The 72,089-nt window shown below is 37.4% G+C and overlaps 1 protein-coding gene across 1 annotated transcript; it reads right to left on the reverse strand.

Moving 5' to 3' along the window:
• Positions 1 to 17,017: 17,017 nt before the first annotated feature.
• Positions 17,018 to 59,274, reverse strand: FGF9 (fibroblast growth factor 9). The gene is made up of 3 exons (XM_072404969.1): positions 58,260 to 59,274; positions 27,254 to 27,357; positions 17,018 to 19,268 (listed from the first exon to the last, which is right to left on the reverse strand). The coding sequence occupies exons 1-3, from the start codon at positions 58,534 to 58,536 to the stop codon at positions 19,023 to 19,025; spliced, it is 627 nt and encodes a 208-aa protein (XP_072261070.1). The 5' UTR covers positions 58,537 to 59,274; the 3' UTR covers positions 17,018 to 19,022.
• Positions 59,275 to 72,089: the final 12,815 nt, after the last annotated feature.

A 72,089-nucleotide genomic window follows, 5' to 3' on the forward strand; every position in this document is an offset into this window, starting at 1 on the left:
GTAGAATAAGTTGAGCAATGCAGCTTTCATAAACTCTCAGTAAAGGCAATATTTAAAGTGCAGTTCTGGGTCACATTTGTAATAATCTACAATGTATCCTGGTCTTCTATCCCAATTCTTAAAGCCTGGAATGTCCCCCATAGTACCACTTTTTTACCACAACGTGTTTTCAGTCTTCCATGTTAAATGACACCCAACATTACACAACCCAGACGTTTAAAGACTCTACAAGGCATCATGACTCACACAATGTTTTGGGAAGGGCAGCATGGAACTCAGATTAAGGGTTTAAAGAGGATTTCAAGCAGAACTAAACCCAGTCCGACTCACCTGCCCATGTTCCAGAGGCACCGCAATCTTGCTTCCCTTCTTTCTATTGCAGACAATCTTCAGCCATCTTGATTGGCCATGTTGGGATGACATAACTCCCGGCACAGGCAAGGGACGCTGGGAATGCCAGATTCCCTGCCAATCATAGCTGGCACTGTGCATGCACTGCTCAGCTTTTTGCCAGAAACCCAAAGCAATCAGGCAGGTAAGATGTTCCTTTCTGCAATAATGACTTGCCTGATCATACAGACTTAAAAAACTTTAGTTCAAGTTTTATTTTCAGTTGGGTATTGAAATCTGCCTAAAAGAAGACACCTCAGGATGCCTACCAAATACCAGAATAATGGTACACTTTTTTGACAGTTGGTAGTTCTTAACCTTTAGGTTAACCAGCAGTAACTAAGGCTATGTCGGACGTTCTCTAATTGTCATTGGGAAGGATCTTTCATCATCCTTTCCAACAACAACAGAATGAACAAACGCTGTACATACAGCACCATTCTGCTCTATGGAGAGGAGAGGGGGGAAATTGATGGAGCACTCTGCTGCGCTTTCTCCCCTTCACTTGTATTTGATCGTTCATCGTTCATCATTCGTTGATCCGCCAGTACATATCCATGAACAATGTCGGACGTGCACTGTATGCCAGATTCTCATCCGATACCAGCCGTGAGGCAATTATCAGACGAGAATCATCTGATGTGTGTGCGTAGCCTAAATGCAATGAAATCAGAGAGCAGCACAAAAAATTGTAAGAGTAAGAGTAGAAACCTTGCAGTGCCTACACTTGGGGAATCCTCTGGAAGGTCCAGTTACTAATTACATGAACCATAAGCTTCTAATGCTTGATGGGAGCTACTGTCCTTGTCTAACAAATATAAATATAATTCCCAACCCAAAAAGTAAATTACAAGATCCACTTCTCCACCCCCCCAAATCAAATCAAATTATATGACATGTTACATTATATTCAATTGTTCACTATGTAAAAGGTCTTCCAAATTATATGTTTTGTCCTGTCTCTAGCAGCACAAAATACTCCATTTAGAGTCTGCCATTGTCCACTGGTGTAGGTTATGGATGGTCAGGATGGGAGGTAATGAATAAAGGTCAGCTATATGTCTTTGGCAGATCAACAAGGTTAGAGAGGGTAACAAACACTAGATGACACAGCTTCTGTTATTTATGTCAGACTCGGGGTCAGGAGAAGGCAAGTTTCAGCAACTAAATCAGGATGATGGGAAGAAGACATCAGTACAGGAAAGTGGTATAGAGATAGCTAGATCATTATGGCAATCAGTATCCAAAAATATGGAATTATACTTCAGCACTGGTGATAATACTCTTTTAACTTTTAAGACTGTTGGATTAAATTTAGCAGACGGCAGTTTTAGATTGTGATGTCTTTTCTTCCAAAGGGATGTAACATGGAAGCAGACTAATACGTGTGTATAAAATTTGACTTGCTGGGGAAAATGCTGTGAACATTGCATGCCAAAATATACTGCTGCATGAAGAAAAAGCATGAGCAAAGCACCACTGTCAAAGCCCAAAAAGTTTATGAACAATAGGTTATCTTTAAAGTAAAATGCAGTTTTAAGACTTTGACCTATTTATGAACCTGATGTTGAAACTAACATGGGTAACAAAACAATGGCCTCATTTAAACACACAATAAATATTTTTTAAAGACAAATATAATTTTGGAGCATGCTTCTGCCTTACTGGCTGTGACCCCTCTAAAATTAGTCTCCAAGGTTTGCAAAGACAGAACCAGCTTCTCATTTACAAGTCAATCTTCTCTGCTTCATTGAAAGAGTCAGCCATGCTGCAGATGCCTACAATATACGTAGAGCCAAAACTTTTGTTCCTTACAGTTTGCATAAACTAGGGAATAACTCCTTTAAGGTGTTTTTTACCCCTTTTTGCCCTCTACCCGTCTCATCAATTTCTCTTCACTTTCTGTTTTAAAAAAGACATACAAGAATGTATCTCTCCAAAGTGAAAGAATATTCCCTCTTTATCATTACACGTTTCCCTATTAGACGATTTCCCTATATCTCTTATTCCTGTGACATCCCAGAAAGACTGGATTTCCCATTTGCCTTTGTACCATTGAATATGTTCACTAGGACCAATTGTAAAAGTGAATCTCACCAGTTGGGATGTGCACCTCAACAAAATCCTGACAGGCGTTCTATACCTTAAACATTCTAGAAATAACTAAAAAAAAGTTGGGGTTTCACATGAACTTTAAACACTATGATGAGCAAAAATGGTATTTAGCAATTCCGTTAAAGCAAAACTCCATTTAAACCCTTCTTTAGTTTTTGGCAGAATTGGGGAGAATAATAACTTTTCAGGCTTTTCTGTTGGGTAAATGGGTAGATTTGCTGTTGTAATACTGGGGAGCTCAGTGTACATTCTTAATATAGATTGATGTACAGACAAATAAAATCCCATGATACTGGAACTGCATGAGCAGCTCTGTGTACATTCTTTCCATGCTTCTGTGCCAGAATAAATTCATTTATGCGCACATGCATTGTTGTGTAAATAATATATAATATAAACCCAATGCTGGCCAGTCAAGATGGCTGAAGATGTTTAGTTCAGAAGATGCCAAAAACGATGAAGTCGCATGCATGTGTTGCATTACTGGGAGGGAGTAAGGTATAGCGGACTTTGATTAGCTTTACCTGCTGTCCCAGCTTTCTCTCCTTTCTGTTTACAGTTCTGTGTTCTTTTTTACAAAAATTAAATACAAGCCCATATTGAAAAAATCTTTAAATCAGAGAAGAATATTTTTCTGCAGAATGTAATGGGATCAACCAGGGTGAAGTGTTGGCAAAACAAAATTTAGGCAGCTGCTCATCTTTCCCATTAAATGTTCTATGTCCATAGATTCCTACTGTTCATTGTTTATAAAAATAGGAACTTTGCTGTCAACGGCTTTGTGTTTTGATTCGGAATCTTGCATCACACTGAAGTATAATGTTATCAGTGAGCAATACAATACCAGTAGGATAAAGGGTTCAGTGAGTTTATAAACTCATTCATCCTCCATAAAAATAAAGATCCAAGAATGATGAATGCAATTCATATAAAAAAAGTTAGAGTTCATTTCACATTGAAGTAGATTTTTTACATAAAAACAGGGCAAATAAAGTTAAAATACAGGGAGAGGTTCTTTAATTAAAAATTATTTTACCTGCCAAGTGTGTTTACTGGGCTGGTAGTGAATTGGTTAGACAGACAGATTCTCTATGTTGAAAAAAAAAACCTTGTTAGCTCAGAACTAAACTAAAAACCAAAAAAATACACCTACCTTTAATCCTGGAGATCCCTCAATGGTGCTGGTCCTTCCCGGCGTGGAGGACACACTGGGCACCACCATCTACAATCCTCTATTCTGTCTTCTTGCTCCATCACCCGATCTTGCACTGCGCAGGTATGAGTTCGGGTGACGTAGCCACTGTGAAGTGGAAAAAAAAGAGAACCGATCTCAATGCACATGCATAAGATCGACATCTCTTTCCCCTTGGTGGACAAATGAAGGAGCAGCCAGAGCCTCCTGGGATGCCTGACATAGGTAGATCAATAAGTCTTGATGGCAGCTTCACTCAAATTACCAACATTTTTACTTAATGTAGAAGGGATGTCTACCCTTCTATGTAAAGTAACAATGTTGAGTTTAGGTATGCTTTAAAACCAATCATGAATCCTCACCTTACTTTCAGCAAAAATCAACAGGCAGGTGCCCATCTTCCACCATTCAGAGGAAGAGGTCTTCATCCTCTCTCCTTATACAAGTAAACAAAAATGAAAATGCAGCTGATTGATACACCTTAGGTGAGTTTCCCCACCTTTTGAACATGGGGGAACTCTTCAAATAACTTTTGGGTCTTCAGGGAACCTCTACTATAGTTACTATAACCACAGCTCACAATTTATTAGTGTGGTGGTCAGTAGGAGAGTGCCTTTGATCCTATTTGTATTTATATAGTGCCAACAAATTACGCAGCCCTTTAAGGGGTCCTAAATAATCTCAAATGCTGGCGGATTGCACCTGAAAGCAAACCGCATTTGTCTATCACCACACGACCTAATTATCTCTGTAAATAAGGTTATTTTACAAAACTGCTGATTATTACTAAGTGAGAGATCCTAATTATTGGCTGTGACTGTTGGTTAACATATTAAACAGGTTGTGATGGTTTATTCACTAGAAAAAAAAAGACTTAGATGAACTGCAGACCAACCATCAATCTTTACTCTATAAATAGATTGCTGATTCCACAGATACCATCACATTGCAGAGCATACATAGATTGACATTTCCTATGAGGAACTTCCTCCTAAATTCTCTGGAAGAATGTTAAAAAGCAGCTAAAAATTCTATTTAGGAAATTCCTTTTTTTTTCCAAGATCCAGTGTGTTTACTACGATCTGCATCATGACCGTAATTATATATTTTTTTTAGAATAGGATAAAAAATTGAATGCAAAAAATAAGGTCCACTGCAAATGTGTCTCTATATAAACCTCTAGAAATTATTTTTGCCTGATTCGAATTATTCAAAATAGTATTTTTGCATTTTTTTAACCACTTACCAGTTAAGTGGAATAGAAGATGAACAATGTGTCTGGGGGAGTTGCATCACTGGCAATAGGCTTTAACTGCTGTCCTCCCAACTTCATATGCTCAGTGTCATGACATTTTCCCATCATTTTGGCCTCAGCAAAGAGTTAGGGGTTTTTTCCCATATCCTTGTGATAGTGCTGGGTGAGTAGCTAGTCATCAAGGACAAAAAAGTGTTATGTGAAAATAAACAGGAGTAAGTTAGAACCTTCACAGATCCAGAAGTACCCGGTATTTCTCAGTACCCAAGGAGTCCAATGGAATGTTGGGGACTAAAGGTGATTAGTTGGGGCAATTAAGTAAACCTATTTTGGCTTTCATGTGAAAACCATCATTCACTGTAAGATAAATTCCATAATCACTGCCAATCTTGACGTTAACTATTAAACTTGGCCCTAAGATTGAACCAATCTCTACCCACCTTGTCCTACAATGAGGGCAACTGTGCCAGTAAGTAATTAATTTATTTATCTACCACTTACTAGTTCAATGAGGTAAAACGTGGGCAACATATCTGCACATCATTCAACACCTGCACAAATGCCAGGTACAATTAATGTTAAGCTGGGTTGGTAACTCTTAGGGGCAGAGAACGACTTTCATTTTTTACAAGAAAATTGATGTTCAATATACGTCAGCACAACTGTGTAGCTATCTCATTATTATTGGAGCAGAAGTCATCATTCCAGCTTCAAGGTAATCCAGTAATTTGAAAATAAAACGGATGATTTGCTACTACACCACATGGCACTGTCCATGGATTATTAAAGGAAAATAACATATAGCATATACATACTAGTCAAAGGTATTGTTGTGAATGTAGTCAAATGTCAGAGTTATTAAAGATTTAAAATAAGAGCCATGGCAAAAACATGGTGAATATAACTAATGACATAATTGGTCAAATTTACATGTAAATTAGATTGTGAAACAATGCAATGCAGATAAGTAAAATGTATGGAAGTACCTCTGTACTGTGCACAAAGATTTCCACATAAACTATAATGAATATACTCCAAATGTAATAAATTGCTATACAATGTTTTCTCCAACTTCCAAATGTGAAGCTAAGCTGTGGTGTGCCTAAAATAAAAATGTGACTTTCTTTACTATTTTTGGACCAATTCAGGATATGTTTTTATGTTTAGATAATATATATAAATTAAAAAGCATAAAGTGTGCAGAGTTAAAATCAAAGAAAATTAGAAAAAAAATGAATAAAAAGCCTAGTGTACATGTAAATGTATCACACTGCCCATGTATTTATGTGTACACCAGTCAATGTAGGGGAGCCCATATGGTGCATGGAATGCAGATTCTAATGAAAAAGAAATTGTAACTATGTCCACTTTTTTTTTGAGGTTTTTGAGAATGATAAACCTAAGTAAACAGATAAATCAACACTGCTTTGTAATAGGGGAAGACAACATTATAAAACCTGGGGTTAACATGTCTACAGTGCGTAAAATACAGAAAGTTTAGTTTGTTAACAGGGAACAAAGATTACACATTGTAACACTTATAATAGCCAACACCATGTGCTGATTTTTTAATGTTGGAGAATAGCATGTGGGAGTTTGTAAATAGCAATCACCTTGGCCCATTTAATTACATAGGAAGCCAGTTACTTTTTTTCTTGCATGTTATTTATTTTCCTAATTATGGCATGTCCATTATTTGGTGTACTTTACAGAACAACATTATTTGGATAGTTTACATCAGTCTTTGACTACACATTATATGTATCAGGGTAGGAAATAGGCTAGATAATGATGTATTCCCACACATGAAGACATGTGATCCAATTGTATGTTCACAGTTTAGCCTTTCAGTTTTTTTACATCAGTAACAGATTCATTTTTAATAAAAAGAAAACAAAACACATTGTGATTAAACTTGAACTGTAGGCAGATATAATGAAACTTATGAATTAAGTTGTGTAATAAATGTTTTTTTAAATGCAATTATTACGAGTACATAAAACTGTCATGTCACCAACCTCCTACAGTCCTCTGTACAGTAGCACTCAGATTAGAAGGGAGGGAGTACTAGAACTAGTAGCCAATCAGACTCTGAGACAGTGAACATGTGGTGGAAGTTAATAAAATGTAAGAGATTAAGCAGAAAAGAAAATTGGACCAAGAGCAAGAGGGAGAGGAGTGAAAGCTAAAAGTGGTCCAAAAATGTGCAGCAGCTAAGCACCACATCTAAATTTCCTGGCGCAATAAGTCATTGTCCATGTGGCCTGTTGGCAATCCTGCCCTGCGTGTTAGCAATCTTAGCTTGGAGCATGAAGGTTAACAGGTTTGAACCTAGACCAGGACACTATCTGCATGGAGCTTGTATGATCTCCCTGTGTTTGTAGTGGTACCCAAAACCTAAAATGGGCTTTCCACCACAACTAGCCTTGGACTGTTAGGATGGGACAGTTAGTGACACGGCTATGGATTAAAGTGTTGTGCAAAGTTCATGCGATATAAATACATGGTAAAAAAATACACAGCTAAATTAAACTGCAATTCCGAAATGGTTTAAAATACCAAGTCCTCTGAGTCATCCAGTTTATCAGCGATGGACATAAAACTATTAATGTAGTATGGAAACAAAAAAAAGAGACCAATTTTACTGCCCCGGAATTTTGCTTTTCAGCACATTAGACCACACGGCTTTGTAAATGAGAGAGGTAAAGAGCTTTCTGGGAGCATTTAAGCCTGGGCCTAAAATTTTGTAGCTCAGAGATTCCATTCTGTTCTAATCAAAGACTCTCTGTAGACTCATTATTCACACCACTGATTGTTCGGAGAGAAAATAACCCTCAGCATGAACTCCGAACATACTGAAATCTGCAGGAGGCATTATATGCCTAGAGATATCAGCTCAATTTTACAATGCACGATGGGGGGCAAGAGACCCCCCTGCTCTGTAGAGGTGGGAGCCTAGCAAGGTCCGCCTCTGAGGGTTCGAGTTTAGAACCAGGAGGTAAACTGAAAGGATTTTCTGTTTGTAACAATAATATTTTTTGGATTGCAGGTGAAATTTGGTATCACGACTCAACCATTCACATACTATGTTATAACGCCTAGTAAACACATGAAATATACAACAGGATGAGTGCTATTTACCTACTGGAGAAGCGAGAAAATAGAATGTTATGTGCCATAGCAGAAGAAGTCAGATTAAAGAGGCAGTTTTAAAGTTCAACTCCCAAGTCCAACTCTAAAAAACATATAAAGCTATGTTCTACTACATGTGTTGTCTACCTGTAAGAGTCCAAATGAGAATGAATGGGGGCAGCAGTGAACAGTCCAGTCTTGCTCACTGCAGCCATCACGTTTATGATAGCTGTTTTATTAAGAACAAGATATAAAGGTAAGAGTCACAATTCTTCCTGATATAAATTTGTGTTTGCAGCCCCAATTATAACATGTAATACACACGTATAAACATTCATAATATCTGTATAGGCCTATGTTCATCTAGATTTGTTGAAAACCTCAATTTATGCTATGTACCATATATCTATTTTTTGACCTAATTTTACCTTATTCAACATTATGCTTTAATAAGAATTGCTGTACTCTCTACTTGATCCACTGAAGAAGCAACACAGCAAAACGCGTTGGGTCCAACCTACCCCCAACCCCCACACACATTCTGTATTGGATATGGAACTTTCCAATTAGCAAACAGCAGAACCAGCTCTAAATACAGAGTTCTAGCTTTGATTCAATGGGTGTTTTAGATCTCTGCAGAGAGACCTCCACTTATGCTGTCTTGGAGAGAACATTGTGTTGCCACTTGAATTAAACATAAAATAATTTTAAAAAATGCACAAAGTAGTTTTTTATTATATGCATAACTATGAATTAAAAAAAAACCTCCATTTTTTTTTGAGATTACGGAATGCAATCTGTATAGGTGTGCTTAGCGGAGCATTTCATAAAACCTTTTGACCACCTTTATCTCTTTTAATAATTCAAACTTCTTGTACAGAAAACATTTTGTCAATAATTCATTTGATTTAAAATAGATTTTTTTTTTATAAGGCTAAATATTACTGGAATAAGGTAATGGTCTTCCCCATAGTCAATGTGTTCCTGTGGCTGGCCTGACCTCTTGGCTGCTGTGCCTTCAGTTACTAATGAAAGGAACAAGAATACATTTTACACTTTTACTCCCGGAGGATTCCCCCATCCCCTGGAGAGTTAGGTTTATTCCTGGCTGATCCCTATTTCTCAACAACACAGCACTGCTCTCACTATGGAGAGGAAGAGACACTAAATTTAACAGCGCAGGGATGAGAGAATTTAACTATTACCTACCAGCTACTGCAGAAATCTTTATAATGTATGACCTGAGAACTATTGCGAACCTTTTCTAATAATACAATGTACATGTATAATTAAGTCAATAGTAAAATAAAGGATCTCTCTGATACTGGTTCTGGTCACAGATTCTCCTATCACAGACATTGGCTGTTGTTTGCATGTGGCAAACATATAGTAGAAGAAATACCAGGCCTTTTTCATGGACTAAAGGGAATGATTACTGATTAGTCACATGCTCAGAAGTACATCTTATTACTTAGAAGTTCTTTCCACATGCATTACTCTAAGTGAATGTTCAGCCAAAACTTTTAGCTATGAAGAGAGTAGGCGAGGAACAGAACCTTTCTTACAGCCATCTGGGACTCCGTTCAAAGAAATTTCCCCTCACAGTCCCTGTGTCTATGGTTATCAGACAAGAAGTGAGGAACAATCTACAACAGCAGCACAGACAGTAATACATTTTTTGTAGTAGAGTAGGAAAAAGCCAGAACACTTGTCAACTTTTTATTACTGCATCTGTTTCAGTTTATCTGTAATTTCTTGTTTTGTAAACCCATTGTCACCAGTACTGTAAAAGCCTTACCCTATGCGTTTATTCATTAGATTAGGCATTAGATTCATTAAAAACATTAAATTTAACATAACAGCTTTTTGATACGTTTGGTATGTTTTGTTTATTTTATCTGTACCCTCCAATAAAAAAATAACATAATTGTATGGAAAAGTATGGCATTCCCAAGAAGGAGAGGGAGCCAATCCCGCAGTGATAAGGATAGAAAATACCACTAGAGTGGTTGCTGAGCCAATAGTACATAAGAGACTCTTATGGCATTCCCAATGTTTAATACCCATACATGTTCTTTGACCATTCTCAGATTTGTTGTATTACCTTCTTGCAAATTATTTATCTCTTTGTAAATACTCATATATTGGTCAGATAAGAAGGAAACATTTCCTCTAGGTACACATAATACCCTTTCTTTCTTCACATAAGAAAGAAAGGGATAGACAGTGGGTTCTTCCTATGCAGTTTTTGAAAGGACCTTTATGGTTAACTGACAACCCCCTATGTGTAAGCATGGAAGGAAAAGAGGAAAGCTGTGTTTTTTAGGCAGACAAATTATTTTATATGTTAAAAAATCATTAATACAATAGTGCATAAAAACACATTGGATAGTTTACATTGCAATCATTTTCTTTCGCTAACAAGTACATGCATCTCTGTTAGAAGAAGACATCACTGCGGATGTGCCTTATTCGTACAGTACAGTACAGTATAGTACATTGGTTGTATAAATACTGATTGGTAGTCATAAACAATTGTTGTTTCAATACCCAACGCGTTTCGCTAAATGGCTTCCTCAGGGGACTCTTTAGAGTATATTCCGGTAGTTTCAAATACTGGTGTTATTATTGCATGTAAATTTTGTATCAAAGTATCTATGGTATTTGCTGTAGAGTATAATCCCACCAAGGGGGTAGAGAGAGAAGGGGGAATTATTTTCTTTTAGGTTTAAACTGAATAAAGAAATCCTTAGGGATTGTAATCACTTCTGGCAGTTCATAGAGGTATGTGTATGATAATCTTAAGGAAAAGTTTTACTGAAAGCAATTTAAATGCTGCCATGCACCCAGGGGCACCATGCATTGAGTATTAATGAGCAAAAATATGGTTGGGTACCCATATGTGATTATTCAGCTATATTTTTATAGGCTTTTAAACATTCACTATCTAATCAGTCTCCAACTCTGTAGGGGCAGCTATTATCTGGAGTTGCTTTTGTTGCTTAGGTCTAGGTTCTGCAACCTTCAACAACCTTAACAACCATACAACCTTACAACCAACACGGTATGTTGCCAAAAAAAAGTCAGTTGACAACCCAAATATACTGAATGATCAGGATTTTTTTTCCCAGATAGTATGAGCATATTCCAAGATGATAATGTCATGTTCTATTGAGATTAAATTGTTAAACAGTGGTTGGTAGAGCATGAAACATCATTTTCTATTATGGATTGGCCAGAACCTAATCCCATTGAGAATCTTTGGGATGTGATGGAGAAAATTTTACACAGTGGTCCAACTCTCAAATTATCTTTAATTGATCTTGGATATAGGAAGTTAATTGGAGTAAATGTGTGCATAGGTTTACTAAAACAATGTGTATTTTTTTTTTTTTTTTGGGACAGGATTCAATCATTTAGGATTTATCAATAAAAGATTCAATAATTCATGTGGAGATTGATTTAAAGGTTTATAAAGCTTATGGCAATATTATAGTGCTTTTTGTTCCACAGATCCATATATTTGGTCTATATCAGTGGTCGCCAAGCTTTACAGACCTACGGACCACTAAATAAACAGGCTCCGGACCGCGCATACGCAGGGAGCCGTGTGTCAATCAAAGGGGAAGAAAATTCACATGATGCCAGAACCCGCCCACTCTCCCATCAAAGGTCTGGGATTACGATTGGGGAGTGGACGGGTTGTGTCCAGAGACACAACCCCCCTTAGCCTACAATCCGTATGGGAGATGTGGTCTGCAGCTCTGGCCAGTGCGCCAGGAGATGGACCCCACTGGGGGGGGGAGGGGCACCGGCCAGAGCCGCTGACCACTAAAATATTTTTGCGGACCACCGGTAACCGGTTGGAAGGAAAACCTTGTGAAAGAGGGATTTGATTCCAATGAATGGAGGGTCCTAACAAATGAGGGACAGGTGGAAGTTATGTAGCCCCCCTGGAATAGGGTTTCTTGAATCTTTTATTATGGCGATACCCTTGAAATAACTTTCAGGGTATATTATATTTACTATATTCAAAACTCACAGTATATTAGCGTGGTTCTTTATGATAATGCCGATATAATGTATTTTATATTTCTGGCCAGTGGGAAGAAAGTCACCCTTGTAGCCAAAAGATCATTGGTATCAGTTAAACTGTCCTGGGAGATCCAATTTGTTTATTGTTTAAGAAACCTCTTTGAAGGAACCCTGGGGTTGAGAAACACTGTTCTAAACCCTGGCACCCTAGAGTCACCTGCTTTATCTATATTTTCAACCTGCCACTACCTGGAAGATTTCTAACTGAATACACAACTCTTGGGATTCACCCATATTTTCAGCCATGTAGCAGTAGGACTGGGCCATTATTATGATCATTTGTCAGATTACTAGTGCCAGTATGGCTATCAACCTGAATCCTAACCTAGGGAAACAGCGTGTGTCCCTGACATTAACTGCACTCCAGAAGCAATGTACTTATCAAGCCCGTACTTTGTATTCAGATATGCTACATGCACGCTGGACAAATGTAATAGCATTCTTTATATAAGATCCTGCATTCCTAAGAATGATATATCAATATGTAAGACAGACTCATAATCACACAAATATGTCAGCATTGCACAACACATTATTGACAATCTAGTAAGGTGCAAAGTTTCCTGACTGTACAGTGTTTTAACAGTTATGACTTTGAAAATAATAAATAAAAGAATGAATATTAAAACAGTGTAAAACTTGTTCGGTCAAAAGGTATTGGCGGAAATGTTTATTTTTCCCACGTTTACAGGAAGCACCGAAAGGAAGTAAATGGTTGGAATGGAAATGGAGTAGGGAAGGAGTAAATGCCATTTTTTAATGCCAAGAGAACAGAAATTGAGGGAAAATCTTCAAACATTTCTTATGACAATGAGCCTTTTCCTCATTTGGGGAGATTTTCTCACTTCCTCTTCTGTCTACTGGACAGAAAACAGAAATATCTATGGGACAAAGATGGCAGAAGATCTGACAAGGGTTTTAACCATTCCCAACTCTGTCAAAAATATATATCTAAAAAAATAGCTTTACATATATTTTAAGTGAAAAAGTCTATCGAAATATTCAGACATCTGAAATTACATAAATACTGTGAAATGTTTTTTAGGAGATGGTTTTAGTACATAGAATCAATTATGCAGAACAAGTGTGCAGATCAGGAGTTCTAACTTCTGTAGCTGTGTGCTGGTTCCGAGGTGGAGTCTCAAAGCATTGAAGTCTGGGACAGCCAGTCAGACGGGAAGTAAACTATGTATAGCGCTGCGTAATATGTTGGCGCTATATAAATCCTGTTTATTAATAATAATAATATTAACAATAGGCAAAATTGCTCCCAAATGACATGTATTTATAGACACTGGATAAAGATACACTGTCTGCCCAAAAAAAGTGTCCCCAAGCCCATGGTGGCAGTGGTATGATCTGGGGTTGCTTTAGTTGATCAGGTCTAGGTTTAACATTGGTATGTGTCCGAAATATATGGTCAATGCTATATGACCAGGTTTTTCCATCTGTGGATTTTGATTCCTTCCCTGATGCCACAAGCATATTCCAAGATGACAATGCGAAGATTCATTATGCCTAAATTGTGAGGTTCAGCATGAGAGATCATTTCCACACATGGATTGGCCAGCACAGAGCCCAGACCTAAACCCCATCAGGAATCTTTGAGAATTGCTGGAGAAGACGCAGCAGTCCGACTTTCTCATAATCAATACAAGATCTTGAAAAAAATAATGTACCACTAGATGGAAATAAATGCTGTGATATTACATAACTTAATAAAACAATAGCATGTATTAGAGTGTGTGAATTTTCCGATCAGGCAATGGCCCTGATTTATTAAAGCTCTCTAAGGCTGGAGAGAATACACTTTCATAAGTGAAGCTGGGTGATCAAGCAAACCTGGAATGAATCCGGTCCAGAATTTAAAACATTTGCTACCAAATAGCTAATGACTTTTAGGAATTTCATTCCAGGTTTGCTGAATCACCCAGCTTCCCTGATAAAAGTGTATTCTCTCCAGCCTTGGAGAGCTTTAATAAATCAGGCCCAATGTATGTATCCTTTGTCCAAATACTATGATGGCCATCTCAAAGCAAGTCCACTAGGGAGAGCAAAGTAGCTAAATGTTCATGAAAAAAGTCCATGTTTATTTGTTGTTTTATTCCTTGTGCTGGTCTGTTCCGAGACATTGAGTTAAATTGAGCAACCTTCAACACCCCTTATGGTACTTGTATACCTTGCCATAGGCATCCAATGTGAAGATTGCCTTGGAATCTCAATCAGCCATGACAACCTCATACATAAAGTACATATGTAAGCCATAGACTCCCTGTACCCCTTTTCTTTACAGAAAAGTCTGCATGTGAAGCATGCTTTTTTCCTGGGGAGAGGCGAGACATAAATTTTCTGAATTTAATCATAACATGTTATGATATTTACCTGTTGGTGCTACAGATCACACAATTTATACATGCACAGTTTCACTTATTGACCAAAGTAGACTTACACACATGTATAAAAACAAAACTGCTATGTTTCATCTATATATTATTGTGTGACTATCATCTGCCAGCATTTTCTCCAAATGGGCTGCCCAACACAACAAAGTAGTGTATGTCTGGCAGTGAACCACAATGCGAGGTGTGTTGTGTTACACTGTGCTGCAACATTTGTATCTTGGCAAAAAACTGCATCATTCTAAAATATGAAACAGGCCGTAAATGTTCTTACACAGAGATGATTGTTTCAATACAATAGTATGCTGTGATTTTAACTGTTTGCTATAGTAAAATCTTTTGCAAATCAAAAATGTATTTTTTCAAATAAAAAAAATCAAATAATGTCAGACACAGAGATTATCACCTTCTTTTGAGACTTAATACTAGCATCTGATATTTGTTCAGTTACAAAATTGCATTGTGTACTGAATACTGGCTGCATTTTATTGTTTGGACATGTGTTAACTATCCTTCACATTATTACTGATTTTGTTCAGTAACTTAAGAGTATTTTTCAGGTAGCATGAAAATATGGGTTTGAACTTGAATTTTATATATATATATATATATATATATATATATATTTATATACATAAATTATATAAAAGTGTGCAAAATATAAATTCTATTGCTTATTCTTATCAATTTACAAAATGCAAAGTGAGTCAAAAGAAGAAAAATCTAAATCAAATCAATATTTGGTGTGATTGCCCTTTGCCTTGAAATCCGCAGTCAGTTTTTATAGTTGTAAATGCACAAAGTCAGGGATTTTGTAGGAATATTGTCAGGTGTGAGATTAACCAATTATACATAAACAGATGATAATAATAAACATTTTCAATGTAGAATGTGACACAGTAATTAACTGAAACTTATATAGTTGTGCAGGAGGCTTAAACTGGCCGAGGAACACTCATACTCTGCTACCAAGGTGAGTTTGTGGAAGACAATTTCATGTTACAGGTCATACACCATGGCAAGCAACTGCAACACAACCCAAGGAAGTTATACTACATCAGTCTCTCCCAGGCATAAATTTCAAAACAGTCTGGGGTTTCAGGATTTGCTGTTCAAGCTCTTTTAAAGAAGAAGAGCAATTCTGAGGAACAAAGCGAAGAATTGGGCAATACTGACACTGGGAAATTATGCTTATTTCCCTTTCAAAAGTAAAAGATATCCAGCAGAGCCATTGACTCAGAACTTATCGAAGCCTGTGGGACCCAGGTACACTCATCTACTGGCCGGAAGAGGTCTTCATGTAAGAATTGTGGCCAAAAAGCCATGATGTGGGTCTAGTAAATCAAATATGCACAAAAACATAAGAACTGTGGGTTGCAATAAAAAGACAGCAGGTGCTCGGGAATTATGCATCAACGATTGAAATACTTGGCTGTAGCAGAAGGCTGTTTGTTTACTAAAGGGCTGAAGAGTAATGTAATGATCTGTCTGTAATGATATGTCTGGAGGCAACAGTGAAGCATGGTGGAGGTTCCTTGGAAGTTTGAGGCTGCATTTCGGTACATGGAGTTGGGGGTCTGGTCAGAATTTATGCCCTAAATGCTGAGAAATGCAAGTAGATACTGATATATCTGGGAGGTGTCTGTTGATCTCAAACAAACAGCCAATGCCATCAAGACCTATCTTCAGCCTAGTCAGAGGAAAAAGGCGTCCTGGAAGCGATAGTAAGGCCCACACATAGTCCTGATCCCAACATCTTTCAGTGTGTCTGGGATTACATGGAGGCAGAAGGATGTGAGACAGCCTACATCCAAGATCTGTGAAATGTTTGAAACAACCTACCTGAAGAGTTTCTTCACAAACTTTGTGCAAGTTTACCCAGAAGAACTGAAGCTGTTTTTAAGGCAAATGGTGATCACACCAAATACTGATTTAATTTAGATTTCTCTTCTGTTCATTCACTTTACATTGTTAAATGATAAAAATAAATTACTAACTTGTGAAAGCATTCTTAATTCGCAGCATGTTTCATTGTTTTGCCTTTGTTTTTGCCAAAAACTTTTGCATGGTAATATATAATTTATATATATATATATATATATATATTTTTTTTTTTTTTTTTTTAATAAACTCCAATTATATCCCACATTTTATTTTACATTGTACATTGCACCTTGTATAATATTCCAAAATATATTTTTGTGTGATGTTTTTATGTAAAGTAATAATTCACCATAATAACCATAAGACACCCAAACACACACTATGTCTGTATTAGCTTTACCATGCCTGACTTTTTTTGTGTTTTTCTTCCCTTTTTTCGGATGACACAGTCACAATGGGTTGAGAAGTTTGTATGTACTATTGACCACTAATTTTTTTACCTCTGTTTTGCAAAAAGAATGAAAATATAAGTTTCTGTCCAACTACACATTTCAGAACAATTTTAAATAAATATTTATTTCTATGCTTATTGCTTAAAAAATATTACAATATTTTTATTCCTTTCAAAACGTACCACACATTTCAAACTTGCCTCTGAAGGGTCCAAAATTTGTGATGTGCAGACAATTTTTTAAACACAAACAAAAGTTAAAAAAAGTAGAGATGGAAAAAAAAGATAAATAAGAAGTATAATACTTTTCCCCTTTGTCGTTATTCGTAAGATTTATTAGGTTCATTTTGCAAGTTATTTGAAAAAATTAGGGTGCTAGTGTAGTATGACAGTTTACGCTGAAAGCAATTTCCATAAACAGATGTTACATTGACCCCTAAGAAGGCTGCATTTTCTGGAAGATGAAGGAACATGTTTACGTACAAGAGTTATACTGTGAACCTGGTTCTCACCTTTTAGTTCTCACCATATAAAAATTGAAGCTTAAGCCGGGATACAGGACTATCTGCAGCTGCTCTATGACACCCATTAGTCTTCATATCCCTCTTATACAGCTGTGAAAAAGGCACCTACATTTTTTATGTTAACCACACAGAGCATATAGCTATGACAAAAATATGTTTATATCGTGCTCTTTTGAAAATTTCTTAACAAAAAACACTATTTTGCAATCTGTTCTGTAATATGAAATAAACAGGTAGGTAATATATATATGCATATATTAAATCTTAGGTGCCTTTCAACATCAGAGAAAATCTGACCACTGTGTTGCAATATTAGGTACTTACTCAACAATAAATTTTTTGTAATCTTTTTTGAAAGGTCACAGCAAATTGGAAGCCTGGGTTTTTGAAAATTGGTAGGTTAAGGTAATGAATTTACCATCTGAGGAAGTGAGAAATGAACAATAACATTTTCCAGTCTTACAGGTGAGTTTTATATATGGAAAAAAATGCAAATGTGGAATTGCACAGTCTAACACAAGTCATGACTGCTTTGGGGCTTAAATCACAAAATAACAGCAAGAAGAGCTTACTGTGCAGATCTAAAGCAGCGGATTGGGCCCATTGCAGTGCCTCATATTTTTGCATTGGTTTTCATGACTTTCCACTGATTTAGAGCTGGATAGTGGATTTGACTGTACGATGCCTTAAAAAAACGATCATCTTTACTGTATTCAAAAAGTATTGGGCACAGAAGAGATTGTCACCTTGGGGGCCATACATTTTTTTTTTCAATTTTTTTCCATACTTTTAATCCATGCACCTTTATAATAAACTTGCATGAATTTACCACAGGTTCATAATGGCCTTTAATAGGTAATGCATACAGAGCCTAAAGCTTCGAAAATGCCTATGTGGCCTGTACATATTTCATTAAAAATAAACTCTATATAATAAATAAATATATAAAATAAATATAATGTTGCCTTTGGAATTTCTATAAATAAATTTAAGTTTTTTGTAGTGTATTTTTTTTTCGACTTTTGTTTCTTTTTTTCTTCCTTTTTTTTCTTTACTGAGAGGTCTTTGATTTATGCTCAGTGAGATGGCGCACCAATGAGCAATTAACTGAAAGTCATTTTTAAGTAAGACTGCACCCATCCATGCCTTAATAAATGAAGAGTACAACTTGAGCAGGCCTTCAGCCAAAAATCCTGATGAACCGAAGTATGGCAGCTACGCTGATATATGATGAATTAAAGGGTTATCAAAAATTTAAAAGCATGTCTATTTCCCAGCATGCATCAGGCCTCATTCCTCTTTGCCTTTGCTTCTATATATATATAATAATATTTTGCTCTTTGCCTTGTAATAAATCAAGCACGAGTGGGCACAGCCTTTCCTCCAGGAGGACAATCCGTTAAGTGCAGAACAGAATCATCATGTTCCATCCAAGCCTCCATCATATATAATGCATGCGACAAAGTTTGGCAACAGTGCAGCTGATGTGATGACCCAGCTAACCAATAAGAACCCACCAGAGAAACCATTTGATTTAATATAGTGGTTACTTTTTTTAAGGGCTCAAGTGAAAGAACTGTCTTTGTCAACTTTGGCTTAGAATATCTTTATAAAGTTCAGGTACTTTTTCTGGGTCCACTGGTCTAGGTAAAAAATGTGTAAATTTCTGGTGCCGTTTAGTCCTAGTGCCTTCCCTTGGAGTCCCATCTTTATTCAATGCTACATAGTATCGTCGTCCAGTGTCTGCATGTTTATAGAGGTTCGATGAATATGTGTTGTACCAGTTTTCTTCAAATTGCTCTCGAAAAACACACTCCTGTGTCAGTTTCTCCTGCAAAAAAAAAAATAGTAACTTAATATGGAATTTTGATGTTTATGCCATTAGAAGAATGTATATCCTAATAGTGGTAGCACAAACTGAACAGACTGGTATTTCGATGGAGTAAGACTGCCAAAATAGAAAACCCAGTGGGCCTGATTAAATAAAGTTCTCCAACACTGGAGAGGATAGACTATTGTGAAAGATAATGGGTGATCCAACAAACCTGTAATAGATTTGGTCCAGAGTTGAAACATTTGCATACTAACAGCAATTGATTTTTAGGAAATCCATTTTAGGGTTGCACCCAGGTTCTCCCATGATCTATCTTCTTCAGTTCTCGAAAGCTTTATTTAATCAAGCCCAGTATGTCCAAAAACAATGCAGTTTCTAAAAATTTATTAGAACTGCTCTAGGTGCAATTAGTAGTGATGGATTTTGGTTTCTGTGGACCACTGGACAGCTAGTAGTAGATACATTCAACTGAATTTGTTCTTATGTTTAGGACATTTTGTAGTTTTTAAATCTACTTTGTCAATTCTACTGATAAATTGGCTTGAAAAGCTATAAAACATTTTTATCTTTACAAGAATAAGTCCTATTGAATATGAATGACACTACCGGCTATACAATGACCTAAATAAACTGAAACTTTCATTGTCATACCACTGGGAAGTTTTACCACCACTGCCTGTTCTACAGACCCTACAGGAGGTCTTTCCAAACAGAGAGGATCAATCCTCTTTGAAAGCTGTCAACAGAACAGAAAATGTCCCTGACCTGCTGTTTATGGGAAAATTCATACAGTTTGGATTTCCCATTACAGATGACAAAGTCCCCAGCACTCCAAAGTACAAGATTCTTGGATTTACCCTTACCTTTCATACTGGAGACAGTGGTCACCTAGACCTATAGTGGGAGATAATCTCCCCTGCCTAGAAGCAATGAAACATGGATCTAAAACAGAACTCCAATCGAAAACTAAACGTTTTGCTATCTATATATATATATATATATATATATATATATATATATATCGATATATAGATATATAAATATAGATATACATAATTCTCAGCAGTATTAGTCCAGTAGTAGTTGCACCTTCCTTGTTCAATGAAATACTGCCCCAGGTCCACAGAAAAAAAAAAACATTCTCAGCTCAGGAAGCAACATAATTATTTGTTTCTTTATTTTCTTTTGGGAAAAAATTCTCACCACACTAAAAATGGGGGAAAAAAATCAAATAGATGATGCTATCCTTGGAGAATCATTTCACCTCTAAGCAACTTGTATGTTTGTATTGAGGTTTTTCATTCTGGCAAATTGTTTCAACTGTTCTCATTTTGCATATGTGTGCAGATATTTTATTTATGTGTGAAGAAAACATCTTGTAACATTCTATTTCTGTACCTTTGCAGGCATGAGAACGAAACAGCCTCAATGGAGTGAAACTGGACTGAAAAAGCTACAAAAGAAAATCTAAAATAAACTCACATAAATAACAGTGAAGCCTTATTCCTATCTTGTAGAAAAATGCACCTTTTCAGCCTGAACTTTATCTTTTTATAACTGCGTTTCTGTTGAAAAATCAATTTGATATTTCTCCATAAAAGCAGACCTAAATCTTGTCATTTGATGGCCCATTTTCCTTTATTATGGGTCACATTAATATTCTATATTAGCATAAAAACATGCCACTCTATAAAGTGCAATTTACAATAAACCATGGTACCCAAAATTAGTAATTGCTTTTAGTGAAAAGAACAAGGGGCCCATGGGAATTATTACAATTTATTGCAATGGATAATTGTCCATGAGAATTATTGCAATTCAATGGAAACTTTACTGTTTTTGAGGGCTGCATTATCATTTTACATTACAAAGGACTTATTTTTTCACCTGTTCATCAAATGATAAAGAAGGAAGGGAAACTATAGTTGTGTATCTGTAGACAAAAAAACTAAAGTTGTCTATGTAAAGTAAATGACAACCAGTATTTACTGTCCAGGGTTGCCAGTGTTGTAACCAGGAAATCATGTTTAGATTACACTGTAGTACACATCAAAAGCATTAATTAACTTTGTGTGATTCCACAATCTAATGGCAGCATATTCTAGTTCTGCCTACAATAGCCACATATAGGCTATATAACTTACTTTTAAGTGGTGCCTATAGTGATCACATATTGACATTGAAAAAAACTTCAAATAAAAGGTGCAATTGTGATAATTTCAGGAACACATTTCCTGCCCTACAATGGCAGTGTTCACACATCGTACTCTATGAAGAACAATGGTATTTCTCTAGGACAGAAACAATGATAGGTATACAGCACACCTCCCCCTCTTCTGCATAACATAGGGAGACAAGTTCAGTAGTCCTATTACACTGCCTAGTAACACATTTGAGATAAGAATAGGTAGGGCACAGGACAACACTAGACTGGTAGGATCACAATTTCTTTTTGCACAGAACAGATTATTATTATTTTTATAGCTAGTATTTATTTAGCGCCAACATATTACGCAGCGCTTTACAAAGTCCATGGTTATGTCACTAGCTCAAAGGGGCTCACAATCTAATGTCCTTACCATAGTCATATGTCATTACCACAGTCTAAAGTCACTTTGAGGGGATGCCAATTACCCAACTTGATGATTTTTTTTGGAATGATGGAGGAAATTGGAGAACCCGGAGGAAACACGGGCAGAACGATACCAAATAACAAAATACCTAAATGTTATATTTATCAGACAACTGAGCCATTAAAAAAGCTCATTGTTAGAATAAACATACACTTTGATGGTTACCATTTACACATATCATAATGATTATCAAAACTGTTTAAAAACAATTTATATAAAATTATGAATCTGGGTTTTCATTAAGCCATCAGAAACAACAAAATCTGTTCAGAGATTGTACATGGTGTGTGGGCCCCTCAATGATCACCGCATGTACAGTGGTTATAAAACTTACTGATCAGTGGGCTATTTAGGACTTTTAATTATTTATATGCTTGGATGGTAAAATGCATTATTTAATATCACCAGAGGAATCTTCTAACTGGTAGTGACATGTACAGTGCTTAAAAGGCAAACAAAGCATTGTCAGCCCTCCCCAGACCCTTTTACAAGCTACAAAATAAACAACATAAACATTCTAAGACCTGATTTACAAAAGGACTCTCCAATATGATCCAGCAACTCTTTCTCTCCTGCCGAATGACTTTCTGTGATCGCTAATGCTTTGTTCAACAATCAGAGTCCCGGTATTCACAAAAATGCTGAAAATCATGTAAGAGACCAGAGGTTGCCTTTGCATTTAATGTGCAGCAGTCCAGAATTCTTATGTAGAGCTACACTGCCATATAGTATATATAATACATTTCACTACATATTGTCATGACTATACATCTCTTTGGGACTGCAGAAAATAGTAGAGGAATAACTGTGCAATGTGTTGAAGTGTGGTTTTCTAAACAGCTTACACTGCCATAAATTAAACTTTGCTTCTCTGCATTTACCTGCAATGGGAATCCTTATATAGCAAGCACATACAGAAATGTGAACAGTTTATTATATACTAACTGCAATATGGCAACAATAATCAAACACTACTTTTTTACTTCTGTTGACTCTTTACATTTTTCCTAAACTAATATTAATTTTATTATGATTACTAATAATCTGTTGCTCATTAGCATGAAGAGTCTAATTAAGGCTGATATGCTGATATGACCACCAGCTCCATTGCCAACACAGACATCTTCTTGGCTGTCTTGATCAACCAATGTGGGATGGCAATTTAAAGTTTATTTTAGTGCTCTGCATTGTCCACTGATCTATACATCACAGCTCAATGGACAGCTTTAAGAAGATTGCCAAAAGAAAAGGGCAAAGCCTTCATTTCAGACTATACATACTAGCCCTGATTTATTAAACCTCTCCAAGATTTGAGAAGATAGTTTATGGAAGAACCAGGGTGATCAAGCAACTATACTAGACTAATTACTGGACCATGCTAAAATGAAATTATGCACAATCTTGTATATGTGATTTGCAAACCACCATAATAAAAATGAGCAAAAAAGTGCCAGGTAAGCAATCCAAGGGTGTAAATATTTAGAAATATCCATCACTTAATATTACCACTGGGCAATATAAAATTTAAAAAAAAAATAATAAGGGTTAAAGTCGATTTAAAGATTCTGGTACATACAAGGGTGGGAAATGAAAAAATGCATTTATATTATTTTTTTATTGTGACACATAGCACTTTGCTGCCTGACACAATGGAACATTTAATTTAATGTCCTGGGACACAATATGGCCATTGTTTGATTTTGGAACAGTGAAGACATGCTTGAAATTTCTAGGCTCTTTAGAAGAGTAGAAATATTGACAATTCCCTAATGTCAAATGATTTTCCAACATAGCACTCTTCTGTTGCTTTTGTTTATCACCCTCATATTTTCATGCTACTGCTTATTTTACTGCCCCTATATTCTTGGGAAAAAGTACTGCACAGCACTGAACGCATGCATACCTGGGTATACTATGCATATACTTCTAATTGTATGAGTCTTTAACCAAATCATTTGCAAGGAGGAGATTTATAAAATATATGGTATAAAGACAATACAAAGCTAATATTTTTTTCCAAGATCCCCCCCCCCCAGTGGTCCTGGCCTCACCAACTACAACTTTAGCCTCACTGGGGCAGCTGGCAGATGAGATTTCAGTAATAAAAGTCATCTGTTATTTAAAAAATACATTTATTGAAGTATTAACAATTACAAAGCAGAATTATTTTGTGGCAGTTGTAATGAATAGTTTGTAATAATTTATGTAATTGTGGGCATCAGTGTTGGGTTCTTATTGATCAAATGATCACACGCATTGGCCCTGATTTATTAAAGCTCTCCAAGCCTGGAGAAGATACAGCAACCTTGAATGGAATTCTAAAAATGTATTTGCTATTAGCTGGGAAACGTTTCCAGTTCTGGACCAGATCCATCCCAGGTTTGCTGGATCACCCATGATAGTGTATCTTCTCCAGTTCTGTAGATCCTTAATAAATCAGGCCCACTGCATCTTTCAATGGTGTAAAATGTTCACAATGCCTCCTGAATGGTTAACGACAGTCCACATTAAAGAATGTCTTTAGTCAGATTTAGGAAGAGGCACTTTGATGTGTGAATTATCAATTCTGCTATGTGTTTAAATGGTAGGTCGTGTTTACCCAGTACCACTAAAACATATACAATGAGTTTTATTAGTGAATACAAACCCTTATTAGGACTAGGGGAATGTACCATTGTATTATTGTAATAGCCCTAATTTTCACAAGTTGTTTATACCTATAGTAAGTATGATGTGGGCAGTTCTATTTAGGTGTACACAGGAGTAAAAAGAAAAAGAGTTTCAGTGGAAGTTATTGTCCCGTTCATGTCATCATTTCCTCTTGATTACTTTCCACACCCAAGTGTCAAGTGGTTTAGTGGCAGGGTAACACCTACCTATTGTTTATTAAAACATTAAAGAGTTTGTTCATTGTAGTACCATTTAACCAATATATAAAAACAAATTTGCTAAGTGAAAATCAAAGTGTGAAAAACCACTGACCACTGTTCTTGGTTTGCATATCCATTGCTTAGGATGTGTCAGTTTTCTGACAAGGCAGTGGAGGAGTGTGAAAAATACAAGCCGGGTACAGGATGAAAGTTAGAAATAGGGCAATAAGCTTGTTCAGACTTTGCACTACACATGCTTTCAATTATAGGGCAAAGCTGGCCAAAGTGTTTAGAGAATAGTTTGTCATGTATTCATGACCTGGTCATCTCATTACGTCTCCTGGGTCTTTGTATTCCTACTAGCTCTCCAGTCAGGCAAGTGATCATATTCAAGACCTTGGTGGAGAGATGATAGCCATGATCAGCAGTCTCCTTCCAGTATAATTAATAGCAAGCAGACAAAGTTTAGGCTTTCTAGTGATTTTGTTTCTCAAAAATATATTTTCTGTACTGTTCTATTCTGTGTTGGACATCTGATTCCTTCAAAAACAGGTTAAAGCCTAAAAGGTGGCTACAGCCATTTAAGACCCTTAAAAATTGAGTAAATATCTACTCTCTCCTTGGCTGAGCCCTACAAAGATAAGAAGTGATCAGCCAGGATGGGCTTTCCTCAACAATTGCTTTCCTCCCTAAGACAATCTGGTACCCAAATCTTCCTCCCTTGCTCCAAAACCTGTACACACCCCAATGTAACAATTAAGGTTTATACAATGATGGCTCATGGGAACTATCATACAGTGACCACTTAGTGTCTGTGGGCACCTCAAGTCCAGTTACAACCATGATCTTAGTATGTCTTGGTGGGGCCAATAACTCACTCATCCGATTTTCTCCATGGAATTAATTGGTGCCCTATAGCCAAGCAAAAGGTTTGTCACTTACCCTGCTGCAATGTCTGCAGAGGAGTAAAAAGAATTCAGCAGTGGCTGTAAGATTTCCTAATGTTTGGAGTCTATAGAAAATCTCCAACAACCAAAGTGTGGAACAAGTTTGTATAACCTGCAATTGCCTGGACCAGGGTTTTATACGTTAAGTCATACCAATGCCCAATTAGTTGAGTATATGAAAAAATATTTGGGCTAAATTTTTGAAAACATTATTCATACCAAAATGCAGTCAGAATAAATATATTGGTTCTCTAAAGGTAAATATAGCCTTGGTGTAACCTCACCAAACCATTCAAACCAAAAAGAGAAAGTTTAGGGGTATCTAAGCTTTTTTGTGGAATGGGATGATCCAAGCAGATGCACTGTCCTTCATGCAGTGCATTGAAAGCCATGAGGGCAAAGCAGATAGTGCTATGTTTGCAAATATCTTTCTGCAAAGCCGTGTGATCTCTCACTGCTTCTTCTGACAGATAGCTTCTGTCTGATGTGGATTGCTTAAAAGCTCTGTGTTGTCCTGTATGACGCTGTCCATACTCACTTTGTTTTCAAAGCCCTTAGGTTACTTTATTATGCGATTTCTGCTTCCCCTTCTGACAAGGCCTTAAGCAGTCTCACCCTTAGGACATCTCCAAACACATGAATGAATATCAGTGTGATGGGGTGGGGTGGGGGACACCAGCAGGGGGCTGACAGCTTTGATTTATGGTGGTCTCCATACAATACAGTGTATTCCTGTGTGTTTCAATCCACTCCCAGAAAACATCTGACTTTTGTACATCTATCACACATTAACTAAGCCAGCCGCACTATCCTTACCAACTACCCCCTTCGATTTAACCTTCATCATTTTCTTTTCAATCTGCCCCACAGTCTGTCCAGTTATCTATTATTTTGTAGAAAGGTTCCTGGCTTGGAACATAGAATGAAATATTTTTGGATTTATTGGAGTAAATAAAAATGCAAATATCAATCTGTCTAGATAAATTTCTGTGCATCATTATATGAACCACACATAAAACAGAATCAACAAGAATATAGTATACCACAATGTAAAATAAACTATGTTAGAACTATTCCCATGTTAGAAATTACCTGCCTTGCTAAAAAATGAAAAACCTCCCATCGAACTGCAATGATTCTCTGGGTACATAACTGTGATCAAGTCTATATTCTGAGCCCATTGTGTAATTTTTGTATTGGGACCCATAAAATATACACCATTGTACTTTCGTACCTGATCGAAAAACTTTTCAAACTGAATCTGTAAAACAAATGTAAGTGAAATGATAATGTGTAATAACCCTGTGTAACCAACCAGATCTGTTTACTGTAGACAGATCAGTAAAAAGTTGGATTGGTTGGCTTCTTTAGGTTAGTGTGCTCTGCTCCTTATGACTGCACTATGCACCACGTTACAGAATATGCCTGTATTAAACATCAACAAAAATCTCAGTATGCCCTACTAAAATCTGGCACAGCGTGCTGGAATGGAAACACTGGCTGTACAAATTGGTGAAACTTTAAGAACTTACCGACCCATACAGTTCCCCTTTCTCGTTCATCCCTAGGTAGAGTCCACTGTCGACGCCTCGAATGCTGACCAGACCCACTGCTATACTAATAAATTCCAGAATTCCTACAATCATAAAAATAAAAGTAAAAATTAAAATTTACTGACAGTATTTAGTTACTGAATAATTACATTATTAAATATATTACTTTATTAACATAAATTGTACCAATATCTGGGAAACTGCACATTTCAGCTGGCAAGGCATGCTAGAACATGTAGTTCATCGAAACATGGGGGCCACAGAATACAGTTAGATTACAGCAAACCTCCCAACAAAACCAATTTTCAAGTTCTAGAAAGGTGTGAGGTCCAGCAAAATCGTCTTTTTTCCCACAGCAGGAAAAAAAGCAAAAGGTTTAAGAAAATAAAGGAAGAAAATAAATGATGCATATTTAACAACACATAAACATGAAACATAAAAAATGTTACCTAATACTTATATCTTTCTTCTAAATTTCCCTCAGACTTGGACAACAAAAACATCAGACATATATATTACCCAAAGGTTTTCAGTACTAGCATTTCTGGGCTACAGAATACATACAAAACACTTTTTTTAGTAATAATTTCTCTTCACTCATAATTTACAATACATTTATCTTGGAATGTTATTAAAACTTACTGAATATGAATTAATTTTATAATGGAAGTTTAGTGGTCCTCAAACACTTGTCTTTTGCTGGCCACTATGCTCATCATTCATGGTCACCCCCAGTCAAGCCTCTTCCTCCCTCTCCATCATTGGTGCCATAAAACTGTTTCCTTCATTCACTCTTCTACACAGTTTCCCTTCCACACACAAGGATAAAAATTCCAAACATCACAATGTTGTACAACAACCCACGCTTTGCTTGCATTTGGTGGAGAAAAGGTAAAGGCATACATAGGAACAGGTATAAAAACCTAACACTATTCTTTGCTGGTCCTTCATTAAACAAAGCATTCAAGAAGTAGCAAACAGACCACATTTTCTTATTATGGATCCCAATTCTGTGCCCAGAATAATTATACATATTGCTTTTACAAATTCAAGCAACCTCTATGTGTACAATTCAAAATACTATTGCCTCCTAGATTTAGGGCAATGGTACCGGTACCAGTAATGGGCTGTAGTTGGGTTTTCCAGGTCACATCCCCTTCCTCCAGTTCTGATCGGACAGTTAAACTAAAGAAGCACATACATAAGGTGGTCTCCCCACCTGTAAGCATGTTCTACCTGTGAAACTGATAGCAATGTAAAAAGCATTGGAGATGCTCAATGCTCTCAGTGCTTCTGTAGAGGTAAAAGGAAGCATAAATAAAACCTGATTATAGCAGATACCTGTGAAAGTCCTTAAATAAGTCTTCCAATGCATACAATCTTAGATTATAAGCTATATTAGGCAGGATCCTCGCCTCCTCCTATGCCATTGTTTGTATCTATCTGTCATTGGTGACCCCTATTTAATGTACAGAGCTGTGTAATATGTTGGTGCTTTATGTATACAGTATGCTAATATCAATATTTACTGAATTACATAAGTGGTTTCACTTTAACTCTAAAAAAACTATTTTCAGAACAAAGTTTAAAAAAAATCATAGGGTTTCCCCTAGGTTGTAGAAGACCCTAAGACTGACTTGTTGGGTAAGTCACAATGCACGGTGCTAAACTTTTAATGGTGAATGTCTCTCCTAAGCACTATGCTAACAAAGTTTAATGTACAGGTGTGAACCAGCTGTGAATGTATTGCAAAAAAGGCGCATAATATAATACCTATTTAATCACAACCAATAGCTGCCAGTGTATTAGAAGCCATCTGTCTGTGTGGGTGCAGGCAAATGCCCCTTTTGACTTCTTTGACCCCCTTTTTCAGAAAAGGCAAATCTGTTGACCCCTACACACAGAAAAAAAATCACATTTCTAAATATAGAAGTATTGTGTCCTGAGTTAGCAAAATATTTCATGTTATTTCACTAAATAGTATTCAGTTATCAGTTATAACAAATACATTTTACATTGTGAAAATGTCTTCAGATTTTGTGTGCTTTAGGTTTCTGAGCTTTACATACAAATGCACAGAGGAGTTAATCTTTCCCCAAGAGTCGATCAGAATGATGCATTGCAGATAGCAGGAGAGTGTCACAGCAATAAAACCAATGCCACACTGCACCCATCCCAGAAATCCCTCCTTACATCATGTTGTGACTGTGCAGTAAAAAGGCTTCTATTTTTAATCCCTGGGAATTAGCACATAATGCATTAATACCGCTGAGTGGTTTTCATGTCTAGAAACACAGCTTCCTGCAGATCTGAAGACGGCAACCTGTGTCTTATGGCAGTGGTACTACAAGTTACAGTGTGCCCTACTAGCCAATTTGTTTAAATAACCAGCAGTTCTCAAGGTGGTGTGCCTTTTCACTATATTGAAGGGGATTTTAGCTAGAACGGATGGGCGGTGTGCCTTGTTCAATGGGTTATGTACGGTACACACCTTAGGATTTTTATTATCATCTTTTTTTTATGTAGCGTCAACATCTTACACATCACCTTACAGTCTATGGCCATGTCACCAAACATCCCTCCTTATAGCACACAATGTTCCTACTACAGTCTAAGGCTATTTTTTTGGGGGAAACCCATGCAAATATGGGGAGCACATACAAACTGGGAGCCAAGTGATACAATATGAAGGTGCAAGCCTCCATGTTTTTCAGTTACTTATAGCAAGCATTGTATTTCGCTTTGAATGACCGTTTGGGAGTGATGGCTTTAAAGACATGTGGCTTGGATCTTTTCTACCTTGTTCTTTAAGATGATAAAGAGGAGGTGCACAGCAGCAGGGACCTCAATTAATCTAACAAGAGTGCCATGTTGGATCTCCAACGTCCTAACCAGTGACTTCTGGGGGCACCTGTACTATACACTAGATTTTTGCTCCAGGTGATTATGAAGGTTCATGTAGACATCCATATAATCTAATACATAATACTATGTCCTGGAATTTGCAGGACAAGTTTTCTGACTTGATTAGGTTATGGAAAGACATAAATATTAACAATAGACATTCTACAATGCATTATCTGCATCCAAACTGGACACAGGACATAACCCCAGAGTTCTTTTGAGTATTAGATTAGGATTAACAAATAACATCAAAAACAATTCATTCGCCATGCATGTCATTGTGTAACAGTTTGTGACTTGATCAAGTTAGAGAAAAAAAGAAAAAACAGGTTTTCAATATTTTATAATATCTGGATCTCACAACAGGCACTAAGAGAGATCTACCAGCTTTTCAGAAACTATGTAATATGTGGGAAATGACTGATCCACAGTCAAGAACATAATAACACATTCACTATGCACATTTATAAATTTGCTCAGTTAGATCATATTCCCTTTGTTCACCAAATATCTGAATTTCCCATTCTGCAGTAGGCAATTTGGTTCTCATTAACACCAAACACATTTATAATATTGTTATGTTTGTGAAACACCAAATAGCTGATTTCAACAATGCAATTGAGAATATATACATTTTTTTGGTTGTATGGCATAAAGGAATAAAGTTTACTGCAGGGAAATCCACTATAAAAGACATCAGGTCAATTCTTACAAGTATCTAATGAACAATTAAATATTGGTCAAAGCTGCTACTAATGCCCTCCATGTTTGCTTTACACATTAAAATGTTGGCGTGGCTGCACTGTGATTTCCTTGGCCATGATAAATATCACAGGGGGTCAAGGTCTGCAAGTATAGTGACAAAATCCTACATTGTACTGACTCCATGTACACAAATGTTCTTTCTATTCATCTAGCATGGAGAAATAGCCTGCAGCTAATATTGTTCTACAATGGCTGCTACGTGTGCAAGGGAACGTGGCTACAATTGGCAAATGGCACATGGCTACAATGGCTGCTACATGCACCATCAGGCCAGAATTAGTGTGTTTCCATGAGAGATTTGTGGCTATTCTACTGACACAACTTGACCCTATTTGCCAAAAGCAATTTTCAATCAGACAACAAAACACTTCAAAATCCCTTGTTGTCAACGCTTCACCTTTTGGTTCCTGTTGTCTCATAAATGATTCATGTGCTTTGCACATTTTATCTAAGCGCTCTAGACACATCTGAAGGGTTTATTCTGTGATTCCGGCTTCTTGCACACGGGCTTCACATTCATTTCATCAGCATTGACTGGATCTTGTGTCATGGCTTTATGCACTTCATGAGTCTTGCACCTTAAGGTAACCCTGGCTCATGTATGTGGCCAAATATTGAAATACATTCATTTGCAGGCTTCACATTAAAATGATTAGTTCATACTAATCCAACAGATTAGACCAATTTTGTGATCTAGGAGCCCTATACCTAAATCATTTGTAGACTATCTCATATACAGGCCTGTGTTATTAAAGTAAACCAGACTGTAGCAGTAAAATGTAGTCATCTAGAAATGTTTGCAGATGTCATTAAGTGACATTGGGTGACTTCTCCAATCCCAGATTGCCAAAGACCCCAGGGAGTCAAATCTGGCATGATTTGGACCCTGGTAATGTAGGGGTCATCATATATTGCACCCCTTCCTTATAATATGGAATTCACTGATTTGCACACAATTCAAATGTTATATACCAAGCTTGCAATGGAAGCATTTGCAGAATAAGAATAGGAGAAGAGGTGCAAAGAAGTAATGATTGCCACTTTTTCATTTGGTTTAGGCAAAGACAGAGTGCCAATGGCATGTGTTTCCCCATTTCTTAATCTACAAATGCTCCTGATATCAGGCATCACTCAATTTTAATCAGGCTGTTCACAGACACCATAGCATAAGCAACCAATCAGCTGTTACCTTTCAGCAATTTAACCTATATAGCCTAAAAAAGATGACATCTGATTGGCTGTGCACACCAGACATTTTGGTGTAACTGCAAAGGTGGGGTATCTGTATTAAAACTCAGTGTTCAGTAATGTGTTTTGTTCTGGTTTGCCTTTCTATGAAAAGAGGCCTTGCTCTGCCTACGAATGAATCACTACTTTTTATCTAAGGGGGAAGCAATATTTTGAGCCTTTATCAATATCTATCCTTTTGTTAAAAAAGCAGTCAGTTTGTTCGACAATAGCTGCAGCTTACATTCATGTATTACAATAAAATAACTCACTTTAGTATTACAGGGTCCACCATCTCTCGAGCCTCATAAAAAAGCACTTACATGGATTTTTACACAATTAATTTTGAATCTCTTACAAAATAGACTATGCACTAATCAATACCAGCCATGTGCCGTGTAAATCTAATAAAGCATGGGTTAAATCCCCGGAGAACAACACGTGCCGCCTGGAAAAATGCACAGATGAAACCGAGCGATGCATTCCTGAAATTGGTGCATGCATTATTCAGGATGTACGCTGCAATTGTTCAGCACAGCAATCCTAAAAAGCACAAGGAAGGTTTTTATTTATTTATTATATTTATATGTGACAATTTATTTCACCATATTCTTTTGGCCATATGTGTTCCACCTTATTTTATTATTACAGTGCAGATATGTCTGGGAAGTACCAGCAGCAACCAGATGTCAAAATTAGGTTCCTTTATTTAAAGATTATCTAAACCAAGAAGAACAATATAATAATATAATATGTTGAAGCTCATCAGTACTTAGAGGTCCTTATGCTTATCTGCAGATCTAGCTAATATCACATTTCCTATACCTGGGTGACAACACTGGCTCACAATGCTATACTTTGAATTTCTATCCTAGGCAGAGCTATAGAACATCCCCACTTTACTCATCTTTATACCTTAGCAGAGAGGTGGTCTGTAGTTTACAGAGGAGAATGGGGAAGAGAATATACAATTCACAAGGTTTTAGTGCAACACAGAGCATGCAGGGAGTTACAAATTTACCAGATTTCTGATATGAATAATAGTTCTTTTTAAGATATGTAACAAAACACTTTCTTTAGTATTTTTAAACAGGCCACAGCTAGCAATAAAACATTATAGAAAATCTAGATTTTCAAAACCTACCACCAAAAATATCTGGACATTCATATTAAATTTTTTTTGTATTACCCAATAATATATATATATATATATATATATATATTTCTTGATGAGGATCCCAATGGTACAATCAGGGGACACAATTTTTTAATAATTCATTGGTATTGGTATTCATTGGTCATATAAATAATTTAGTTAGTAAACACAAACTATGGATAATCTTTCATAATAATACAACCTATAGCACCAGGATAAAAGTAATAATTGTCTATATTTTAGCATATTGATCATGGTGCACAGCATATACAACCTTCTGTATATTTGACACAGTTTCACATGTAGTTGATTTTCTGGCCTTTCCATTGCCTCCTGTTGTCCTTTTGTTCCTCTGTGGACCACACACTGCTCTCCAAATGTCTCTCAAATAATGGAACTCATACGGAGAGAGGCATAGAGCAGAATGCATTGCTGCTTAGCATGACTCGCTCATGCAGATATCTTCAATATGTTATCCTTGGGTAACACTGCATGTCACTTTCAGTTTTCTTTTGAACCTCCACTGATCTATATCTGACCGGATAAAAGGCCACAGTATAAAAAACAAAACAGCATACACGGAATAATTCAATTAGCTTAGGAGAAATGGGAAAACTGCAATAACCTAAAGCTGCAAATCTGAAGGAATCTTCACCAATTGGACCAGATCCATTCCAGGTTTTTTTTATCTCCCAGGTTCACTGATAAAAGTGTATATTCTCCAGCTTTGGGGAGCTTTAATAAATCATGCCCATTGGGTCTGTTAATACCCTCAAGATGATCAAACTTTGCTCCACTGCAGATCCCACATTAATTCTTCAGGATTTTCCCCCAGTATTACATTCCTGTAATCATAATATTTAAATGCCCAATTTTATATTTATGACTTTTTTTTTTACCTGTAACATATTTAAGACATGTTGTAAACTGTCTATCCTAACTTTCCCAATTTTATAGAAAAGGGTCAATCATGCATAGTATAATGCCGAGTAGGTCACATAAACCATGCATACAGGTAAAGCATTATTCTTTTAGCTGACCTTCAGGTTCACAAACATCTGAACCGGCCCATGTAAAATAGATTTCCCTATTCAACAGTTCTCTGAGAAAAGTTATAAAAAATACTTGCAATTTGTGCTAAATATTCAGATGCAGCTATTGTATTCTTTCCTGTATCAAGGGCCAAAAGTGCTAATTAATGCATATTGGAAAGCCATTTCTATCTGAAGAGTCTGCATTAATGAGTCAGTCCCAATGTACACATCAGCATGCAGCAGGAGGGTGATCAATGATTTCTGAAGGCAAATTTGGCAACTGAACTGAATGTCATAAAGAAGAGCTGCAGTCAGCATTTGTACTGTACAACTATTCAAGATTCTTTACAATTGCATCCATTAAATAGTGTTCGAATGGGAAATGTATTTCTAAGAAGATGAGAAAACAGCCAGTAAACTAATAATGCTATATGGCAAATCCACTTTAACCAGTATGCACAGACCATTTCACAGGGTCATCTAAAACTAGCACATGGAAAAGTAATAAGAAAGTTAGAGAAAGATAAAGGGAAATGGATAGGCCCTGTACAGATCACAGACAGAGTTCAGATTATTGTCATATGAAACAAGAGACAGGAGAACAAAGGAGTGTTGTACACACAGTACTGTTTTATGAAGGAGGAGAGGGAAGGGTGAGCAAGTAGCACCCCACTGTGCTCGCCTCCATATAAAGATATGGTGGGGACCACTGTACACATGCTCCTCTTGGGTGACAATCATGTAGCGTGTGTATATTGATATACAGATAGCTCACAAGGGTCAGTCACAGTTTTTACATCATCTAGTATAAATCAGCCCTAAATTATATGAAAGGACAACAAGGGCTTGACTATAATACTAACCAGGACATTGGGCAGCAAAGGAAAGTGCTGGATGTCAGGGTAACTCTAATAAGGTAAATCTATGTCCCTTTTCTTACCCCCCAGGCCAAATGACCATTTCACCCATGTAGTGCAAGTGGGACTCTTCCGCATTAGTACACTTCATAGCTGTCCAGAGTAGGATTAAATAAGAAAAATTAAGAAGTACAACTTGTGAAGAATGGTTGTTTCAGTGGCTAGCTAAGCCTGTTTTTAAAGCTCTAGAACACAGGTTCAAATCTTGGTTTGTAAAGCTAAATTAAGTTTTCCCACAAAAAAACATTTAAACAGTACTAATCAACTGGACACATTTAAATTAAAAATAAATTTAATGAAAGGAACATAGAGGCTGCCATAGGCACCCTTGCACTGCTATAAATGATTTGCTGGCCCAGAACAAATATACATTTCAGGACCTGAATCTGACATTTTGTTCACAATAAAAAATAAACTTATCATCAAACCTTAGTAAAAGGACATCTAGACTTCTTTCACAAGCAACACATCCACATTTCCTTTTCTTTAGTTTTGGGAAAAGAAAAAACAACCCCATAACACATATTGATAGATCATCTATTTATAAATCCATTCCGGCTCTGCTTTCATTTTCTGTTTTTTCCTTACACCATTGTCAAAACTGCTGGCTTGTAGACTACAGGAGATTCTGATCATTTTGACACATTAGGCGCCAACCTTTAATACTGCCAATAAAAGTAATTAGATGTATAATGCATACACAAAAGCCCTGAAAGCCCCTGGTGATAGCATCACAAACACTGCATTAGTCCTACAAACCTCTGGACACAATATAGCAACAGCTGTGCCCAGTATTGTATGTCAGCCTGGTATACTAGGGGGTTGTATGCAATACTTAGGCGGGAGCTACACCAGCGATTTTTAATCTCAGAGATTCTAAAAATCTTCAAGTGAAAAGAAATATCTGCTTCATGATACTGTGGGACATAGTTAGGCAGTTGGCAAGAGATCAGTGTATAGAGATTATGTTCAGAGGGGTAGAGGGAAAAAAATGAGAGATTGATGAGTGAATAACCTCCATCTATTCAAGTCTAGGCAGGACATCAACCAGTAATACCTTTTATGCTATGAGACTTTCAGCACTGCAGAATTGGTTGGGTGTTAAATCTATAACGCATTTTTTGTGAAAGTTCTAAATTATTGTTAATATGGAACATACCATTTATTCATGCAATTGCAAGACCAAAAACTGTTTGAGAAGCCCAAAAAGTTAAGTTCGACTATTATAAAATACTGTATGGCAGCATGTAGTCTGCTTTTCTACCACCAGACAAGAAAAAGGAGAGACAGCTTAACATTTATAGTTTTTTAAATATTGTTCATTTAAGTTTTTTTTGTCTCCACTCAACATTTCATGCACCCCCTTCCCCTTACAGATTTCCTAGGGTTTGTGTTGATAGGCGGTGTCCTTCCAGATGCAATCTGCTTGCATTTGAGATCACTTTAAGATTCTGTTTTTGGGTTCCTGTTGATTTATATGAGGTAATGAAGCCCCTGATGCCATTAATGTCAAGAGATGGTCAAAAGAAATGGCAAATAAATAAAAATGGCATCACGGTTTGGAAATATTGAGGCTTGGGGTGCCTAACCTTTCCTGTTACTCTAAGGACCTTTGCCTTGGGTTAAATTATTATAAATGCAGCTCTGATTATTTCAACCAGGTTGCTTTTTACAACTATTGCTTTAAGAAATAATGCTCCTGGAATATTTAATGCATAGCTTACAATATTGGTACTACAAGTATGCAAATAAAAGCCTATGTCTGCTTGGTTTGGATGATACCAGGACTGTCCTACTCCACATACAGGCAATAAAGAAATCGAAAGTTACAAAATGTTTTCAGAATGCAAGGTAATGTCATGATATTGCTTAGTCATCATATACAGAATTTCTGTCACTTGCTGCCAGGTTGTGGCAGTAAAATATCTCTTCAAGGACGGCATAATAATGATGCAAGGGCGCTGTGATTTTAATCTCAATGTCACTTCTTATAAAATACTTTGTCACACCATAATGAGGATGATGTAAGATTCTATACATGTTTAAAGGTCAGTGCACCCAAAAGTGATATTTTCATTTTTTGCAGATGTTGGAGAGTTAAACAACCTGAAAGTTTCTTATACTCGCATTATATATATTCTCGCTCTTAAGGTTGTTTGAGATCCAGCGATTGCATACCCATTGTGATCATTATGAAGGACTTCCATTCTTTATGCTGTAATTTGTTTTATTCATATTAAGCACAGTGCAGCAGAAAGTTCTGCAAAAGTCCAGGCAGTAGGGAGAAACAGTTGGAGTTTATGGAAGGAGAAGTCATGATCAGGGTATCTAAGGCAAAAAGAAGGGAGAAGCCCACCAGACCCCACTAATAATTAAAATATTTCTGGGAGGAAAACTGTTATTTATGTAAATAATAATAATGAATATATAAAGATATCACTTATGTTAAAATAGAGATTGCATACAAACCCCTTGCAGATAGTGTCCTAGGTGAGACTCAAACCTGGGACATAGCACTTGAAAGGCAAGAGTGCTAGTCACTGAGCCAAGCATGCTGCTGAACTCACTTGTCTTACCTAAGGATCTACTGATCATTTTAATATACAGTTGTCATTCAAATAACCTTGTCCTCATTGTATATTTTATTTGATTATGTTATTTTATGTACTTTTATTTATGGTACTTTATTTGATTACTTTAAATGAAAATCTGAAAATCACTTTCCAACCTTTTATTTTCACCTACTAGCAGATTTTTCCTTCTAGGAACTACTCACAAAAGACACTGAACTCTGCAGAAAGCCACAAACACAGGTGAAACATGTATGTGCAAACAGACCAAAACAACCTAACACGGTGTGTACATCACAATCTGTTTACATATTATAGAAAAGATGTTTGTCCTCATTTTCTGAGTGTAGTAATCAGATCGGTAGTTCTTAGCTTTCTGTGTTGACAGACTTATTTAAATAAGACTTATAATGGCTAAAAAAACAAAGAAAGGTTTTAGGTAATGTCTTAAATGAAAGGCACTACACAGGCAACAAGGTAAAATAATATATATAAAGTGCCTGTACTGAAGAATAAAAAATGATGTCCCAGTAAATGTTCTTATTTACAGAAGTCATACAAGACCTGTCCAATATACCTGAACCACAGACCTGTAAAATAACTGTATAATGAGGAAACTTTTGTTCTGATTAGTTGTTAGGGGTATACTAAAACTTCTTAAAAAAAAAAAAGAACAATAAAATTACCGTTTTAGCATGGAAAACAGAGCCTCTAGTTTTTCCTGCTTTGTGTTCCCCTATTTAAATAAATATCCTGTTATCCCAATTGGGATGATCCCTGTGTTTCAGGGTGGACAGAAATGGGAAAAAAGGTGTAGTAAAATCAGACAATATGACAGAGGTGCAGGCAGACTGTCAGGCAAGTGGGGCCACAATGGCATCGATCCACCAAGTGGCACCTTACAAACAAAAATTTACCCCCAAGTCAAATATATACAATTGTCTCCAGCAAAATTCTAGAATCAGTATGGCATGCCAAATTACTAAATGCCTGACCACTAGCAAGGACTGTTGTAGACCCCCCACCCCACCCCTCTACATAGGGGCAAGCAGGCCTTTTGTACAATGCTTGTTTATTCCTACTACCCTTCTTATGGATCCTTACCTATTAGGGGGGTCCTACATGAGCAGATGTCTCACAAACAGGTAATTAGATTTTCTCAATTTACTTAATGTTGTTGGCATAGTTATAGTGTGTTATATGGAGCATGCAAACCTTTTTGGATTTAGTAGGAAAGTGTGAAACTCTGTCAGGTCATTATTTATTGCTGTTGTTGTCTCCACTGGGGAATTTCATCTAATCAGTGGTTAGAGACACCAGATAACCTATTTCTAATAATATTTGTTCTGATTAGAAAAACATTTGTTGCTATACCTCTATAAAACCCGCCTGTCCCAACAAATCCTTTAGGTGTTAAACTCACAAACTTTTACTGGGTCCAGCATGGCTACCTTTGGCCTCCCTACACAGGAGCAGCAAACCAAAAATTCCTCCCCAAGTGTCACATGATAAACCCGTACTAATCACTGAATTACAGAACTGTCCCCATCACTCCACCTTCTGTTACCTTTCACACAACTTGGTGTCTTATCTACTACTGTTATGTCGTTATCGGACAATGATCTAACCACTGAACAGTAGAATCTCCTGACCAAGGTCAATTAGACATCTGTCTGATAATGGAAAGGTTATGATCTTATTACTCTCCTTGACACGATTTGATATTTCAGTTACTATCTGTGTTCTCTCTATTTCAAGGATGTCAGGTACTAAAATCATTATTCAGAAGTTCTTTTCACACATTTTAAAGGAAAGCTATGGTTTATCCATGGTAAAAATCTGATCATCCGTTGTTACTATTTGACTGAAAGTATTCTGGATGCAATGTGCGCATTTTATGCAAGCTTTCTGTGCCATATTTGTATGATTGCATTTCATACATACATTTCAGATGCTCTCTCCAGTGTATATACCATTTAATAAAATTGAGAAATAACTAAAGGATTATACTAGGGTAAAATGTCCCCTCGAGTTAAATAAAATAGACATTTTATAATATGAAGCTTTTTTTGAAACCAGAGGAAACCATGCTTAAGGATCATGGTATCTCTGAAACAGCAGAAAATAAATAGATCTGATTGGTAGAGGGAGTGACTGTCATTGCACAATGAATTCCAATGAATGCATCTTCCACATCCCCAACTTATAAAAAAACATTTGCAGAATTTCTGCAAAAAAGGCTTATGCAATATTTTCTAAATATATTTCAAAGACCACTTTTAGACCTGTTAATGCACAATTACCCACCAGCCTTCAACCATATAAAAATGGTCAGAAACTTTTTTTGTGCATAAGACTTGCACGCCATTGCAGTTGCTGTGGTTTGCAACAAGGTTTCTGGATCTGTCAGGCAGTTTCTGAAAGCTTCAGCCACTTCCATTGACTCGAATTGGGATCCATTCCAACTTCAGTGAACTGTGGTTGAATGCAGTTGCCTTGCTGGTGTGGCTAGAAGATAGCCCAAAATCAATGCATTCAACAGTATGACAAAGCGTTTGCTAACCATACATATAGGGGCACGCAGAACTGCTAACCACATTGTTTTTAGACCACATTAAATGGATATATACTTCTGCAAAAGAGCATTAAAATATAAAAGGACTAATGACAGAAATGTTAATCATCCTCCTAGTTGATTAAAGGTACTACCACCCCAAGTGTGATACCTACAGTATGCTTCACAGTCTGATAAACGCTCTCCATGCGTTCCCTGAAGAAGCGAAACGCGTCGGAACAAAAGCCGTTCAATATGATCCTTACTTTATATCTAGGGATCTAATCTGTATAGATGTTTGCTCTTCTATGAACTACTAATGGGGTAACTATTGTCTGCACATATCACTGATTGTTTTTAATGTATGAAACTAAATATAATTTTACTACTGCCAAAAAAAACAGCTTTCTGTGTGTTAAAAACATAAAACATAAACCTCAAAACAGAATAAAATTCTACCAACCATTTACACATTCAAAGCAGTTGACCATTATCTCTTTTTCGCTCTAAAACTCTACCTGCATGCCATTCCTTAGTACCGGGAATTACCTCATTCATTTTTTTTACCACTGATCAAACCATAGCTAGGGGTAACTCAAATTATTCTTTTAACACCTTCTTTGGTGGAGTTATTAAGCAGTAATGCAGGTGCGTGCAGGTTCATAGTCTTTGCTGCTTTTTGATGTTTAATTGGTTTCCACGTGAATGCAACTTTTTAGTGGAAACTGCATTTTAGAAAAAAAAATGCAGCTTTATAATTTTCAGAAGACAGAGTTCGGGTTATTAGCATTTCTATAGTATGCTTAGATATGTTTTCTGTCTATAGTACTGTACTTCAGTACTGTCTTTAGAAAGGAGAAGTATTTTAAAAGCCAAAACAACACTGTTGCAGCACTTCTTGTACTTGGCAGGATTATTCTAACTATGGTACATAATGTGGTTACTTAGGGGAGTACACACATGAAGGGGTCTACCGAAAAGCAGAATGGGTTATATATAACATTTCTTGCCCCATCATGTACATCTAAACAGCATTACATTTTGCTATGTAATGTTTGCAATGTTAAACCACCTAAAAATGTCAAATTCTACAATCTGATTATTTATTTCACTTTATCTTTTAAAATACATTGTGTGTAGAACATTTCATCAACTGACTTTGAATTTATTTTTTAAGGCCATTAAAAAATCTATTTTTGTCAGTTAGTACCAAATGTAAGGTAAGGACCTATAATGTGTTGTCTCTGACATATGAAAAGAAGGGGAACCACTCAAAGAAGACACCTGTTCTGGTAACAACAGACAAGAGGGGATTTTCTTTCATTTAGATCAGTCATTTTCATAAAGGGTTTTGTGGAATCCCCTGGTTTCTACAGAGGTTGCATCTATTAAATTGTTTTTATAGCTACCACTGTTGAAGGGCATTCTACTGACCACCAATTTAAGAGGCTTTTTTCCCCATTGACCCCCCCAATTTTTGCAGTGTTTCCCAGAGACCTGAAAATGTTTTTAGGGGGTCTTCTAAGGTGAAGAGGTTGAGAAAGGGTGATTTAAAGAGAGATCCATTTACTTCTTTACTCCATAACTGGTAGAGAGAAACAAAATCAATGATACACAAGGTCCTCACAAGAATAAATTCCATGACCATAAAGCAGTAATGCTAACCATTGATTCACCATGACTTATCATTTTCCTGGGGTAATTCACCACTGAGTTACGGGAAGCATTTCTACAGTTGTGAGAACCTCCTCAACCTGGATCATCTACCAGACAGCATGTGAATTCCAAAACAAGTTTACTGTGCATTACTGTATCTTTACAACTTACTCAAGACTTCAAAGAATTCAACAGCAGACAAACACACCAGATACTTAAACTCCATTGAAGTCTATACTTGAATTTTTTTTTCACCAGTCCAATAACCTTGTTGATTCTTATACTATCCTACCACTACCAATTTAAAGTGATAGTCCATACAACATTTATTCTGCTGTTTTGTTAGCATATTCCAACATCCCTTGGGTTCATAGATAGATTCTGGCAGCTAAATTTCTGATTCTGACTTCCAGTTTCCATCCTCCAACTGAATCCTTAACTTTTCCTGTTTGTAATCTCACCTAGATCACAAGGGGCTAGAGCTAGGATCTCCAGTAGAAAACAGCTTTCTAAATAGTAACCAAAAAATTGTGAGCAGGCAGGTATTTTTAGCAGAAGTGCTAAGCTATTCCTAAACAAGGACCTCAATAGTAATCAAGGATCTCAATATTAACTTTAATTTCAGAGATTACCTGTACAGTATTTTTTTTACTTCCATTAGATGCCCTTAGTCTAATGGTAAGCATAATTTATCCCAATTCTTCTAAGCACAGGTTGTTCTGAAGCATGTTACCGGAGAGTGAAAAGAGAAGAAGCATAGTAATCTTATCTGAGTGCTTTCTATTAGCATGCTTCTTGCCAGCACGTGAACTGATTGGCTACTTTCAATGATGTAATAATAAATACAAGCTGTAAAAATGTATTTATATCTTACTAGGAGTTCAGTTTTAACAGACAGGCCAATGGTAATGGTCAATATATATCTTGTGTACTGCTGAAGATTTCTCTGTTTTGATGCCCAGGTTGTATAAAAATACAAAATAACGAAATAAATTAAAAAGAAAAACAAAAAAGCCAAGCAAATAACGTACTAGCGCTTTCCAAGATATAAAACAAATTGTGCAATATATGATCCTCTAAAATTAACTAAAAGACAAAGAAACGCAAAGTACCTAATCTGCATTTCACATACAACTGCACCTTAGGGCAAGAGTAGACAATCATATAATCCTAACCCTCAAGGCTTTAGAAGAAAGGAATTTATACCCTCTAGGTGGAGATTACAAAAAAGTAATCCAGTGTATTTTTCCATTCTTCTTTGACATTTTCACTGTTCCTCTCTCTTTTTTTATCATGTGAAAACATATTTTTTTCTTTTATTTTCTTTTAATGGCACAGAATGCTTAGACAGCTTGAAGTCAACAAAGTTAGGAATGCTAAGCCAAGGGGAGGCGCTTTGGAACAGGTTAGCACAAGTTACGGTAAATCTTTAAAGAAAACCCGGAGACCAATCAGAGGGCAGCTATTACAGTCACAATGAAACAATGGAACACGTACAGGACAAATGTGTGATCAGGAACAGAAATCCCATAATCTTCTACAGACAGCGCCAAGTTAAAAGCACATTTGTTCTTATAAGCACATGCTTTAAGGGGAAAAACTCACCATTTATGAATGCCTCCCATTTTATAATCACTTAATCTTTCTTTTTTTATGTACTGGCATATCTTAGTGATATTCACTGTTTTTTAAAAGAAGGCGTTGCAGTGATTATTGGGTCTTTTTAGTTGTTTTCAAGTAACAGCCTATTGTACACCACTTTTCTCTTCTTCCATGGGCTTTAGGTTATGGAATATTCATCTCATGTAACACTGTTTTATAGTCAGGAATCTCAACTATACGGGCAAAAGTTTGTGAACACTTGACCATCACATCTTTGTCGGGTTGTTGGACATCAAGCTACAAAACTATAAGTATTGTTATGTTGCAACAGCCTCACTCCCACCCCCCTGCCTTCCATTCCCCATTGTGGCTACTCAACTGCCTCCACTTTTTTGGAATGGCTTTGCATATGTATTTGAAGGATGTAGGAGTTTGGGCCCAGTCAGCTCAAAAAAATATTTTGAGGTTAAATACTGATGGTCAACAAGAACACCTAATATACATTCTGGAGTGCAATCTATCCTCAAGGAAAATAGGGAGAATGGGGAACTAAATTGATGGTTGCTCTTTAGACCATGAGATAGTTGTCAATTCTATGGCAAACTGTAAACAACTGTATTCCTAACTACGACACATGTATCTGTTGCTTGATGGGTCATCAAGAGGGCCTTAATATGCCTAAAAGAAAAATGGTAGTGCAGAGCCTATAGTAGGAAATCGAAGGGAAAGGAGGATAACCCTAGATCCTTGTGAGTGTAATTTTTCCACTTTACAAAGCACCAAAGAAAATAAAATTTAATTTAAGTTGGGAGGTGGGAATTTTGCTGTTGTTGCAAGGTTACAAGCACACAATTGTTTCATTGTTTACTATATCATTACCTGTACTGAGCGAAGTTTAGTGCAGCATCCACAAACGTTTTGCCATATAGTGTATTTTCCAAAAATCAGGCGTACCAGATGTCATTCTTTAGTACACGTTCCGCCCCTTGTGTTCTGTGATTACTTTATGAATACATACTACTAGAATACACCTATAGGAAAGCCACATTGTCTGATTTATTTCAGAACTAGGTTTTATCTTTCCGGACTACCAAACTAGGGAGGGCTTCAGGATTTTCTCGATAAAGATAAATATTTTGATTCATCTCAGCATCCAATTCAACTCTATATCCCTCTTGCATGGTTGGCTCAGTGGGTAGCCCTCTTGTCTTTGCAGCCCTAGGCCCAAGGTTTGAATCTTGGTCAGGACACTATCAGCATGGAGTTTATTTATAAATATATAGCCAACAAAATGTTCCATGGATTCTGCAAACATCAATGATTTATGTAATTTTTAATTTATTTAATTATTTTTATATTTCTTTCTAAGCCACGCCAAGTTACCTATTAGACTCCAAATTGGTAACTGGAACAATTTAATGAAGTGTTAAGTATATAAGCATAAAGTATAATCTAGCAAGGTCTTGTCTACAGCAGCTTTGTGAATAATATTATCTTGTATTTATATAAAGCCAACATATTACTATAAGCTTTACAAAATTCATAGTCATGTCACTAAAGCTACGTACCCACTTGCAATGCCTCTCGTCAGATAATCGTCTCAGGGCTGATAATCTTGTGTGTGTACAGCGCCCGTCATCCGTCGTCCGAACGTCCATCCTGGCGGATCCACGGGCGATGGATGACAAACGATTGTAATGGAAGTGAAGGGACGGAGTGTGCAGCAGGGTGCCACTCCATCGTTCTCCCCCTTCCCTCTCCATACAGCAGAATGTTGCTGTATGTACAGAGCTCGTTCATGCATCGTGCAGTCCTTAGTCGTTGGAAAGGATTGTGAAAGATACTTTTCAAGGACAAATATTGCACGTGTGTACCCAGCTTAACTGTACCTGAAGCAGGCTCATAATCTAATGTCCCAACCATAGTCACTAACACAGTCTAAGGTCAGTTTGGGGGATATGTTTTTGGAACAGGAAGGATACCCACTGAAACACAGGGATAACATACAAACTCCTTGCAGAGAGTGTCCTGGCCAAGATACAAACCAGTGACCTAGCTCTGCAAAGACGCAGCAAGAGTGCTAACTTCTAAACCACCATGCCAGCCATAATATATACATATATAAATATATATTTGTACATTTTTATAGCTTTCTGTTGTAAATGGTGCAGGACATCCCTTTACCATTACTTCCAGGATACAATTTAAAGTATCACCTTCCCCACCTAGGATTGTGAGTCCCAAAGACCAACTAAAAAACAACAAGAACAAGCCAACAATGTGGTTGTCAGTGGGCAACCTACTTTTTAAAGCAACAACTTGGCTGGAAGCATGGGAACTTTGTTCTTAGCACCATCTAAAACTCTATGTGGCAACTCCTTCCATCAAATCTTTATATGTAATTTTAGCTTCCACTTCCCACTTCTCACGCACTCAGTTCTCTAGCACTTTTTTCTCGAGAACTTTCTTTCTGCCTCCGAACATTAATATCCTCTAAGCCCTTAAGCTCTCGGTTTTGAAATCTAATATTCAAACAAACATACATCCCAACTCTACAACAGCTAGTGTTACACACACATATCCACTTTATACCACATGTTCATTGATATCTGAATAATTAGTCATGCTATCATCAGGCCCTTTATCCTGTTCCAAGACTGAAAGGAAGAAACGAGGTTTCATTGGCTTTTTGATGCCATCCAAGTGTAAATCACACAATTTGTTCCACAATAGTGTCACTGTAGATGGAACATTATATGGGGTTCCAATATAAATAAGGAAAATGTATTTACACATGTGACGGTAAGTTTTGACAAGGTATCTTAATGGTAACGTTGTCACCAGGCCAGGAAGCAAGGGTAAATCTCCAAAGGGGACACAGAAATCAACAAAATGCAGCAGAATGTTCTAACGTTCATTACTAGAATAACAAAAAATGTTTTTCATTTCTGATTGGTCATTGTTAGGAATAACAAGCATATTCTCCCTTCTCTACTCTGCTCAAATACTCAAAAGAGGGGTTTTGTTTTAAATGCCACCCGTACGCATATATAAGTGTATGTATAGTGTGCATTCAGCTGCAAAGAAATGCAAAAAACACCTGTTTTTTTCCAATCATGGAGGTTCATTGCAGCCCAATAATTTCAATGGACTGCCTAACGCAGCCCGGTTTATGACACAGCAATGCATAAAAAGCCATTTGCTTAAGTGCACCGCATGACGGTACGATCAGGTTCACTTTCAAGTGTAAATCTATCACATATTTTTCTGCAGTCTATGCTTCCTCTGCCAGTGACAACCCTACCCCCATTTTTTGGAGTCTGGAGTAAACATTTAAAAGCACCACCAAAATTTAAAAAAAAATGCTACCTGCAAAAGAATATTCAGCATTCATTTTCAGATTCTTGTTCCCCTACCGAGCAGTGTGGTTCCTTCCTCCAGTCCCCACAACATTGTGTTCTACAGCTATATAGGGGCTATCAGAAGGAACCACAATGGATCAGGCATTGAACACTTCCGGAAGTGTCAGGTACAAAAGATACTTCAGCAGTATGTTTTCAAGGACAGCAGAGATCAGTGGTGTAGGCAGTAGGACAGGACAGTATTTAAAGTTTTCTCCTTAGGCGGCAAGCCACTTTAGGTATCAGTGGAGATTGTAATAAAATGCAAACTAAAAAACTACCTATTATGAAACAGATGGAAACATTGAATCATAAATCACACCTTTAAAAAAAGAATGACACGGGAATGTCTGGCAAACACTTATTTCTCGATACAATGTGGGAAATGATGAACCAGTTATTTTCATGCTTGGTTTGATTTTGCTATAAATCTTACCCAGTTTTACTACACATGAAGATGGACATTCCTCCCTGGAGGATTTCTATATTACATGCATAGAAAAGTGCAAGCTCAGTATGTGTTTATGGGAAATAATATTAAGCAAATAATATCACCACAGTATCCTGTGAGTCACTGGCCCTCCACAATAGTCAGACACATTAGAGACAGCCAAGCAGACTGGCCTCAATAGTGGGAATGGGGCTGAATGCAAGCTGTAATGCCCTGATGCAATGCTTTCTATTTACTTTAAAACTGCACGACAGGCAATTCATTCCAATGATCCGTTCTCAAGCCATCAAGCAGACCGCGTATGAAAATGTCATGAGTGCAATCTTGTGGCTTTACCTTATGCATAGTTCAGTTTGTTTATTGCAATGCCATTTATAGCAGAAAACTAGCAAGAGTTACAATGATCCAAAGAAGAGTAGCTCAATCAACCACTTATAAATTATCTTTCATAGGTAACCCAAAATCTGATAATACTAAAGAGTGAGCCATAGTATTGTCCATTCTGAAATGATTAAATTACCTGTAATTCTGCAATCTGTAAAGGGCAGCATGGTGGCTCAGTGGTTGGCATTCTGGCCTTTGCAGTACTAGGTCACAGGTTTGAATCTTGTTCTGAACACTTTGTGCATGGAGTTTGAGTTTTCTCCATCTGTTCCAAAACCATGCCGCTAGTAATTGGCTTCCCCCCGAAATTGACCTTAAACTGTAATAATGATAAATGACTTTGGTGGGACATTGACTTGTGAGCCTCTCTAAGGAACAGCTAGTGACATGACTATGGACTTTGTAAGGTGCTGTGTAACTTTGGTGCTATATAAATACTAGTTATAACAATATTGTACTTTGCTGATTGGGGAGTTCTAGTTCTGAATCAGCAAGAGATGTGTTTAACTGCTGTTTCCAAAAAGAGTAAGGGTTATTCTCTGATTGCAGAGGGCAACCTTTTCTGCACAGGTTTTGCCTATTTATAAAGAAAACACTCCATTAAAGAACCCATAAAAACATCATGATATCTAAATTGGCCGAGCTTTAAAATCTAATTCTCCTGTATTTTCACTAATGAATGCCTCACTATATACAATGTTGTTTTTTTTTTTTTTGGGTAGGTCTATTCATTGTACAGCAATTCCTAAACTTAAGCTGATTGTACATTACATAGCCAGCTTAGTATACAATAGTTGTGACATGTTTTATGTAAATTGCATACTTATTACATATTGACACAGGTATAATCTACAGTGAAAACATGAAAGGCTGAAATCAGGGCTTTTGCCAATTTCTGCCATCTGGATACACAGCTCTGGCACATAACACAGGGTGATGCACAGCTCTGGCACGTAACACGCAGGGTGATGCACTGGTGTCCCGAAATAGCAGCATTGACACAAGCCGTATCTGTAGAGCCTGATATCATTTGTACACCTCTCTTCCTGTCTTATTCATCAGAATCAGAGCCTCTCCACAATAACATTTATGCCAATAATAATAGACCAATACGAACTGGTTTAAGTGGCATTTCAGGCAAATCTATTAAACAATTACCTGTTTAAAGGGAAACTTGGGCTGAAGAAGGGAGACTGCAATGGATTACTTTTTCTCCTGAAATTTCTGGGCATAATTCTGAGTATTTTATTTACTCACATATTACACGGCGCTGTACAAAGTCCATAGTTGTATCACTAACTGTCCTTCAAAGGGGCTCACAATCCAATTTTAATCCAATTTAGCTATTGTGTTAGCTTTTTACCTTTAAAGCTTAACGAAATATAAAATTACTTAAGGCACCCAATAATTGAAGGCCATTATGAAGATAAATACTAGTCTAATAAGCATCTGATGGAAGTTGCCACTATCCGACTTACAGACTGCTTATGAATTCCGAGACAGTGATTTTACTTGCAAATAAAATGAAAAGGCTGCGTTATGTTGCCCGGGATGCACATCATAAGTAATAGCTGAGTCCACAGAGGTATTTGTGACGTGTTTAGGCTGATATCTGTTCATGGCCTTATTCCTTGCCCATAAAGATCACCTCTTCTGACACATCATTAGATTGTGATATATATATATGCAGCACTAGAGGAGGCATGTCCTCTGCTCACATTCAGAGCTACACTATCATCAAAAAAGGGAAAAGTGAAAATGTTTATTATTGTCTGAGATATGCAGATTCTTGTGACTCTTCTCAAGAGCCCCAAACCTTTTCTATGACTTTGTATATACATAGTAATAAGTAATATTTATATAGCGCTGACATATTATGCAAAGTCCATAATTATGTTACTGTCTGTCCCTCAAAGGGGGCTCAATCTAATATCGCTACCATAGTCATACATAATTAACACAGTCTAAGGTCAACTTGGGAGGAAACCAAATAACTGCCTGTTTTTTGGAATGTGGGAGGAAATCCATGCAAACTCCATGCAGATAATGCCTTGGCCAAAATAAGGCTCCAGGAGATGTGTGTATTGACTGACTTAGTGGGTTTTTTGGGAAGCCAGATTGTTAATGTCTGGGAGCCTGACCAGGTAAAAGAATGGGAGCGTTTCCCTGGTCCACTGGGTCTATGTCCAGATTTTCACCTGTTGAGGTGAATCTATTAATCAGGCAGAATTATAATGCCAGGAGCTCAATCTGATCCCAAAGCTGTGAGGGAACTGAGCTCCAGAGGACAAGCCTTGCACACAAATGTGAGTTTTGCTGTGTTGTCAGGAAAGTGATTTTATTTCTGTTTGTGTGCTAGTTGGTTGAGGATGCTCAGCCTAACCATTGCCTTATTCTGCTGTTTATTGCAGACCAGAAAATGAATTTAACTAGAAGCCTGCTGTCTTGTGTTTGGACCACACTGAAGCACTATTGCTACAAGTGACCCCACAATATAAATGTGTGTGTGTGTGTATATATATATTAGTTGTATTTACCCAAATGTCAAAAATGCCAAACAAGGGAAAATTAAAACTACTCAGCTGTTTCCTGCTATGATAAGCATTGTTTTCAAAACCAATGTATGGGATCAGGCTGATCACACAGGTAGACTGCTCACCTGGTCTGAGAATACAGGCACAATGACCTGCCACTGATGTTATCCCCTAATAACATTCTATTGCTGGTGAAGGGACCAAGCTTTAGAGGTCTGAACCTTAATACTTACTGCTGATTTGGCTGGATAAAGCAACAGCAACCTTTGTGCTGTTTTTATGAAAGGCTTCCTTTTTAAAGATTTCATGAAGACAGCTTTCGTATACATGCCACTGCTTGTATATAAATGCCTGCTTCACAATAAACGTGGAGATTAGGTAGACCTTTCCCATTCTTTTGTATGTACCACAGTTCTCCTATCTTAGGCCCAGTACAGACAAGCATATCTGCTGTTAATTTTGCACTTGACTGACCTGTCCCATCGACTTTATGATGAGTTGATGGGGGTCAGGCTATGATCAGGTGAACAATAGGACAGATGGAGGATCACACCTACAATCCCATAAAATCAATTTCTTACAATTGGTTAAATCTGATTATTTTATACTTTTGGTAATTGGATCAAAAATAAAAACTCAGCCAAGTTGTACTAGGCCTTACCCACAATAGGAGGCCATATGCATGTATTTTAGGAAGGACTCCCTCAATGTAACATGGCCCCTATGGCTTTCTTTGATGCAGTGTGACTTTACTAAAGTCTTCCCAGAACTAACCCTGCAGAGAGTTCATTTCCCAAACCCATCTATTGCAGGTCATGTAGCATCTGGGAAGCCTTCAGCGCCAAAAAAAGCTGCCAGGTTAGCATGCTGACATTGCAGCTTCAATCCTCAGAGTTAATGACCTTCAACAAGTATGCAAATAAACAGTAGGTTGCTTGTTCCCAGTCAGAGATTCTATTTAAATTATATGTAGAGTCAGGTTTTGTTTTGGATAGTGGGAAAGAGTTTGGTTTCCGTTTCACTTGATCTCCTGTCCTGAAGACACAACATGGAAGAGACAAAATATCTACAAAGGGGGGGAGACAGATGTCAGTGTAACTGGTATCCCCACCAATAGCAATACTGCCAAACTATTAGCATTTTGAAAGTTCCAATATGTCTGCTTAGTTTACTCATAACCAGAGCCCTTTAAAAGTAATGCATGCAATCTCTATTAGTATCTGTGGTTTACTACTGTTCACTCTAAATGAAAAATCTTTTCAGCTCACTAATAAAAACAAGCTGTGCATCTTATTGGTTTTATCTCAGCAGTTGCATTAGAAACATTAAAATGTTCACTTTAGGATGTAGATATCCACTAGGGGGACAGGCTAAAAAACCTGTAGACAGTTACATTATGTAAGTATGGAATGGCATGCATGTGAAATGTGTACTCATAAATACTCCAGGATCTCTTTAAATGTCAGGTGTATTCATTAATCAGCCATTCAGTACTTTTTAGCTCATATTGGATGTTCTGCATTCATCATGAGATAATATCACATGGCAGAAGGTTTGTCCAAATCAGACTGGCACTAGAGGGCATTGGGGACATTGCAGAAGAATAAAAATGTCCCCTCTGACGTGGCTGCATGTGTAGATCCCTTCTGAGTCAGTCTGCAGACTGCAGTATAAAGCAATGTGGCAGAAAGGAGGACAGCCCTACCCTTTGCCAGTATGCCAGGCTGTGCAAGCACAATTCTGATAGAATACAAAATGCAGCATTTACATAGTCTTTGCCCTGCGTCAAGCTATGGAGGTCACCTCCTCTCATGACTTTGCCATTCTGCATGCTCCTAGCTTTTCCCAATGCTGTGCATGCAGAGAAACTGCTGATGTAAGATATACGCCTACAATTTATAAAGGGACTGAATCAGACTAAGTAAGATTAGGTGCCCTATAATATACCGACAGGAAAACAAATATTAGCCCCTAATGTTTATGAAATACAATCTACTACTATAAAAAGCTTGTCAATATATTAAAGCCACAAATAATGGTTGCAATTTGTTGCATAGTTGTAAATGGACAACCTAAATCAATAATAAGCTTTTGTAGAAAAAGCCTAAAGAATGTAACTGTCAACCACTACTTACATTCTAAAATTTACATATAATGTAAAAGCAATCTGAGAGTCCAAAGCCTCCAGCAGCCAAAAATTCATTAGCTATATGTGTGGCCTCTTCCCTTCCTAAGGGGTGTGTGGCCTCTTCCCTTCCTAAGGCCTGTACAGACATAGAGGATCTAGAAATGAACTATATTATTTTGCAGGTCTCTTGATGTTAAAAAGAGAAAACTATAATCTGGGTAAAGTTTGATCTATGAACAGCTCTGGCTTTAGAAACTTATGATAAAGATTGTTCTTGGATGCTCAACCACACAACTCCAGCGGGCCTAATAAGGATTTCCCATTCCTACAACCATGAGATAAACTATACCCTGTCCAAACTAATCTATTTGTTTAGCATCCTGACACCTGGATTAAGGGCCATGTGTCCTGAATACACACCATGCCATGGATGCATCCGGACCACAATGATCATCTCAACTCAAATTGGAATTACCACCGGCCTTTATACATTTCTTTTACTGGTTCCCAAGTTACTATAGCGCTCCAGATCGATGATTTGTATTACAAGATTACTGTCCCCTAGAGGGTGATTCAAAGACATGGCAACATCTGTGTTTCCACTCTGTTACTTTATATATAAAGCATATTCTATAAATGAAAATCACAAAGGTTGGGTACAAAAAAAAAGATCCAGTAGCAAGAACAAAACTCTCACCTGTGGCAGGTGTTGATATCTAGTGGCCAGTGTCCAAGAAAGATATAAAAAAGGTTTACTATTCCCATAACAGCGATAAACCTCTCCTTTCCTTCCCATAAAAATGCCAGAGTCAAAATCCAACTGAAGTGTTCAGACTAATGGTAAGTGAAATGGCAGGCGGATTTGGGTATTCTCAGCTGTACTAGGTCTATGGGGAGTTCCCAAACCCACCTAGCTGGCCAGAATTATGAGAAATGTTCACCTGGAAAGGCTAGAAGTTATATTGTAATTACTATTGTTTCCACACAAAATCTGCATTATTTCCTTCTCTATAAGGTGGAATTCTTTACCAGGTCTGTATTACAATGCTGGAGTACAACAGAAGGACCAGGGTCGAGTTGTGGCTTTTTGGCAGGGGTTATATGTCCTTCATAGACAGATGTCATTCTGGAGGAGTGGGCATTCCAAGGAAGACTTCATTTGCATGCAGGCTACTGTAAGTCTAAGGGGAAGATGAGTTCAGTATAAACATTTAAGAGTTATGTGAAGTTTTAGTAAATGTGCTTGGATATACTTTGGAGCAGGCCATTCATGGGACCATTTTGTACAACTTGTAAAAAAAAAAAATAATGAACATCATAAGTACAATAATGATCAATGGTGTAAAAAAAAAGGGAGTATGGAAAATAACTCTGCACATTATCATTTGAATTATTGAACACAAAGATTATTACAATCTAGAAGATATTGGCTATTGGTCAGAGCACAAGCTAGGGAACACAAATGATCACTCTCCAACGGCATAAAAGGAATAAATAATGTGATGATATTGTTGGAGGACTTACATTTAATGTAGTAAAGAAAACTTTGTTGGTTACTCTTTAACTTCTTGTAGATTTTCCCAAATGAATATCTGTGGTTAGGTTCCAAGTGATTACAGAAACTAAACAGCAGCTGGCTGTGTATGCACAATCAAGACGCCAAAGTCACTGCTATAAACAATTGTTTTATATTCATGCAGGTATGTATGTTGTACCTATGGGGGTGGGAGTGTAGGTGCCACCTAATAATAGATAATAGCTTTCAGTGGCCAAATCTATTAATTGTTCCCAAAACAAACTTGGCTTTCCAGTATCAGGAAGACTAATTTACAAGTGTTCCCTGATCAGAATATAAAGAGCCGGATTCACCATACACATTTATTCTTTGATGTCTGTAGACACCTTTAGGCCTTGCCTAGACAATGCTTTAAGATCTTACTACTAGAATCTCCAAACAATAAAAAAGAACTTTAACGGATTACTCCGCCTGCTAGTCTGTACCCATAAATGAAATCTGTTTTGGGGTAAAGTTTGCATAGAAATTCAAGAACTCTTAAAGGTTATCATTCACTCCCCCCTCTATAAACACAGACAATATACAATGTATCAAATATTAATTTGCAGCAGCCACAGACTAGGCAGAAATGATTATCTCTGTTATTAATCAGTGGTGACACCAGGTCTTTGGAATATTCACAGGGACAATTACTTAAACCAATTAGCAGCCATACACGTGTTAAACAAGGAAAGATAAGTACTTATCTTCCCAGTTAAAAATGCAGATTTGCCAGTGCTGCGGGGCACAAAGTCACAGGAATGCAAAACACTGGAGAATAAAACTTCACAGACTGAAATCCTTGTCATTGTATGGCTGCCTGAAATACATATTAACCAAAAAAACGATAACGCAGAAACCCAGGCCAGGAGAACAAGGAAATTCTCACCGCTGGTCACAATATGACATTCTTGCATTATGGAGACGACTGGGTGTTTTATAATGTGTGTTTAAACGTTAACCCATTGCTGCTGGGGCAGGTGCATGGAAGCACGCATGGTTTATTAGAGAACATGCACTAGATAAGGGATCTACATGGGGCCATGGCTTTTTTTTTTATTTCTGTCCGATTAATAGTTAGATTTATTGCTTTAGTATTACAAACTATGGCAAATATAATGCTAGACTCCCAAGATAAATTCCATTGACACATTGGAACCCAGGACACAAAGTCTAAGGATTTCTGCACATAAATTCACTTTTGCTACATTATTGAAAAGAGTAATTTGGTTTTATTGAAAATATTTTCTGGTCATGTTGGACAGCCTCAACAGCAAATCACTTCCTATACCAAATTTTATAAATGTCTATGTGGGATTAGGAAAATAGCAGCTCCCTTTAAACCAATAGGACATAATTCATCCAATTGTGCAATGTTACTACTATTAAACAAATGCAACACAGGCTTCTGCATGGTTTGCACATACTATTTAAAAAAAAAAAAAAAAACTTTTGGAAACTAATTAGAAAGTTGTACTCAAGCAGGAAAGGCAAAAAAGGGTCTTTATCATAAATAGCAAAATTATCTAAAATTGATGTTTCCTGGGTTGGATTTATTTCTTGGGTATGTAAACCTGCCACCATGGCTATGTAGGGATCCTTCTTTCTAGGTTCATTAGGAGGTTAAGAAAAGGAGTTGGATCACCCCAAAGAGGACAGGAGTAAAGCCAGAACCCAAATATTGGATAGCAAGTCCCTGAGAGCTGGGACAGCACATACCAGAGTCCACCTAATTCTATCGGTAACTAGAATATCGCTACAGATCTTTTATCTATGGCAGCCTTTATAACATGGGGAACTCTTGTAATAACTTTCAGGTCTTCAGGGAGCCCCTTATATAAATATATTAGTACATCAGTGTGGTGGTCAGTAGGAAGAATGCCTCTTACCGTCACGTCTATTAGGAAGAATGTCACCCTTACTAATAGCCAAAAAGATCTTTGGTGTCACTTAGAGGCACAAATTGCTCAAGGAACCCCTCACAACCACCTGAAGAACCCTGCCCAATATTTATAGTATTATATAAAGATACATAAACACAGATAGTGTAGCCTAAAATGATCAATATTTCCCATCCATGGTTGCACCATATCTTAGCAGTAATGGTACGGATTTACTATACTGATTGCTAATAAATGTTCTCCTTAAATGTTTTTAAAGCATTTAAACTGAAACGTGCATAAAATTGCTCCAATGGCCAGGATTTTGCTTTGTGTAAATATTGATATAAGGAGCATTGGACAAAACTTATAATTATGTGACAGCTTCTTCTGATACTATTGTTCTACATACCATATTTTAGATTATTCTAATAATTATTATAGAGACAAGGCGTGTAGGTGTGTGCAATTTCATACACAATATACTATAAAAAAATAAATATAGGCACACACAGTTTGGGTTTATAGTTGTAGGAGATCCCAGCCCATGGACAATATTGTGCTTCATCTGCAATAGTAATCCCTAAGTTTTAGAGATCTGGAAGAATTTAGCGGTTATATACTTTCATACCCTGTACTGATTAGTGTTCCCAGCATTGAACGTGTTAACATATGTCCATTCCAAAGCAGGGAAACCTAGCGATTCCCTTAATGCCTATAATAGCGCCGCGTTGCTCTCCGCTGACCGGCAGAATGGGAGTTTAGCCGGCGCTCTATAAGACCGGGCGGCAGCGGCGGATCTCACACATACACTAGACACCTGCTGGAGGCGTGGAGCCGGGCTGGGGAGATCAGCAGCACATGATAGAGCTCAGGGAGCAATGCAGCCCATACCGCTCACCCCATAGCGCTCACCTCTCTGCACACCCCATACCTCTGCACACCCCATAGCGCTCACCTCTGCACACCCCATACCTCTCTGCACACCCCATTCCGGGCCAAGTAAGTCATAGAGGCTGATGTGTATAGGATGCTGCAGGAAATGAATTTCTTATCTCTTCCTTATATCTATACTGCCCAATGGGATCTGCCTATTGCTTAGTAATAAAAGTAATTCTGTATCTGTGCACAATTGATATTTATTCATAATAAGTGATAATGTTACAAACTTATCACATTGCAATGTTTTATGTCTGATTTACAAGTTGCTTTGCAGGGATTCCCTATGTTAGAGTCCTGCAGCACACTCCTATTTCCCCTAGAGCCATTGTCCTTACAGAACTTTGTCAATGCACCAATTATTTCTATTGATGAGAATAAGCCATGCTTGTTCTGGCCACAATCACTGCAAACCTGAGATCCAACACTGCAGTATGTGTCAGGAATCTCTGCACCCAGCTGCTGCTTCATCCAACACTTCCTACATGTCCATTCTTCCCACACCTTGCTCACACTGCACTTCTTTATATACACTTGTTTTACTATTTAGGAAATACATGTAAATCATACAAATACTAAATAACACAAAAAATAAAAACTAAAGCCAAGGATTAGATCCATCCCTCCTGTCCCCATAGCTGTCACCCATCACCTGGGAATCAGACCTTCCATAGAACTCCTCTCCTATAGGTAAGTTATGGCAATGTCCAGCTATGTCCCAGCCTGCAGTGCTGATCCAATGCAGCCTGGAGTTATGCTGGGACTTCCACTTGCAGCAATGCAGAAAAATGTCCCAGCAGCATCCTAAGGGTTAAATGGTAGAAGGGGGGTGGGTGCCATGCGCCCTCCAGTCTCCAGCTCTTAATGCTGAGTCACAAATAGCACCCTATAGAAATAAAGCCAATGGTATGCTCTTTAAAATTAGTTCAGTCTATGGATTTTATCCCATGCCTACAGCAGATGGGACCTCTATTCTGACTGCACTCACCCTGGAATTTGGGTAGCAAATGGCAGACATTTGTGCTTTACCCATTATCACCCCGGACCACACCTCTCTAAAATAGAACTATTTCTAAACAGAGAAGAAAAAAAAAGTGATCAATAGGAAAGAGAGAATCAGCTGCCAAAGCTAGAAGAACATTGGCCTTCTATCAGACAAAAATAACAGTTGAACACTTCTATTGTAGAATAAAACTTTGCAAAGATCTCTGAAGCACAAGCAACTTAAACCAATTCAATAAATACCTTGTCATGGATGATCTGCAGAGGTCTGCATGGGATACCAAAAAAATAAAAATAAAAATGGTAGGCTAGAAGTCAATACCTACCAAATCTGTTGTGATCTTGCCTTGTCCCTTGGATAGTACCATTTGGAAAAATTTCTAAATGATATCCAGTCCTGCAGTACAACTGTCTCCTTCTGAGAATCCCCTTTAAGTGTTCCAAGTCAGTGACTGCAGACCCCCTAGGCAGACCCCCTGCCTCAGATTGACTCAGGTGGTCACTTAACAACACAGGGTTATCCACTGGCAAAACGGGTACATTCCCAAAAGACACAGCATCCTGCACACCGAAATAGTTCCCAACTTCACCCAGAGGAGCCATCAGGATGGTGTGCCTGCCTGGTGGGAAATCAGATGAAGGAAGATAGCAGGTCAAGGTATATATACTCTTCCCTGTGAATTACTCACTGAGGTGGAAAAAAAAAGGGGGGGGGGATGATGATGATGATGATGATGATGTCTCTATCTTCAATCCATTCAGTGCATCAATAAAACTAATAATGTGCTTTGATAGCTTCAGGTTCAAGGTCAAAGCTCTGTTGAGTCTATGGAATCACCACTTTGTGCAGCTCACCCACTGACATATTGCTCTCCAAGCATCTCAGCAGGCAGCAAGATCTTCTTCAACCCATCCAAAGGCAGGCAAGGGGACAATCCGGAGTTTCTCCATTTGCTGGAAGATCACCAGTGCTCATGTCAACTTAAAGAAGAAATAATAATCAGCAGCAGTCCAGGCGATGTGTGGATTTTAAGATGTACAGGCTACGTCAGAATGTATGGATCCTGACTCCAGGAAGACATGCGCTGTTTTGGCTTTATAACACAAGACTGCATACATCAGCATGAATCCTTGCAAAGAGAGGGGATGAAATAATATCATTGAGGCAAGGCAGTGGTGGGGGGGAAAGGAAACTTTTCAGGGGTGAGCTTCTGATTGCAGTCTTGGTGTAGGGGGTTCAGCAAGGTGCTGCCTGCGCTGCCTGGGAACAGGTGTGTGCGCTGCGCTCTGCTCGCTTGTCAGTGTTGATCTCCAGCTCTGAGGCTGCGGCTCCTGACTGTGGCTCTCCATCCAGCTCGCAGAGTGGTGCAGCAGCAGGAGTTGGGTTGGGTTTAAGGTAGCCTTACTGCCTGGCAAGCTGCTTCCTCCCGGGTCCTACAGCCCTCTGCCTGCCTGCTACACTCTGCGGCAATACAGCGCTCACCATGTGCACTGCGGTACGGTGCCAGGGCAAAAAATCCAAAAAGCTCAAAAAGTTCCATGCTGTTTTATTATTCTTTATTACATAATTCTCTTTATTGGAAACAGTGAAGCAGTGATATCTAGTAAAGCTTAGTTAGTGCCACCCCATAATTTGATTAAATAGGTATGATTAATAATTCTCTATTTATTTGTACTTGATATTTACCCAGCTTAAAGAGGAACTTAACTCAAAAGTCTCCCAAAACAAAAAAAAAATACACCTACCTTTAATCCCGAAGCGCAGTCGATCAGTCATCTTTTCCATCGTCGTCCAGGCACTGCCATCTTCACCTCTTCTTTCTACGTCACTCCACCCAGGCGCAAGATCGGGTGATGTAGTTGGGGAAAAAAGCTTGCTGTGCATGCCCGAGCACCTTGTGCACCCAAGAGCCTCCCGGGATGCGTTACTCTTGGGCAAAAAGGGTGCACTTAAAAAAAACAGAGAATTTTTACTTAAAAAAAAAAAACTAAACTGAAAAGTGTGTAAAAAAAAAAAAAAAAAAAACACCTTCAATCCCACAGGGCAGTTTGATTCATCCGGGGGTGTTTTGCATCGGGTCTCGCCTTGTCCTGCAGCGGGCGCTACAGGCGCCACCATCGTCTCTTCTTGCTGGTTTTTCATCCTACATGACCTGACCCAGGCGGGAGATCGGGTGACATAGGATGATAAAAAAAACTGCGCATGTGTGAGATCAGCAATTTTTTTTCTTTGCACGAAAAGGTTTCTTCTGCTTATGTCCCAGATGCTCGGGCATGCGTAGAAGGAGCGCCCAGGGGCCTGACGTAGGTATCCCACGAGGCTTTGCGCTCCCATTCATTCTCGATCAATTACAAGGCAGTGCTGCACCCTTTTTTCTTAAAAAAAAAAAAAAATGAGTTTTTACATTAAATAAAATGCTTGTCTACCCTTTTATGTAAAGTAAACATTTTGAGTTTAGGTACACTTTAAATAATTTTCTATTTATTTGTACTTGATATTCACCCAACTTCTTGCCATGTGTTTAACCAATAATTATAAATAAAATGTTTTTTGCTGAAATATTCTGTTGCATATCAGTGCTGCTGATCTTCAAAGTCCTTTATATGTCAGGGCTGGATTGTGGCAAAAGCTAAATAAGTGTGTGCAATGTATTCTAAAACCACCATTTGTAGTCTCTGTTCAGGGGGTGACAATAGGGGTGCACAACTGGGAGATGGGGACCGAGCAATGTCACCCTAATGGTGAACTTGGAACTTGATGGCTATTCATTTTAATAAATGCTGGGTAGGGTGCATGGACTTCCTAAACAAAATGAGAATGATGAATATATACTGTACACACCAGCCAAGGATAGTCTCAGAAGATATAGAGGATGGTAATGTTGGGGTTTAGTATGTCCTAAAGATGAACTCTGCAGAAAAAATAGGTTGTTTACTAGGGGAATCCCAGCTCTTTGATTGTAAGCTCTTCGGGGCAGGGTCCTCTCCTCCTCCTGTGTCACTGTCTGTATTCGTCTGTCATTCACAACCCCTATTTATTGTACAGGGCTCCATAATATGTTGGTGCTATATAAATCCTGTTTAATAATATTAATATTAAGCTCTTTCGGGCAGGGTCTTCTCCTCATCCCATGTCATTGTTTGTATCTGTCCATCATTTGCATCCCCTATTTACTGTGCAGTGTTGCATAATATTTTAGCACTTTAAAATACTATTTAATATCAATAATAATTATACTACTCCTAGATTGTAAGCACTTCACTGTCTGTATTCGTCTGTCATTTGCAACCCCTATTTAATGTACAGCGCTGCGTAACATGTTGGCGCTAAATAAATCCTGTTTAATAATAATACTTGTCCTATCTCCACCCTGGAAGTCATCACTCTCTTCTGTTCTCATCCATTCCATATATGTGGGTGAGCCATTGTTGCCCTTGTGCACAGTGTAAGATTACACATAATGAATTACACAATGAAATCTAAGAGATTTATTGTGTGGTGCAGAAGTGAAGCTAAGGTAAGTATTCTGCTACTCATGCAAAGCCATTTATAAACACACAACCTCACTCCCATCAGAACATGAGGCTGCATTTAGCAGCTTTGTCCAATGCAAAAACATGGGAACTTGGCTTATGTCTTCAGTTTACACCAATCTATTGGGTTGGTGAGGATATGTTTCATTTTTGTACAGCGTTAAGGGGGGCTGGCAGAAAAGACCAAAATAACCTTTCATTTGTATGCAAGTTCTGCTTTTTTCATTGGCCAGTGAGCAACAGAAAACAAATGTATGAATCCCCCAAAAACACGCAGGTTAATTGGTTTCCCCTCAAAATTGGCCATAGACTGTGCTGTCGACATATGACTATGGTAGATTGTAAGCCAAGGGACAGTTGGTGACATGACTATGAACTTTGTAAAGTGCTGTGTAATATGTCAGCACTACATAAATGCAAGTTAATAATAAAATTCAGATCAAACATTGACGCGTGTTAAATGCAACGCCATAGTTCCAATCCACTCATCATGTTCTTGCAGTAACACAATCTATAGATTACAATTTACTAAAATGATGGCAAAAACTTTTATGTAAGTAATTATATATTATGTATAGGATTTAGTTGCATTCAGCAACCTTCTGCTCATTTATCTGCCTAATAATTTCTTGTGTTATATGTAAGGATTGTGATGTTTTATCAGGCAGATGGCTGGTCTGTGGTGTGACAGGTACAAGTAGCTGAGCTCCTGGGATGAAGTCAGGTAATGGTATCCATACAGTAGCTGGAGGACTGTGAGAAGGATAAACAGTGCCCCGTGTGGACAAACCGTGCAATGAACCTGTTATTGTGAGCCACCTGGAACTGACTTTCCACAAGTGGAAAATAAAGTCATTAGGGTTTCAATGTATCAGGCAGGGAAGCCTTTAAGAAGCATTGATACAAAATAAAGCACATACAGGAACATATTTAGGGGATTATAAAATACAAAAATACAATGTTGCAGATTATTTAAAAAATTAAAAAGACAGGTAAGAAGATCATATATATATATATATATATATATATATATATATACCGGTATATATATATATTTTTTTTTTTTTTTTCCCTTTCTATAATAATGACTGACATCTAATAGCAATGATAATTTGTATGTGGTTAATGTTTAATCTAGTTATCTAGTTATTCATGAGTGGTGTCATGAAAGGGAATACTCCCATTTCCCTGTACTTTACTGGCTATACAAGAAGCATTGGAAGCTACAACAGGTAATCTAAAGCCACTTCACCTGTTGTCTGATGGACTACAAGTATCATCAAACTCTCTCCCACTGATGTGTGCAGCCCATAGCCCTCCACTTCTAGCTATTTGTTCCCTTTCTTTAGTTATCCAGTCTGTGTAGGACCTAGGGTGGCTTGCATGCAGGAACATTTACTTTTTTACCCTGAAACATGTATCCTAATATATATATATATATATATATATATATATATATATATATATAAAATCCATCATCATATAGTGGTCTTGCTATCATGGTTTCTGTGCAGCGATGATTGAGCTTGGATGTATTTAAAATGTATTCAAAATGTGGGGATGTATTCAAAACTTGTGGACATTAGAATCATCAATAACATCTTCTTTTTATTATTCAAGATTTCTTCTATTCTACACATTCTGGGCCCTCTCTTACCTACTGTAATCTCTTTATGGGCCAATAATTGCTGGACAAGAGAAACGTTCATTATTACCAAATTTCATAAACTTTTTAAAAAATGCCAGATGTTACTTATTGACTATGCCAACATAAGATATTTTTTTTTCCAGCAAGGCTCAAAATTTACATTCTCAAACTGTTGATGGACAGCCTTAAATTCATGACCTTGAATATACAAGCAATAACATTATTAAAAAAACAGGTGAAAAAAAAGGCCGAAACAGCTAAAATGTATTTTTGTAGTAAAGGATCACACTGTGCAGTACCTAAAATGCAAATTCTTCCCATCCTACTGCTAGAAAGGAAAGCCTGCAACTGTGGAGATAGTGACCCAGCAGAAGCTGATTTCCAGCTATAGATATGGTGACAAGGGAGAAGAAAACTCCCCTGTCATCACACAGATCTGCCTCCTTCTTCTTCCAAAGAAATTGTCTGAGAATTTTGATATCACCGGCAATAAATTCAGTACTAAGAACCCTGCTGATTGCTTTATGATTTTAACAAAATAGAATGATTGAGTTGGGTAACATTGGACTGAATGGCTGTTTATTATCCCTTATTTGACAGGCACTATGAGGGGACAGTATGGCCACACATCTTTTTTGGAGGCTACATGGTTTCTCCCCCCTACTGATACCTTATTACTGAAATAGTGCTTAAAAATGTATATGCAAGCATTTTTAAGCATTTGATAGTAATTTATTTATAAGCAGCAAAAATTAGGCTTTATAGACCCTTGCAAATGCCAGGAAAGAAACAAGCAGTTGCTACCTGTTACTGCTCCTTGTGCCTAATGTTAGTTAGCCTAAAGCTTTTAAGATCATAGAAAACATTCCTATATCAGGAAATAATAAAGGAATGGTAATAAAGTACTTTCTGGACACGTGAGAACCATTTACTGCTTGATAAATGCTGTAAATCTTTATAATAGGTTGGTCAATGGGTCATTAGTAGAAATGGTCAATGACAAAGAAAATTCAGCCTTCATGCCTGAAAGATGCTACATGCTGGGTTTCACCCCCTGCTCAGCTATGGTAAAATATATGAAGGCTTCTGGAATCTTTTGCTGTGTACCCTAAACCCCCAACTCCCTGCCATAGGCTGATTTTATATCCACTGGTCCCTATGATAGATATTACTATTGTAATGTAGAGATGGCAGATGGAACCATAGCACATGGGTAGGACACAGGTATGGATAAGATATGAAGATTTTATAGTAGGTGGTAACTCTCCAAGAAAGCAGATCTGAGAAACAGGTGAGAAGCAGCAGGGGCAGTCTGGTGTGCTGATGTACAAGGTGCTAGACTGGAGTTTCCCAACTTTCTTTTTAAATGTAGGAGAACTCTTGAAACTTTCAGCTCTTCAGGGAACCTCTGCTATAAATACTATATCCACAGCTCACAGTACATTACTGTGGTGGTCAGTAGGAAGAATGCCTTATACAGTTACAGATAGCCAAAAAGATCATTGGTGTCACTTAAACTGACTCAGAAGCCAGAATCTCTGGCAATCCCTGCAGGAACCCTACAGTTCCACAGAACCCTGGTTGAGAAACACTGTGCTAGACTGATAAAGGACAAATTAGGTAATCACTCTGCTGCTTCTCTTTCTTTGCTATCCATTCCCAGGCTATGGTGTAGGGAGGGAACCTGTAAGTAAAAGTGAAACTGCAGCAAGGAACAGATCACCTGCTTAACACGGTTCTGCTGGTGGTGGCAGGAAGGGGGACAGCACCGTGCAAATCTTAGGACTGGATAGACAGAATCAACTTCCTTTAGCAGGTAAAACTGCTCTCCTGTATGTGTTTAATATGTGTATTTAGCTGTTTGCTTCAACAATCACATGAACATTTATCCTAACCCCAGAAGCAGGCATATAAATAATAAAAAAAAACTCACAATACAGTCCACAATACATTCCTTAGAAATAAATGATTAACTATTTGTTGCCAAATGCATTGTGACTTTTATAGGTCAAAACCTAAAAGGCAGGAAAAGGTCACTGAAGGTGGTAAGATGGGAGGATCAATTTACTACCTGGATATATATTGCATCATCGTCATTAGTGCCATGAGGCCAGGACTTACATCACTCCCTTTAGTAAAGATCACATTTTATTTCTTATTGTCTTCCCGTAATAAAAAGTATAAACCTGACTACATCAAAAGCCTGAAGGTAATGCTAGATAAGGCCTCTGGTGGTGAAAACATCATGGTTTGGAGGGTGTGCATAAAAATGTAAATTATGTTAGCATTATTATAAATAATGATTCTTATTTTGTATTTTCATTATGACTGGTACTCTTTAAAGTACACTAATCTGACACAATACAACAATCAGGGAATAGGAACCTATGATCTCTACCTGCTGTAGAAGAAGGATTTGATGGTGCTTATAGTTACAGAATAGTTTGAGATCCACTTTATGGAAATCCATATAGAAAAAGAAGCCATGATGACGCATACTGCAATAAAACCAAGTAAGCCAAGGATTGATTAAAAACCATTAGAGGCTAGCCATTATACTATATGTACCAGTGACGATGAGAGGTCTTCTTACCAGCCGATAAATAGAAGTATATTTACTGGCTCTTGAGGTTAGGACACCGGAAGGTGGATTTATGCCTTCATCTACAGTAAGTGATGACTAGGGCTAATTCAGGCCATGCATTCAGAAACACCGTTATCAGTGAATATATTTCTTCACTTCATTTATTATTTTATTTATTTGGTAGCTTTTATAAGTAGTACATGAAGCATGGAAAGTCACTCACAGGGGTTATATTCTTCAACACAATCTCAGAAGCGAATTTATCATGCTTTGATCCTTCTGATCTCTACAGTAAACTCAGAATACAAGCTTTCATAGGGGAGCTGACCTGCTGAGAGAACACCTGCTGTAAATGTTAAGGAGTAACTGACACACAATGGCTGCAGCTACAGTGGTCAGTAAGAGCTTGATTTAAACATCATTTACTGCTTGTTAGGGCTATGTAAAGTAGCTAAAATGACCATATCCTGGTGAGAGGTTCACTTGAAGAATAATACTTGAAATGAAACAATTAATAACAAGTAATTTAATAGATTTTTGGTAATTAGAGTAATCACATGTAGGTAAGTGGTGCACAATGAAATATTCACAATTCATTTTAGGCCTTTAACACACAAACTTTGCTTTTCCAATAATGCTTTGTGTACAGAAAAGTAGTTGCACAGCTGTTATTGGCTTTACTGCTGTAAACTACACTATCCCTCCCCTTCTGAATTAAATGACACTAAGCGTGAGACCATGGTGAGCTTCAGTTTTTTGCATTACAGGTAGTCCCTGAGTTAAGGACATCTGACACAAGGATGGCTCCTAGATAGGAACAGGGCTTCCATGCTTGCTGGTGTGCAGGACAGAGGCTTACTGGGGGGAGGGGGCGGTTTGCATGATTTGCAAAAGAAATCTTTTGCTAAATACAGCTGAAATTGGGGGTGATCTTAGGGGGGTGAGCTCTTCTGCTACATCTTGTAACTCTTTAATGACTAGGAATTACTACAGTTGTTTCTTTTTGCATATTAAAGCACAGCTTGCTCCAGAAGTTCATGAATGTCTAGGCTCCATAAAGTTTTTTTTTTTTTTTTTTTGAGATTAACCCACAGTGAGGATTTTTTACAGTAACTGACATCATGCTGCCTAATAATATGTTGAGACAAACATCTGTCCTAATTGCATTTATTAAAATAATGTACCTGTTCTGACTAACATACAAATTCAACTTAAGAACAAACCTGGGTAATTTTTTGGTAATTGTTTTTCTACATTACCAAAATGCACAGTACAGGTAGTCTGTACTGTGCATTTTGGTAATGTAGAAAAACAATTAGTATGAACAGGCCCTAATTCAGGCAGGTTTAAGAGGGTGGGTTGCTATAGTTTATATTAAAGCTCCAGTTTTACAGCCTGCTAGTGTTTTGTTTAAAGTGACAGCATTCCCATTATTATCTCACTTTAACACCTGCAAAGCTTAATGTACCTAACCCTGAAGATACTCACTTATCCCCATCAAGTTGGGGGCACAGCCATATTCTCCCTTCTTCCATGTCCCAATTTTTGGCCATTTTGATTGGCTGGGCCAAGATGATGTAACTCATTCTCAGGTGTGCAGGAGTTCATATGATCCAAGTACCTGCAAGGGAAGCCAGGATTGTGGGGTATTCATGGCAAAAAAAATGCTGAGGTGCATACTCGGCTACGTGAATTTTGACAAATGATTAGGCAAATAAGATTACTTATTGCAGAAGGGACATCACTTGTCCCTTTTTGCAAATAGGATTTGCCTGATGCCACATTTTTAAAGTAGAATTTTAATTTTACATAATTCCTAACTCAGCAGCAGTTTGGCATTTAGGAAACACCAAAGTCCTGGCAGCCATATTGGGTAGGGCACAACAGTGCATACAGAGGTTGTGCCTCTGTATGCACTGTATTGGTCAGGGGTCAGCAAAGTCCGGCCTTTAGGCCAGATACGGCCTACCTGGTACTTTGTTCCGGCCTAGCGCCCCCTCGGCAGATTGCCAGTGGATCAGCCAGGGAGCGTTAGGAACTACCGGAGCCGCTGGAGCTCTAGTGCTGCCCCTTTGCAGTTTTTCCCCTATTAACCGCGGCCGGCGTTGATACTTACGCCGCCACGGTAAATAGGGAAGGCTCCCTGAAGGTAAATCCCTCTCCTCCGCAATCCATACGGAGGAGACGGATTTCACTTCAGGGGGTGTTCCCTGGTGGTGGGCGGAGCCATTAGGGCGGGTCCAGTCTGTTGTGCTCCCGCCCACCGCATAAATAGCCTAGTGGCCATAAAACTTTGCCAACCCCTGGTAAAGGTTAACTTTTACTTTTAGCAATATATGAAGTAATATGCTTTTAAAATGCAATTATTTGTGAGTCATAGACTTACTGTCATAATTAAACAGTATGTTCCCAGAAGTCCCACCCGCTATGGCTTTATACAGAGCAGCAGACACTATACAGTAATCATTGTTATAGTCTGCTCTTGTACTACAAATCATTAATACATTCCTTTGGTCAGCTTGGCAAGGTTTTCTATAATCTGATCCTTTTGTAACCATGTCACAATTAAATTGATATCTATATCCATGTCACTGGCTTTTCTACAAAGGTTTGAAAACAGTTTTTCTTCTTCTTTTGAACGTCCAGCAACCCATGCTGTGTGCTCATGGTAATCGTATTAATGCAGACGATGTTAGAAAACATCCCAAGAAGATGAATTATGGCTGCACAAGATATGAAATACTTTGGTAATATTCATGTCGGCTTTTGGCTTAAAGAGTGCAGTTGTGAAAAAATGTCAGTAAAGAGTTTAAAGGGTATGGTTGTAGAGGACGTTATAGCAGAGGATTATCTGTGTCTTTCACTATATAGCACGTAACGGCTTAAGAGGAATCTAGCATGAAACATTAAAAAGAGTTATCTGCTTTACAATGTGTCATGAAATATAAACGGCCTTCCTGCATATCCCAAATATATTGTTAGGTTTAGGGCCCAGTTATTTCTTGAAGTAGATCCTTTATTTGTCAATTTTTATAGATGGGATCTTATTTTTTTTTTTATCTGTAAATATGTCATAAATGTATTAAACTGAGAATGACTTCTCCCGGAATTCAAAGTGCACAGTAGTAGTAGAATGAAAATGAGAAATGCAGCTTTGCCAAATTTTCACAAAAAGGCTACAAAACAATTTAGCAAAATGAATGGTGGTACGTAGATTGCAACAATATTTTAAAAGTTATTCCATTGAGTGTTGCAGTAATATTCTAAATGCTCCTGAAGGGAATCTTATCTCATTATGTTATTCATAAATCAAATACATATACTGTATATTACAAATACAAACATCAACAACTTAAACAAGGAGAGGTCATCATTTAATGCAGCCCATCACATATAGTTTAAAAAGCCTGATTTATTAAAGTCCTCCAAGTCTGGAGAAGATAGCTTATCGGGGTGAACCTGGGTGATCCAAAAATCCTGGAATAGAAATTTACCTGAATCCAGTATGACAAATATATTAATTGTTGGCTGTGCTTTGGGTGAAAACATTAATAGACTCTTTGATTTTCTCATAATAGTCTGCAAAATGTGTTATCTATACCAGTTGTGTTATATAATTATTAATCCAGTAATAAAATCTCTAAACACATATTGGCTGCATAATGAAAATAAGATTTTTGCAAAACAAAAACAACTTTGTGTTAACTTACTGATCATCAAACCTGCTGGAAAAGGGAATTATTTAATTATTAAATCATTTATTAATTGCTAAGTTTTTCTTTATAAAGTCAGTAGAGGGATAGCATAAAAGCAACTTCAATTGACGGGAAACAAAGGTGAGTGCTATGCATTCACCCAACATATTAACACACTAAATCTGAAACTTATTAAAATGTTTTAAACACAATTTTCATAGTGTGAATCCACCCTATATCAATGCACTACTAGTAATAATGGCACATTTGACTTTATACCATTTAAACCATAAAACTATTCAATTTATTAATAATCTAAAGACCTGATTCGGATCAAATCCTAAAATCCTAAACCTTTTTATGTATGATAAAAACAAATCACACATTTAATACATTTTATATGCAAGAGTATGCTCATTTTTTTCCTTGTAAAAGTCTTTGCCCCTCAGGATTGGACTTATTTTCAAGGTGGTCGTGTTTAGTACATTCGAGCAGTCTATATCTTGCAGTACATGATGGTTTTTGGTTTCCAGGTTCTCTCTTTTTCCACTCATGTCTTTTTTTATAAATCAAGTCAGTTGTCTGAGAACAGGTGTAACCATTCATTCTCATATTTCCCCATTATTCCTTTACTGGTGACAACCATGCAATTTTGGATTTATCATTAACTTCTGTACCAGTGACACAGACAGCAGTAAATACCTGACGGGGAGTTCAACACTTCCACACAGATTTAAATGCATGAGCCTATATAACACAATGAACCTCGCCAATCTCCCCAAAGTCCCTAAGAGGTCTATACTAGATTATGGCTCCAAGGGCTGGAGTGACAGATTTGCCTATCTGTTTTATTAGAATTTAAAATTCTAGAAAGTTTACTATATGGGCATTGATACCAATAAAAAAGGTAAAAGCATACTCTCAATAAATATTGCTCAGCCCAATAAAAGATAAAAAATACACTCAGCTTAAAGTTGACATGAAGTCATTGGATAAACCTGCCACCTCCAATTTAGCAGAGATTTGATGGCCCTGGCCCTGATGTCGGCTCTGGAATAACAAACCTCTGCTATATTGGATGTATTGGGTTTATTCATTGGCTTCATAAACTTTTAGCCCACAGTGTTTTTATCCTTTTGCTATGTATGACTTATTGCCTTGTCCTGTGAGTGCCTTACATGTAGGATACTTGGCCTGATTGATTGAACTACTAATTTTCTTTTCTCAACTCAGTATTGATGATTCCGTTGTGGTTAAGGTTGAACCATCTACTAGATTTTTGCATCTTTAAAATTTTAGGATTAATTCATTATCTACATCACATTTTTATTATTTTATTTTATTATTTTACATCACCATAACACAATAATACAAGATTTGGTGAATTGCATCACCATTTATTTCTTTGAATGCCACTACTTTTAGGTGTGTTACATTCGGCATTGGGCCAGGTAGGCTCTGATCAGAATAGGCCTGAGTGGTCCCAAAATCAACTTGCACACCTTTCTTGAAAGCTGGTATAAAGACATAAATTTTTCCCTTTTTAAATTTCTTCTATTTGCCTCACACTATGGAAAATGCAGGAAAATGAATTACATATGCCTTGCTAACCTCAATGGACCCCAATATTGTCTTCAGGATCGTTGTAATTCTTCATGGCATAAATTCAAATGCTCAGGGATCCATATTGTCCTTTCTCAAGGGATCCTTGGAAGTTACTTCCTTCCCTCTATTCTGAAATTAGGCAAAAACAGACCCCTTAGAAAAGTAAGCCAGTCACAAGCATGTGATTAGATTTCTAGGGCATTCTGTACACCAGTATTTATTTCCTAATTTATTATTGAACTTTAAAGACACCAAATGTCATTATTCATCACATGGCATCAAATAATTCTAAAAACATAATTTATTTACACACAAAAAACGATACATGATATATATCTTTTCAGTTTTTCCACAATTGTATCAACACATAGATAATATCAATTCTGTCTTATGTTTCATTTCGATATGCTTCACAGATTTTGCTTCCAAAGGAGACACGTGACTTTAAATACAGATTATTATTTATTAAGCTAAGCATCAGGACAATCTGTCCATGTGTGTAGACGCGGATAGATCTTGCAAGGATCTTACACAACAATGTTGAACTCAACACACCAAGTTGGGTTTTTCTTAAAGCATTTTTAAAAAGGGGATGTATGACACATTTCTTCAAGGTCTTTAAATCTCCTATTATTTTTACATTCAAAAATCCAGCAACCTCCGGAGCTGAGGAGTGCCGGATTTTTTATGGTTATAAATGCTGTATATATTTAACAGAAAATGACTACCTGTACAGTCCTTTAAAGAAAGAAAATTAAACACTAAATAAAAAGCAAACAAAATGTTTAATGTTCACCAACTAGATAAAACAGTTCTACAGAACTTACAGAATAAATACAGAAAAAATTGCATGATGTTTACGTTTTTCACCACCTCTATTCTTTTCTGAATCCATATTAGGGCTATACAGCAGCAAATAAATGATCAAATGAGAAGGAATGAGCAGGAATGCCTGTTAGCACGTGCAAGCAAGACCCAACAGCTGATTCTGGAATACAGCGCCATTAAAACATAAACAGCGCCTCCAGAAAAGAGTGGCGGGCCAACACGGTAAATTTGAAGATGGGATCCGAAACCAATGCCAGAAATC

Source organism: Pyxicephalus adspersus, chromosome 1, assembly GCF_032062135.1.
Source record: "Pyxicephalus adspersus chromosome 1, UCB_Pads_2.0, whole genome shotgun sequence".
Lineage (NCBI taxonomy): Eukaryota > Metazoa > Chordata > Amphibia > Anura > Pyxicephalidae > Pyxicephalus > Pyxicephalus adspersus.

Excerpts from the sequence above, each read along its gene's own strand:
- FGF9 (XM_072404969.1), bottom strand. The coding sequence starts at position 58,536 with ATGGCTCCTCTGGGTGAAGTTGGGAACTATTTCGGTGTGCAGGATGCT. Across the intron at positions 27,358-58,259 it reads GCAAGATCACAACAGATTTG|GAATTCTGGAATTTATTAGT; the intron begins GTAGGTATTGAC and ends TTATGATTGTAG. Across the intron at positions 19,269-27,253 it reads AAGGGGAACTGTATGGGTCG|GAGAAACTGACACAGGAGTG; the intron begins GTAAGTTCTTAA and ends TTTTTTTTGCAG.